At 41.1% G+C, this 71566-nt stretch overlaps 2 protein-coding genes across 4 annotated transcripts; both read left to right on the top strand.

The window, feature by feature from the left end:
- Positions 1-7432: 7432 nt before the first annotated feature.
- LOC101608653 (DPH3 homolog) lies at positions 7433-7772 on the top strand. Its single transcript, XM_004651655.2, has one exon. It carries the CDS (start codon positions 7460-7462, stop codon positions 7706-7708), a length of 249 nt encoding a protein of 82 aa, XP_004651712.1. The 5' UTR covers positions 7433-7459; the 3' UTR covers positions 7709-7772.
- A 23146-nt stretch (positions 7773-30918) lies between these two features.
- On the top strand, positions 30919-71307 carry Tent2 (terminal nucleotidyltransferase 2). Of its 3 annotated transcripts, none has more exons than XM_045134212.1 (15): positions 30919-30970; positions 38581-38751; positions 38940-39029; positions 45249-45486; positions 46772-46886; positions 46979-47070; positions 49080-49158; positions 52241-52310; positions 54378-54454; positions 55134-55262; positions 56325-56368; positions 58803-58939; positions 63129-63220; positions 68495-68574; positions 69915-71307. In XM_045134212.1, exons 2-15 carry the CDS (start codon positions 38618-38620, stop codon positions 69987-69989), a joined length of 1452 nt encoding a protein of 483 aa, XP_044990147.1. In that variant the 5' UTR covers positions 30919-30970; positions 38581-38617; the 3' UTR covers positions 69990-71307. The 3 variants fall into 3 exon arrangements, with proteins under 3 accessions (XP_044990147.1, XP_044990146.1, XP_044990148.1); XM_045134211.1 differs by lacking the exon at positions 30919-30970 and adding an exon at positions 31265-31318; XM_045134213.1 differs by lacking the exon at positions 30919-30970 and adding an exon at positions 31266-31318 and having other exon boundaries at positions 49092-49158.
- Positions 71308-71566: the final 259 nt, after the last annotated feature.

Below are 71566 nucleotides of genomic sequence, written 5' to 3'. Positions count from 1 at the left end.
CAGTGATGGGTCTATGATATAATAGGCAGGGAGAAAAATGAAGAGGGGCAAGAGGCAGAAAGTGATCAGATGGAGTGAAAGGGGAAAAGAACAAAGACCAGCAGAACAACAGAGGGAGGAAGAGAGAAACAGAGAGAGAAGAGGAGTTTATGTGGAAGACTGGCATCTTCAGTTCTCACACACAACAGGGATGACTCATAGGCTAAGTTTTTAAAAGACAGGGTCTTTAAAAAATATATATGTATATATTTATTTGAGAGAGAGAAAGAGGCATATATATGTGTGTATATATATATATATATATATATATATATATAGAGAGAGAGAGAGAGAGAGAGAGAGAGAGAGAATATGAGCACACCAGGGCCTCCAGCCACTGCAAACGAACCCCAAATGCATGCACCCCCTTGTGCATCTGGCTTACGTGGGTCCTGGAGAATCGAACTGGGATCCTTTGGTTTTGCAGGCAAACACCTTAACTACTAAGCCGTCTCTCCAGCCCTCATAGGCTAATTTTTAAAAAATGATTTTATTTATTTGTAAGCAGAGAGAGACAGACAGACAGAGAGAGAGAGAGAGAGAGAGAGAATGGGCAGCCCAGGGCCTCCAGATGCTGCAAATAAACTCCAGATGTTTCATCTTGTGCACCTGGTTTTACATGGATACTGGGGAATTAAACCTGGGTTGTTAGGCTTTGCAGGCAAGTGCCTTAATCACTGAGCTATCTACCCAAACCATATAGCCTATTTTTAAAATTTATTTTATTATTTATTTATTTGACAGAGAAAGAGGGAGGGAGAGAGACAGAGAATAGATGCACCAGGGCCTCCAGCCACTATAAATGAACTCCATATACATGCACCCCTTTGTGCATCTGGCTAACATGGGTCCTGAGGAATTGAACCTGGGTCCTTTGGCTTTGCAGGCAAACGCCTTAATCACTAAACCATCCCTCCAGCCCCCTATAGCCTAATTTTAATGAACAAAAACGTGCAGTTGCTTGAATGTAAAATGTTCCCATAGCCTCACGTGCCTGTGATTAAGCCTCACACTCAACCCTCAGCTGGTGGAGCCTTTGGGAGGTGGACTCTTGTTGAAGGAAGTGTGTCACTGGGGGTGGGCTTTGAGGTCTCTGAGTCTAACCCCATTGGGAGTTCAGAGCTCTCTCTTCTTCTTCCCTGCTGGTAGGTAGATGACGTGATGCCCAGCGGTCTCCTCCTGCCATGCTTTCCCACCATGACGAAACTCATCTTCCAAACTGTAAGCTGGAAATAAACCCTTACCTTTGGTAAGCTGTTTCTGTTTCTGTGCTTTGTCCCACCAACACGGTGGTAACTGCTTCAAAAAGCACATGTATCATGCGTGCCTTTGGGACTTTCTTATGTGGAAATCACCAGAGCATTCACTTTTCCTGGTGCATCTGATTATTTTGGCCTTTTGTTTTTGGAAGGTGTGTCTTTTCTCATTGATATAACAAAATACCTATCAAAAGCATATTAAGGAAGAAAGGAAGGGTTTATTTCGGCTCACAGTTTGAGAGTACAGCCCTCACAGTGAGGAAGTTAAGGCTACAAGAGGCCGAGGCAGCGGGTCACGGCGGTCCCTCGCGGGGAAGCAGAGAGACGGGTGCTCGTGCTGAGCTTGCTTGCTCCTTTTCGTTACGCCTGGGACCACAGCCCGAGCAGCAGTGGCACCCACATGCAGTGAGGGTCTTTCCTCCTCGGCTAAACCTTTCTGGAAAAGAGGTGTGTTTCCATGGTGATGCTAAATCCAATCAAGCTGATAACGAAGATCAACCATCAGAAAGGATATAATATTTTCTGTTGAGTTAAAAGAAAATTATATGAAATAAAGTAAATAAAACATGTAACCTAATACCTGGCATTTCACAAATGCTCAATAAAACACCAGAGTCCCTTTCCTTTGAAATAATAGGTACCAATTTTTCCACAGAAGAAAAAGAGCAGGCAAAAATAAACAATCATCACAACAAGTAAATGAAACTTTTAAATAATTAGGCTTCCTCTGTGCTCTACAGACTCTAAACTTTTTCTTCACTGTTTCTCCACTGGGGTGGTGGAGATGCTACTTGGAAGCAAGCATCCTTTACTGCTGAGACATCTCCATGGTCTGATGGTACTTGGGATGGAACCGAGGACCTCCTGTATGCTAACCACACCGTCTACCTCTGAGCTGCACCCACTCTCCTCTGCCTCTTCTTTTGCCAGCACTGTGAGTCAGGTAGCTGATATTTTTTCCTTTTATTTCTTCTTTTTTAGGGTTGTCAATGACATAAAATAATGACTCTTCCTTAAAGAATATAAGGACATAAATTATTCTGATTTTAAAAGGAGTGATCGAGCCGGGCGTGGTGGCACACGCCTTTAATCCCAGCACTTGGGAGGCAGAGGTAGGAGGACTGCCATGAGTTCAAGGCCACCCTGAGATGACAGAGTTAATTCCAGGTCAGCTTGGACCAGAGTGAGACCCTACCTCAGAAAAAAAAGAAAAAAAAATAAATAAATAAAAATAAAAGGAGTGATCATGGCCCAAGAACATGAATTCAAGATACCCTTAATAACATGTTCTACTGTGGAAGAAGTTGCACAAACTTTCATAGTCACAGAGTAAAAGAAATCCATTAAAAAAAAAAAAAGTTACCAGGTGTGGTGGCACATGCCTTTAATCCCAGCACTCGGGAGGCAGAGGTAGGAGGATCACCGTGAGTTCAAGGCCACCCTGAAACTCCATAGTGAATTCCAGGTCAGCCTGGGCTAGAGTGAGACCCTACCTCAAAAAAAAAAAAAAAAAAAAGACAAAAAGAAATCCATAAATCACTACATTTACTTGATCCTAGAAGGCAAACTTTCCCACGCAGGATGCCAGCATGAAGTTAGTTAAACATGAATGCCCTCCCGCCCCCCAGGAGGACGCATGATGAGCAGAACCATTCCATGTGAGTGAAACATTGCCACACACAAGCAAAACTCAGTTTGAAAGTTCTGAACTTACCTATCATGTACAAAAGAAACATGCCTGGCGGGATTCCCAAGAGACAGGTTGTCATCATGCCCAGGTGCCCAGTCACTGCTCTTAAAGTGCTGGTCACATAGGCAGGCCACAGTGAAGAAGGGAGGGAAAACCAGATGTTGAAACTTTACAGTGAGGCTAGCAGTCTGCTAATCTCAGCCGTGTGTTGAAGAGACTTATCTGTCAGGATAATGCTTGGCCAGATAGGAAAGTTAAGGTCGTTAAGGTAATTGGCTACTAAAGGGCCTATAACAGTCCAGATGATTTTGTCTCTTGACCTACACATTCTCTCTCTCCACAATCATGGTATTCTAGTCAAAGATCAAGCACTTTGCAGAACTTTTTTAAAAAATATTTTATTATTTATTTAGTCATTTGAGAGAGACAGAGAGAGAACGAGGTAGAGAGAGAGAGAGAGAGAGAGAGAGAGGGACAGAGACCCAGAATGGGCATACCAAGGCCTCCAGCTGCTGCAAACAAACTCCAGATGCATGTACCACCTTGTGCATCTGGCTTACGTGAGTACTGGGGAATCCAACCTGGGTCCTTAGGCTTTGAAGGCAAGTGACTTAACCACTAAGCCATCTCTCCAGCCCAGGATTTTTCATACGGATGTAGCTTCCTCAGAGAACTCTATTCCACAGTAGTACTTGTTTGACTTCTGTGAGGAGGGGGACAGAGGTGTTTTTCCAAGACCCTTTTGTCCAGCACATGAATTCCAAAGGACACACCCAAACCACAACGGAAGAAAAGAATGGAAGGAAGAAAGCAGAAGTAAGTTTATACATGGAGGATGGATGTAGCAGAATTTTTGTTGTTCTCTGTGGCAGGAAAATGAGTAGCTGTGAGCATCAGGGAGCATGAGGAGAGGAGAGGACTTGAGCAAAGTGATAAACGGGCTTAAGTGGCTCCTCTGGGACTCCAGAGGAGCCTGGCAGAGGCGCTTGGCTCTGTGAATCAGAGACTCCTATGAAACCTCTGAGGGAAGCTCCTGAGCTCTTACCTTTCCTTTAATTTTTGTCTTTTGCAAAGGACTCAGTAATGAACCTCTAGCCACGAGGATATATATATACATTGGAGGGAAATTTCCCATTACATTTGTGCCGCCAGCACAGAAGAAATCATACACTGATACTGGCCTGCTTTTATCCAGCTCTTAAATGGGTCTGGCAAAAATGAATTCTTTGGCAATATTGAGTGTGGGAGTCCTTGTGGGAACAAGGAACTCTCATTCCTTGTTGAGAGCAGAGCAAATTGCTGCAATTGCTATGAAGGACAATTCTGCAAAATTTGTAAAGTTAAAACTGCCACAAACTATATATACCATATGGTTAGATATAGACCCTAGAAAATTATTTTTTTATAATTTGTTGTTTGTTTTTATTTATTTATTTGAGAACAACAGACAGAGAAAGAGGCAGATAGAGAGAATGAGCACCCCAGGGCATCCAGCCACTGCAAATGAACTCCAGATGCATGCACCACCTTGTGCATCTGGCTTACATGGGTCCTGGGGAATGGAACTTCTCAAATAGGGGTTCTTAGGCTTCACAGGCAAGTGCTTAATGGCTAGCCATCTCTCCAGCCCCCCTAGAAGATTGTTTTGCACACTACATATGAAGACTTCAAGGATGGTGAGCTCAATAACTGATCTAAAAATCTAAGTAGTGAATTTCAATTAGCAAGGAAAATAACACAGATGAAAGGAAATAAGCCAGACGCAGAATGGCAAGTGCCTCGTGTTTTTCATAAAGCTGATCTCATGTTATTAGAAGAAAATCCAAGTGCCAAGGATAGGATGCCTCTCTATGACTTGGTAAGTGGGGTGCCTAGGGTCCCCTAAACAAGGTAGCTTATTGTCGCTGCTCTTTGTTGCCCAGCAGAATGTGATGGTAATGCTGAAGATGCCACATACTTTGGTTGTAGGACATTGAGAAACCAGGCTGGATCTCAGTTGGAAGCCCCCTCCTAGCTGTCCAACTTTCCCAGCCTAGAAGATGCCATTCAGGCTGTTGGGGGAGAAAAGTCAATTACAGTCTCACTCAGCTGTGAGCTCCATGTGCCCCACCACTGACCTGTTTGGAATGATGTGTCCACTCGTGCAATAGTCGCATGATTGGTGGGGTGGGGGAGCCAGCTGCTTTGGGATTGGATTTCAGAGCAGAGTCCGTGGCTGGCATCGTCAACCTCGTCAGAAGCTCATGGCTGGGGAGGCCAGAGGTCCCAAGGGAGAGGCTGCTGCTGTTGCTGTGTTAAAGGGACATGCTGTGCCCAGTTAGACTGCTTCTAAAAATATTTATTATGTTTATGCCCACAAACTAATGGACAGCTTTGCTCAGAGAAGGTTCTTTTTGCACTGGGCAGTGGTTAATGTGGAAACTCATAACTGACCAAGGGCTGAGTGTAAGTGACTGACGAGAACTCAGCCCTGCACGGGACATCTGTCTCACTCCCTGCGAGGTTTGGAGCACATTACCAAGGAGGAAATGAGAATACAGGGACTGGAAGGTGGGGTGAGTGCTATGGGATGCTACCTTCTGGCCATGGCATGGCCCTTACACTGCAGATGTGGCTTCCTGTGTGAGCCTCCATCACTGATGAGGGAGAGCCTCACAAGGCCTCATCCCTCCCTGAGGAGCTTTTAGTAGTCAATGGTTGTGGTGGAAGGAGACATCTTTTTTCCAGTGGCACAGCCACTGGTAAAGTTACTCATGTGTCTGTAAATAACCCCTCACTCATGCTCATGTAAGCAACTCTAGCTCAGGCTGACTTGGAATTCACTATGCAGTCTCAGAGTGGCCTCGAACTCAAGATGATCCTCCAACCTCTGCCTTCTGAGCACTGGGACTAAAGATGAGCACCACCACATCCCGCAGAAAATTCTTCAGTTTACTGAACCATGTGTGCTATATAATACTATGTTTACAAAGATCACAGCATAGTTAAGTCAAATAAAACCCTTCCAAATTTTAAATAAACCACATGTTCACCAGCAGGAGAATGTATCAATTATAGTGTCATCATGTCAAAATTCTATACGTAAATAAAATTAATTGCTTATAACTATACATTTACTCTTGAGTGACAAATATCACAACTGTAGCTATGGCAACCATTTGGACACAATGAGGAAAAGATATGACAGTCACTAAATCAGTGCACCAATGTCAGCAGTTGCCTGACAAGTAGAAAATAAACTCCAGCTTGGGTTTTCAGCAGCCAGGTTCTCTTGTAACTTGTGTATGTAAATATTAGCAATTAATATTCTCACAGTTGACCATAAGGGGATTCGGTGGTATCTGAGGAGGCCCAATCAGGGCACCTTGGAGTTTAACTGTCGGAAGTTTACATTGAGAATGTGTTTATAGCTGAGGGTGGTCGCTCATGCCTATAATCTCAGCAGTTGCAAGGTGGAGGTAGGAGGATTGTTGGAGGTTCAAAGCCAGCCTGGGCAACAGAGTGAGCTCCAGGTTAGCCTAGGCTAGGTGAAACCTTGTCTCAAAAGAATGTGTACATCCATGATTTGGTTATTAAAATACATTTGTTGGGAAAGCCCAGTGTGGTAGCATACGCCTTTAATCCCAGCACTAGGGAGCAGAGGTAGGAAGATCACTGAGTTCAAAGCCACCCTGAGGCTACATAGTGAATTCCAGGTCAGCCTGGGCTACAGCAAGACCCTACCTTGAAAAACCATAAAAATATACATTTGTTGGCTGAAGAGATGGCTCATGGCTCAGCAGTTAAAAGTGCTTGCTTGCAAAGCCTGATGGCCAGAGTTTGATTCTCCAGTACTCACATAAAGCCAGATGCATAAAATAGTGCATGAGTCAGGAGTTCGTCTGTAGTGGCAAGAGTCCCTGGTGCACTCATACTCACTCTCTGCTTCTTTCTCTTTGTCTCTCTCAAATAAATAAAACTGTGTACATATATATATATAAAGAGACACAAACCGGGCGTGGTGGTGCATGCCTTTAATCCCAGCACTCGGAGAGGCAGAGGTAGGAGGATCACAGTGAGTTCAAGGCCACCCTGAGACTACATTGTGAATTCCAGGTCAGCCTGGGCTACAGCGAGACCCTACCTTGAAAACAAACAAACAAACAAACAAACAAACAAAAAGAGACACACTGTAATTTACTTAACCTAGTCCTCAGTTTGGGCCATATAGAGTCTGTTTAAGTAGCCATGTATGATGGTGCATGCTTTTAATCCCAGCACTTGGGAGGCAGAAGTAAAAGGAGTGCTGTGAGTTTGAGGCCAGTCTGGAACTACAGAGTTAGTGACAAGTGAGCCTGGGCTAGAAGGAGACCCTACCTCAAAAAAAAAAAAATTTGGCTTCCAGGTGGGTCACGATGGCGGCTCCGAACGGACACGCACATAGTTAGATCTTGAGACGCAGGCCTGTACGATACCCCTCGTCCCCGTGACCATGGCTGTGTTCCACGACGAGGTGGAGATCGAGGACTTCCAGTATGACGAGGACTCGGAGACATATTTCTACCCCTGCCCATGTGGTGACAACTTCTCCATCACCAAGGAAGATTTGGAGAATGGGGAAGACGTGGCAACGTGTCCTAGCTGCTCTCTCATTATTAAAGTGATTTATGACAAAGATCAATTTATGTGTGGAGAAACAGTTGCAGCTCCTTCAGCCAGCAAAGAATTAGTTAAATGCTAGGAAGCTGTCAGGAAGTCACATCTTGAACAGAGGAATGAACCCCGATGGACATAGCAAGTAGACAGTGACAACTTTGTCACAGGACAGCTATTTCACGTTGCTCTCTCATTCATGTGGCTCTTTTCATCAGCTGCTGAGTTCAGCAGAAAATACAAAAGTGAGCCCCTGGAAATCATACTTAGACCTTGGAATTGGAAGGATTCCTAATTACTTATCTGAACTTTAAGGAAGATCATTTGAAATCAGTGCTTTCTCATTCTACCAGGAGCACCATTGCGATATCTTAAACCTAATTCATTATCTGGTAACATCGCCATCTACCTCAGCCATTAAAGTTTTTTAATTAAAAAAAATTTTTTTTTTTTTTCTGGGAGTGTCGGTCAGAGACAGGGGATGCATGAAGAGCTCTGGCTTGATCTCTAGCACCACAAAACCCAAATCAAAACGGAAGAAGCTTAAGTGTGGTATCGCTGAGAAATGCAGTGCTATACAACAGAGCATATGTAAGAACCAACTTCTCAATCTGTCCCCCAAAATAACTTTTTTCGGGCGTGGGGAAGGCTTGAGGTAGGGTCTTGCTCTAGCCCAGGCTGACCTAGAATTCACTATGTAGCCTCAGGGTGGCCTCAAACTCACAGAGATCTTCCTAGCCCTGCCTCCAGAGTGCGGGGATTAAAGGCCTGCACCACCACGTCTGGCCCAAACAAATTTGTGTAATTCATTTCTCTGGCCCCCTACTAGATAACCCTGGAAGATCAACTATTTCTTAACCTAGAGTAAAGGTCAAGTTCCTTAATGTGATTCAAAGTGCTTTGCTATAGCTGATTTCCAGGTTTATTACACAAACCACTTTTACTCTCACTGAGAACACCCCCAAACACACACACTAGCAACATAACCTTCTCAGGCAAGGCTCCACTTCCCAAACTGCCACCAGCTGGGCATATAGAAACACATGAGTTTATGGGGCAGAGTGATCCAAACTGCCTCGGAGTAGAAGTGTTGGACTACTTTGTTTGAAATGCTGCCCATTTTCAACATGGTTTTAACCAATTGGCGTGTTCACTAGCACATTTAGGGTTCTCATTATTACACATCCTTATCAACCATTCCAGGTTGGCCTATTAATTTTTTTTTTCTAGGACTAGAGATGGCTTAGCAGTAAAGGCGCTTGCCTGCAAAGCCAAAAGACTCAAGTTCTACTACCCACGTAATGCCAGATGTACAAGGTGACACATGTGTCTGGAGTTGGTTTGTGTGGCTAGAGGTCCTGGCACGCCTATCCTCCCTCTCTCTCTTTATCTGCCTCTCTCTCTCTCATGCGTGCACTCTCAATTAATAATAATAATAAGAATCTTATAAAAAAAACATTAAAATGTTCTACATACATCATTCTACGGATGGCTGGATATGTGTGTATCTTCCCATTCTTCCTGATTTAATTTTTGGGTTCAACTCCAACTTTAATTTGCAAGTATCTTTTCATCGCTTCCTTGCGTGGCCCATGCTTTTTTTTTTTAATCTGTGCTTTTTTTGTTTTGTTTTGTTTTTCAAGGTAGGATCTCACTCTAACTCAAGCTGACCTGGAATTCACTATGTTGTCTCAGGGTGGCCTTGAACTCATGGCAATCCTCCTACCTCCTGCCTCCCAAGTGCTGGGATTAAAGATGTGTGCCACCACGCTGGGCTTATCTGTGCTTTTAAAATGAATCTACTCCCCAGATGCTGAGTAAAGTGCTGGATGACATTTTAAATTGAGGAGAGATAGATGGCTTAGTGGTTAAGTCATTTTCCAGTGAAGCCAAAGAACCCAGGTTTGATTCCCCAGATGCACAAGAGGCACATGTTTCTGGAATTTGTTTGCAGTGGCTAGAGGCCCTGGTGTGCCCATTGTCTGTCTCTCTTCTCTCTGCTTGCAAATAAATTAATTAAATTAAATAAATTGATTAATACCGTCTTGGTTGTGCACTGACACAATCTAATCTGCTCAGCATTCTTCTATCCCTTTCCTCAGCTACAACCATCGAGCTTGCCATACTTCAAGCTGTTTCCTGGGTGATCAAGTGCCTGTGATTTCCTAGAACATACAGGTTCCTGAAGTCCATCCCAGCACTCAGGAGACAGAGTGTCATAGTCAGCTGCATGCTGCTGGGATGAACCTCCAAACCGGACACAGCTTATGGGATTTATTTCAAGTTTATAGATCCAGGGGAAGTTCTGTATGGTGGAAGAAGCTGGCCCCCTTTCACAGATCCACACAGGAAAAAAACCAAAAAACACCAATAGCACCATAAACAAGTACATGCCAACCACAAAACAGCAGGGACCCAGGCAGAGCGCCAACACTCTGCATACCTTAGGCTGGAATTCAGCTTTGTCCCTAAGTAACACCTTAGGGCTAGACCCCAGAATCCACCCACAGTAACACCTCTTCCAGCTGGGCAGCTGGAAATCCAAGTTACAAGCTTTAATAAAACTCCTCAGTCTACTGGGGGACATGAATTCAAATTATCACACCATGAATTTGAAGTCATCCTGGACTGCAGAGTGAGTTCCAGGTCAGCCTAGGCTAGCTAGAGTAAAAACCTACCTTGAAAAGAAAGTCCAAAAACAAAAAAAGGGGCTGGAGAGATGGCTTAGCAAAGCCTAGGACTCAGGTTCGATTCCCCAGTAACCACATAAGACAGTTGTACAAGGTGGTACATGTGTCTGGAGTTCGTTTGCAGTGGCTGGACAGACACCTGATGTGCCTATTCTCTCTATCTGCCTCTCTCTCCCAAATAAATAAATAAATAAATAAATAAATAAATAAAATCTAAATTAAAAAATTTTAATCTAAAGATTCAACTTAGCAAACATTTCTTCTAGATCTGCATCATTAATATTAATTAACATCATAACATTAATGCTGAAATGCTCCAAATTAGTTTTCTCTTTTTATGGTAGCAACCCAGTCATGCAAATACACACTTCATAACAGAATAACAGAACTCTTCTCATTCACTAACCCTATGTATGTGTGCATTTTACGTAGAGTTCAGTTTGATCTGGGACCAAGCTGTCTGGTAACCTCTCTTGGTGAGTAGTGGTAGTGGCAGGTAGGATATTAATAGTGGTTAAGACAAAGCTGAAAATACTCAGGAATATCGATAAGAGCACCTGAACTTAAATCCAACCATTCTTCATAAAAATTATTAAATCCTTAATAATGGCATCATGATACAAGTCTAAATGGCATTAATAACACTATTAATTCTAGCATTATGAATTTTTCAGGAATACTGAGAATTTATTCAGCGCAGTAAAGAGATAGATGCTCTTATCACCATGAAGGTAGAAAAGCCAAGCTACAAAGGTGTTAGAGGTAACTTGCCCAAAAGACCTGGGCAGTGGCTAAAATGATACAGCTAATATAAGTATGAAATACATAGGCAAATAGACTTTATGGTTTTGCATGATGCCAAGACTTTGAAGTTTTTTGATTTCAGTTTATATTTCTATTTTCTATAAACCAGAAGTCCTATTCTTAGATTTCTGGCAGCTTGGACATCTACCCAGATGACTGGTATTTCAGTCTTTCTACTTTTCAGAGAACTTACTTGTAGGTGGCAGTGTTAGTTTCAAACGCCACTTTGCATTTTTTTTTTTTTCCCCTGTGGAAGATTAGAAAAAGCCATCTGGTTAGCATCACCCTGAAAATTCCCTGAGTGGAGTTTTCTTAAGAAGAAATTCTAAGAGAAGAGACTGTGGTATAAAGCAAGGCAGAATACAAATTGAAACATTTAGAAACTAAAGCCTTAAATTCTGATACCTATGGGAATTATCTTCCTGTACAATAAATTCACTTTTCTTCTAGTCTTTTGCCCCAATTTTTGAGGAGAGATTCTTTTTAAAATTTAAATTAATTAATTTGTGTGTGAGAGAGAGAGAATGAGAGAGAACAAGGGCAGCATGGCCTCTTACCACTGCAAGTGAACTCCAGACTCAGGCACCTCTGTGCATCTGGCTTTACATGGGTGCCAGAGCTCTGGACCCCAGCAAGCAGCCTTTGCAAGCATCTTTAACCCCTGAGCTACCTCCCCACGCCCAAAGGGACATTCTTTTGAACAAAAACTTTGTCTTTCATCAAATTATTTCAGCTCTTGTTAAAGTTTACCTTTGTTCACATACAGCTTGTTTGATCTTGAACTTTGGCCTCCTTTCTGTGTAGCTGTCTCTGCTATTCAGGCTCTCGTTAGTGCCACCTCCATTTCTAAAACAGTGACATCTTTATTGTAACTCTTTGCCTAAAACAGAATCTAGCAAATAGTGGGTTCTTAATATTAAATATCTGTTGATAGATTTGTTGAATGAGTGAACTAATGAGTGAATGAATGCAAACCTTATCAGGGAACCAAGAAAGAAGAACAAGGGGACTAAATGTGGAATATATTCTTTTTTTTAAAGTGTTTGTTTTTTTAAATATTTTATTTTTATTTATTTATTTGACACAGTAAGAGGAGAGAGAAAGAGGCCTCCAGCCACTGCAAACGAACTCCAGAGGCATACACCCCCCAACCTTGTGCATCTGGCTAATGTGGGTGCTGGGGAATCAAACCTGTGTCCTTTGGCTTTGCAGGCAAATGCCTTAACATCTAAGCTGTCCCTCTAGCCTGAAATATATTCTTCTGGTTTGTTTTGTTTGTTTTGCAAGGTAAGGTCTCACTCTAGCCCAGGCTGACTTGGAATTCACTATGTAGTCTTAGGCTGGCCTCAAACTCAAGGCAATCCTCCTATTTCTGCTTCCAGAGTGCTGGGATTAAAGGCATGTACCACCACATCTGGCTTTTTTTTTTTCTTTTTGCTGCAGAAGATTAGAAAAAGCCATCTGGCTAGCAATCTACCACTAAGAATATATTTTAGATCTTCATTTCCTAGTAAATTGCTCTCTAATAGGTGAAATGTACTTTTTACTATTTTACATTGTAAATATTGCTTAGGATACTCTTTTTCAATAGTTCTTTATAGTTTTCAAAGTAATAAAAGTTAATAACTATGACATTAGTTTGTACATATTGAATTATACATGTTATACAAATAATTCCTAATGACAAAATGGAGAATTAAGGTACAAATTTGAACTTCATTCTTATTTTTGTCTCTATAAAATCAACTTCCAGGCTCATAGCTTTAGTTATCTTGTCCTGTGAATTTTGATACTTTATCCCCTTCTTTGGAAAACTCATGTTTTCAAAATTTTTTCTAATAAGACCCATTCCTCTTTTTTTTGTGTGTGGGGTTTTTTGAGGTAGGGTTTCACTCTTGCCCAGGCTGACCTGGAATTCACTATGTAGTCTCAAGGTGTTTTTGAATTCATGGTGATCCTCCTATTTATGCCTCCCAAGTGCTGGGATTAAAAGCCTGTGCCACCACACCTAGCTTCATTCCTTTTATAATCATAAAAAGCAATACATTCTATTTTTAACTGACCTGCTGTAGCTTGACTATTAAATCATTACGAAGACTCATGGCTGGTGGTAATATTTTGAGAAGTTCTTGAAATTTTAGCAGATGAGGTCTAGCCAGAGGAAACAGGTCACTGGGGGTATGTCCTTGGAAGTCATATCTTGTCCTGGAACCCTCTCTGTTGCTGTCTCTGCTTCCTGGTCACCATAATATGAGTTGCTCTGCTCTGCCATGCCCTCCTAACCATTACAGACTGGACCCTCTAATACTGTGAACTAGATAAATGTTTTCTTAAGTTACTTCTGTCATGTAATTGGTCACTGGGACACAAAAGTAACTAACACAAAAATAATTATTCGAGAGAAGTGAGGAAACCACCATTACTTAATCTGACCACAGTTGTCTTATGTATTTATGAGAGAGGGAGAGAATGGGCACACTAGGGCCTCTTGCCACTGCAAATGAACTCCAAACACATGAATCACCTTGTGTGCCTGGCTTTACATGGGAACTGGGGACTGGAACCTGGGCCACTTAGCTTTGTAAGCAAGCACCTGTAAACACTGATACATCTGACCCCCTCCCCACAGCCCTTGACCATGGTTCCTGAAACTTTGGAACTGGTTTGTGGGAATCATTTTGAAAATTTTGGTGATACTGACTACAAAAAGCCTTGGATGCTCTAAACAAAACTTGGTATGCCATTCTGGTGGGAGTACCAGAATGCTGATCATAATGAAAACAATAAACACTGTGCTTATAAGGCTTCAGTAAAAATGAGACTCTTCCAAATTGGACTAGAGAACTTTTTGTATTACATTCTGGCAAAGAACTTGTCTACATTTTGTCCATGTTCTGAGCCTTTGATTGAGCCCAAATTAAAAGTAATAAAGGGCTGGAGAGATGGCTTAGTGGTTATAGTGCTTGCCTGTAAAGCCTAAGGACCCAGGTTTGATTCCCCAGTAACCACTTAAGCCAGATGCACAAGGTGGTGCACACATCTAGAGTTCAACTGCAGTGACTAAGAGCCCTGGTATTCCCATTCTCTCTGTCTCTCTTCCTCTTTCTATCTCTCTCTCTCAAATAAATAAATAAATAATAAAATATTAAAAGTAATAAAGTATTTTTAAACCACATAGTATTTAGGCTGTATAACATATATTACCTGCTACTGTTTTTGGGGGGGTTGCAGTTGAGGTAGGGTCTCACTCTAGCCCAGGCTCACCTGGAATTCAATATATAGTCTCAAGGTGGCCTTGAATTTATAGCAATTCTCCTACCTCTGCCTCCCAAGTGCTGGGATTAAAGGCATGTGCCTACATGCTGGGTTTACCTGCTAAGCTTAGTCATGTTTATAGTGAAAGTCAGGCACAAAAATAAAAGCAAAATTATTTGAAAAACTGTGCTGTTTGGCCAGCCAGAAAAGAGAAGTGTTTAAGTTGTGAGCAAGGAGAATAGGTTTGCTAAAGAGATTGGCGGCATTAAAAAGAAATGAAGTAATTTGAATCAAGACAAGAAAAATGCCTTGAGAGATTACAGAATAAGCTTGTTGAAGAGACTTTGCTTTGAGAGAAGCAATCTGGGCCTCTCTGCTCGCACAAGTCTAATTAAGGATGTGTTTCCCTAAGTTCAGCTTCCCAGGCTCTCAGAGGCCAATGCATCTGTGATAAAAGGGGCCCTGGCTCCTGCTGGAACTGGGGACAGATCTTGGCATTATCCATGTCATGCACTTACCAGAACTGGAGAGATGGCTTAATGGTTAAGGCAATGCCTGTGAAACCTAAGGACCTAGGGTTGAGTCTCCAGAACCCACATAAGCCAGATGCACACAGTGGGGCGTTCGACTGGCGTTCACTTGCAGTGGCCTGGTGCACCCATTTCTCCCTCTCTGAAATCAATAAAAAACAATGCTTCATTAGTATTTTTTTAAAGAATGCAGAATCAAGACTTACAGGGTCATGGAAACTTCAGACGCAAAGGCAGGGCTGGGAAGCTAGGCAAGGTGTGGCTGGGCCAGCTCCGGAGCGGTGATGCGTGAGGCTGTGAGAGTGAAGGCGGAGTGGTGGAGGCCCCCGGAAGTGGGGGATACCCGAGACCTGGGATGTCTGCCTAGCAAAGGCATGACCAACACGAGAGAGGCTGCATGGACTGCAAATGTCAAGGCCGTCGAGAAGAGTCTGACCAGGCCCGCTGGAAGCTAAGGGTCCCTCACTTCCCTCAGAGGCTGCCAGGCATGGACCGGAACTGAAACACAGTTGTCCCTGTCTTGCTTTGGTCCAATCCTTCCTCACGCTCTTGTTCCTCCCTTTTGGAATCGGAATGCTTATACTATTTCATTGAAAGTATCCCATGCTCATTTTGATTTTAGAAAAGCTCATTTTGGGTTTCATAGGAGATTTACTTTATAGGGAGGATTTCCTTCAGTGTTGCGTCTTGTCCCGGCCCCTCTCTGTTGCTCTCTGCGCTTCCTGGCCGCCACCATCTGAGCTGCTCTGCTCCACCGTGCCCGGCCTGCTCTGCTGGATTGAATCCTTTGAAACTGAGAGATAAATAAATCTCCTTTAAGTTGTTTCTGCTGGGTATTTGTTACAGCTACACAAAAGTAACAGAAACCACATCATTAGACACTTATTCAGCAAATAGCTAGTCAAATTTAAACATTATCATAACATTTGAGGGCATAGAGTCTCTGGGGAAATAATTTTAATTAAACTCCCTAAAGACTATTCAGGTGAATGACTAGAGAATGACATTCACAATATACATACAAGTCTTTTCTTTTTTTTTTTTTTTTTTTTGGTTTTCCAATGCAAAATTTTTAGTGCAAGCTTTCCTGAAATTCACTATGCAATCTCAGGGTGGCCTTGAACTCATGGTGATCCTCCTACCCTTGCCTCCCAAGTGCTGGGATTAAAGGCGTGCACCACCACACCTGGCTTCATATAGGATTTTTGATTATGCTATTTTTAGGCACTATCTAACTACATGCTGATATATACTTACAGTTATCTCATACATATTAATTTACTACCTTTTCTAATTTTAAAATATCCATCCTTGTCTTACATGTAAAAAGAGGGGCAGGGGATTGGAGACATGGCTTAGCAGTTAAGGTGCTTGCCTGTGAAGCCTAATAACCCAGGTTTGATTTCCAAGTGCCCATGTAAGCCAGATGCACAAGGTGGAGCATGCCTCTGGAGTTTGTTTGCAGTGGATGAAAGTCTTGGCCCACCCATTCTCTCTCTCTCTTCTTCCTTCCCTCTTTCTCTCACTCTCAAATAAATAAATTTAAAAAGAGGGGCAGAGTTAATTGCTATGTTTTAGTTTTGTTACTTCATTATCATTAATTGTCCAAATATAAATTAGAGAGAACTTGTAGAGTAGGGTATGTATTTGGAATTCTTATAAACAATGTTTAACTCAGTAAGTAATAAATACTTTTGGACTGCACACAGATAATATTTTTTAATTTTTTAAAATTTATTTGAAAGCGACACAGAGAGAGAGAGAGAATGGGTGTGCCATGGCTTCCAGGCACTGCAAACAAACTCCAGACGGGTGCATGCCCTTGTGCATCTGGGTCCTGGAGAATTGGGCCTCGAACCAGGGTCCTTTAGGCTTCACAGGCAAGTGCTTAAACACTAAGCCATCTCTCCAACCCTTTTTTAAATTTTTTATTGACAACTTCTATACTTGCAGATAGTAAACCATGATATTTCCCTCCCCTTCCCCATTTTCTCCTTCACAACTCCGCTCTCCATCATATCTCGTCCCTCTCTCCATTAGTCTCTATTTTATTTTGATGTCATTGTCTTTTCCTCTTAGTATGAGGGTCTTCTGAAAGTATTACTAGGCACTGCGAGGTCCTGGATATTGAGGCCAATTTCTGTCTGGGCAGTTACATTGTAAGGAGTTGTGCCCTTCCTTTGGCTCTTACATTCTTTCTGCCACCTCTTCCACAATGAACCCTGATAGAGATGTGATAGAGATGTTTCAGTGCTGAGCACTCCTCTGTCACTTTTCAGCACTATGTTGCCTTTTGGGTCATCCCAGTGGTCACTGCCATCTGAAAAGAGAAACTTCTCTAACTAAAAATGAGAATAGCATTCATATATGAATATGAACATTAAGTGTAGTGCTTTCAGGGAAGTTTGGTGAGAATAATATATACATTTACCCAGAGAAGAGCAGGCTTTATACCCCTTTATACCCTCATGAACTCCCCTGCCATGGGCTTTTGATTAGGTTTTCAGTACCAGGCATGTATTCACTCACATAGAATGGGCATCCAGTCCAATTAGAGAGCTGTTGGTTTTCCCCAGAGCAGACCTGCCACTATTGCAACCATTTGGTCATTTGGCATGTCTGGCCAAACTTGAGGCTTCCAGTGTCCACTGTTTTCACCGCTGATGACTTCTGTCTCCCATAGGGCTGCATACAGTGCAGCTTTTCCAGCTTACAGTTGGCTGGTCTACAGGAGAAGGTTTCCAGCTCAGCACTAGCTTGACTTTTCAGTGATCTTGCTGCCTGTGCATTTGAAGTCTTTAGCAACAGGGTCTTACCATCTGTTACTAGTTAAACCAAGGGCCTTGGAAAAAGCCTGTATTGTTTTGGAGGCAGCAGGGACCTCCCTGGCCAAAAACTCACTAGTAGGTATTCCATCCCTGGCTCTGAAAATTTTCTAGTAGCAATCTATGGCTTCTGGATGTGCCATTATCCAAAGAAGTAGACTTTCATATGTCTTATTCAGAATATCTTGAATTTTGATTAACCCTCCCCCACCCTTCTCTTACTCAATCTCTTCCTCTGGCCTCACTTAGGCCTTTCCACTCCCTGTAATCTGTTCTTCCACTTACATATATAAATACCATACCCTGAAGTTCTTCTTTCTCCTCCCTTCCTTATGCCCTTTTCTCACCTTACTGGCCTCTACTACCAAGTTTTTGGTTCCAGCTCACACAAAAGTCTAAACATTTGTAGCTAGGACCCACATATGAGAGATAACATGTGACATTTGGCTTTCTGGGCCTGGGTTAACTCACATAGGATAATCCTTTCCAGATCCATCCATTTCCCAGCAAATTTCATTTTTATTTACCCCTGAATAGAACTCCATTGTGTAAATGTACCACATATTTATTATCCATTCATCTGTTGAGGGACATCTAGGCAGGCTCCATTTCCTAGCTATTGTAAATAGAGCAGCAATAAACATGGTTGTGCAAGTATCTCTAAGGTAGTGAGAAGAGTCATTAGGATATATGCCTAGGAGTGCTATAGCTGGGTCATGGTAAATCTATTTTTAGCTGTCTCAAGAACCTCCACACTGATTTCCACAATGGCTGAACCAGATTACACTCCCACCAACAGTGTAGAAGGGTTCCCCTTTCTCCACATCCTCACCAACCTTTATTGTCATTTGTTTTCTTGATGGTAGCCATTCTGACAGGAGTGAGATGGAATCTTAAAATAGTTTTAATTTGCATTTCCCTGATGACTAAGGATGTAGGACACTTTTTCAGATGTTTATATGCCATCTGTATTTCTTCTGATGAGAACTCTATATTTAGTCCCATAGCCCATTTTTTAATTGGGTTGTTTGATTTCTTATTGTTTTGTTTTTTGAGTTCTTTGTATATTCTGGATATTAATCCTCTGGCAAAGATTTTCTCACATTCTGTAAGTTGTGTCTTTGCTCTATTCATAGTGCCCTTTGCTGTGCAAAAGCTTTGTAATTTCATGAGATCCCAGTAGTTGATTAGTGGTATTATTTCCTGAGCAACTGGGGTTATATTCAGAAAGACATTACTTATGCCAATATGTTGAAGGGTTTCCCCTACCTTTTCTTTTTTTTTTTTTTTAAAATTTTATTTATTTATTTATTTGAGAGTGACAGAGAGAAAGAGGCAGATAGAGAGTGAGAGAGAGAATGGGCGCGCCAGGGCTTCCAGCCACTGCAAACGAACTCCAGACGCGTGCGCCCCCTTGTGCATCTGGCTAACGTGGGTCCTGGGGAATCGAGCCTCGAACCGGGGTCCTTAGGCTTCACAGGCAAGCGCTTAACCGCTACGCCATCTCTCCAGCCCTCCCCTACCTTTTCTTTTAGCAATTTCAGAGTTTCAGATCTGATATTAAAGTCCCTGATCCATTTTGACTTGATTCTTGTGCATGGAGAAAGACAAGGATTTATTTTCATCTTTCTACATATAGATATCCAGTTTTCTCAGCACCACTTGTTGAAGAGGCTATCTTTTCTCCAACGAATATTTTTGGCATTTTTTGTCAAAAATCAGATGCCTGTAATTGCTTGAATTAACATCTGGGTCCTCTAATTTGTTCAATTGATCTACATGTCTGTCTTTGTGCCAGTACCATGCTGTTTTTGTTACTATGCCTTTGTAATAAAGTTAAAATCAGGTATGGTAATACCACCAGCCTTATTTTTGTTGCGCAAAATTGTTTTAACTATTTGAGGTTTTTTGGCTTACAAATGAATTTTACTATTTTTTTTCTATTTCTGTGAAGAATGCCATTGGAATTTTAATGGGGATTGTATTAAATGTGTAGATTGCTTTTGGTAAGATTGACATTTTCATAATATTGATTCTTCCAATCCAAGAACATGGGGTGTCTCCACTTCCTAGTGTCTTCTGCAATTTCTCACTTGAGTATTTTAAAGTTCTCATTGTAGAGATCCATCACTTCCTTGGTTGGGTTTATTCCAAGGTACATTTATTTATTTATTTATTTTTGAGATAATTGTCAATAGGAGAGATTCTCTGATTTCATCTCTGCATATTTGTTGTTAGTGTATAGGAAAGCTGCTGATTTCTGTGTGTTTATTTTGCATCCTGCTAATTGCTAAAAGTGTTTATCAGTTGTGGTGGTTTAAATAGATGACTCCCAATATATTCCGTTCTTTATTGTTTGTAGTTTGCATCTGTAGCCACCTGGCTGGAGGCAATGTTACTGGGTGGATCTTAAGGTGTGGTGGTGGGTTTCAGATTTCAATCTAAAGATATGCAAAGTATGCCTAGCTAGTGTTCCTGAAGTGTGCTATGCTGTGTGACCTTTAGGCTTGTACTTCTCTCTCTCTCTCTCTCTCTCTGCTTGGGCCTGTGAAGGCAGGCCAGCTTCTTCTGCCATTTATGGAACTTCCCCTGGATCTGTAAGCTTCAATAAATCCCTTCCTCCATAACTGTGCCTGGTCTGAAAGTTCATCTCAGTGAACCTGAAGCTGTCTGCTACAGAACTTGGTACCGAGGAGTGGGCTGAGATGAACCTGACCATGTGGATGTTGATCTTTTGGAGCCCTTGTTTTGGAGAAATGTTGTATCTTGTTTGCCAATATTTTGTTGAGAATTTTTGCCTCTATGTTCATGAGGGAGATTGGTCTATAATTTGCTTTTTTTGTTCTGTTTTTGTCTGGTTTTGGTGTCAGGGTGATGCTGGCTTCATTGAAGGAATTTGGTAGAATTCCTTCCTTTTCTGTTTTATGAAAAGTTTGAGAAGCAGTGGTGTTAATTCTTTCATGAAGGTCTGGTAAAACTCACCAGTAAGTCCATCTGGGCCTGGACTTTTTTTAGTTGGGAGATTTTTTTTTTTTATAACTGCTTGGATCTCAGTACTTGTAATAGGTCTATTTAATTGGATTATCTCAACTTGATTTAATTTTGGTAGGTCATATGAATCAAAGAAATCATGCATTTCTTTCATATCTTTAAACTTAGAGGATATTATTTGAGAGAGAGAGAGAGAGAGGGAGAGAGAGAGAGAGAGAGAATGATTGTACCAGGCCTTCCAGCCACTGCAAACAAACTCCAGAAGCATGTGTCACCTTGTGGATCTGGCTTACATGGGTCCTGGGGAAATTGAACAGTCCTTTGGCTTTGCACGCAAATGCCTTAATCGCTAAGCCATCCCTCCAGCCCAGGATATGTCTTTTATTCCAGTCTGCAAGCCTGTGTCTTTTGGTTGGGGTATTGAGGACATTTGTATTAAGAGTTATTATTGAAAGGTATGTTTTTGTTCTCTCCATTCTTCTTGGTTTGCAGTGCTTCCTGTTTTCCCTTACTCACTTGTTTTAACTGTTATTTGAGTGTGGTTTATTTTTTCCTATTTCCTCATGGGTGTGTTTTCCTTTCTCTTCAGTGTAAAGGATTCCTTTGAGTATTTTCTGTAGAGCTAGCTTAGTTGTCATAAATTCCTTTAGCTTGTTTTTGTTGTAGAATGTCCTTATTTTTCCATTTATTTGGATAGATTGCTTTGCAGGATAAAGTAGTCTTGTTTGACAGTTGTTATCTTTCAGAACCTGGAATATATCATTCCAACTCCTTTTTGGCTTTTAAAGTTTGTTTTCAGTAATCTGCTGCTATCCTGATGGGCTTGTCTTTGCAGGTGACTTGCTTTTTCTCTCTAACTGCTTTCATTAGATTTTCTTTGTTTTGCATGTTGTAGTTTAATTATAACATGGTGAGGAGAGGTTCTTTCCAGGTTTTGTCTGCTTGGTGTTCTAAAAGCTTTCTGAATCTGCATTGACATTTCTTTTCCAATTTTGGAAAATTTTTCTTCTTGATTTTGTTGAAAAAGCCTACTAAGTCTCTGAATTAAAATTTGTCTCCTTGGGCTGGAGAGATGGCTTAGCGGTTAAGCGCTTGCCTGTGAAGCCTAAGGACCCCGGTTCGAGGCTCGGTTCCCCAGGTCCCACGTTAGCCAGATGCACAAGGGGGCACACGCGTCTGGAGTTCATTTGCAGAGGCTGGAAGCCCTGGCGCGCCCATTCTCTCTCTCTCTCCCTTTATCTGCCTTTCTCTCTGTGTCTGTCTTTCTCAAATAAAAAAAAAAATTATTAAAAAAAAATTTGTCTCCTTTTACTATACTTATACTCCTTATACTATACTATGAATGTTTATGTTTGATCTTTTCATAGCATCCTGGGTATCCTGAAATTCCCATTCAGACCTTTATATTAACTTGTCTTTCTCTTGGTTGGACTGTATTAGATCTGCTACCTGGTCTTCTAGTTTAGATGTTCTGTTCTCTCCTTCATCCATTCTATTGGCGAGACGTTCCACAGAGTTTTTCATTCGACTGTACTTTTAATGGCTAGAATTTCTGTCTGGTTTTTCTTCAGTACTTCTATTTCCTTACTCATGTCTTGTAATGTCCTTATTTCATTAAGCTGGTATCCTGTGTTCTCTTGGAATTCCTTCAGGATTTTGTTTTCTTCTTTAATTCCTTTGTTTTCTTCTTTGATTCCTTTGATTTCTTTGAGATTAGATACTCATTTTTTTTTTTTTAATCTTTGTCAGGCATTTCATCTAAAACAGTTCCATTGGGGGGGTATTTATTTATTTAGTTAGTTAGTTTTGTTTTTTTCTGGTTTTTTTTTTTTTTTTTGTTTTTTCGAGGTAGGGTCTCATTCTAGCCCAGGCTGACCTGGAAATCACTATGGAGTCTCAGGGTGGCCTTGAACTCACAGCGATCCTCCTACCTCTGCCTCCCAAGTGCTGGGATTAAAGGCGTGTGCCACCACACCCGGCTTTTTTTGCTTTTCAAGGTAGGGTCTCACTCTGGCTCAGGCTGACCAGAAATTCACTCTGTAATCTCAGGGTGGGCTCGAACTCTCAGCAATCCTCCTACCTCTGCCTCCCGAGTGCTGGGATTAAAGGCGTGCGCCACCACACCAGGCTTTAGTTTTGTTTTTTGAGGTAGGGTTTCACTGTAATCCAGGCTGACCTGGAATTCACTCTGTATTCATGGTGATCCTCCTACTTCTGCCTCCCAAGTGCTGGGATTAAAGGCATGTGCCACCATGCTCAGCTTATTGGGAGCCATTTATGATGGATTTATAATTTTTGGTAGGATTGTATTGTCTTGGTTCTTTGTGTTTTTTGTATTATAATGTTGCAATTTTTGCATTGCTGAGTTGATTTAATGCTTGTGTTTTCTAATAATCTGCAGTGCTTTTAGATTTGGAAGTCCAACTTCATGTGCCTTCAGATTAGGACTTTAAAGTTCCAAGTGTAATTCTTGTACTCCACTCCAGTGGCAGAAGTAATCCTAGGTGCTGAGTTTGCCTGCTATTAAAGTATTCTAGTGTGCTAAGTAAAGCATTTTACTGGCAATTTCTAAAATTCAACTGAGCAATATACACAAGCAATAAAAACTAGCACGGAGTATTCAAGTGTGGGGATTGAAACAAACAAATATATAAAGCCACAAACCCTAAGGGTGTGTGTTATTTAAACCCTTAATCCTGTCAGCTGGGAGGTTGAGATTTCTGTTCTGAAATGAGGTTCAGTTCAGCCAGGGTCTGAATCAGACCCTGTCCCCTAAAATGACAGAAGAAAAAGACAAAGGCCATAAGAGTCTGAAAGCCGCAAAGACAATAATAGTCAACCCCCAAATACAGTTTAATTGAGAATGGTAAATCCAACCAAGAATATGTAACCCATAACCTGCTCTGACATGGAAAGAGAGATAAGCACTTCCATACCAGGCCTATATACCTGCTTTTTTGTCAGTTGGCCTCGTTACCTTTTGGGGTGGCTTCAAACCTCACCAGTGCTGAGTGCCCACCTCAATCCCTTGGGGTTGTGCTATGAATCTGGTGCTCTGCTCAGCTGTGCTGGATGCCCTGCTGCTGGAAGCTGAATGCATTCTGTGGAAGGTGTGGTTCTGTCGGCTGGGGGATGGAGAGTGCAGAAAGCCTGGAGTGGTCCTGGAATTTGTCAGCTCCAGCTGTCTCCCCTTCAGATTTCTTGGCTTTGTAAGGAGGCTGATGAGGTTGGGAAAACCCCTTGTTTGGTCTCTGCTTCTGCAGCTGAGCACAGAGTGGGTATGTAGGTCCACAAGGGTCTCGTCACTCAGTCCACAAGCTCCTTGGTGGGATTCTGGCTGATTTCCTCTCATAGATCTTAGTGTCTCCTGCTTCTCTGCTGTGGCAGAAAAAAACTTATACCCTTTCATTTTTCAGACAAAGAGTGTATTTTGCTGTGGTTTTTCTCAAATCCCTCTCTAGGCTGGATTAGTGTGACTACTATCAAGACTATGTTTTAAAAGTAGGTCAGGGAGCTAGGCGAGGTGGCCCAGGCCTGCAATCCCAGCTTCTTGGGAGGTTGAGGCAGAGGATCCCAAACTTGAACTCAGCCTGAGCAACATAGTGAGGCTGCCATCTCACAAATCAAAGTGTTCCAGGGATGCACAGAGGGTTATATCTGATAAAATTTGACAAATTTGAAAGTTTTTATATTATAGTCAGGTAGCCCATCCACACAAAACTTGAATCTTGAAAATATGCCTCTGGTCCAGACACTCCTTCCCAGTAAGAAAGGTATCCATGTGTCTCCATGTGGCATTATTTCAAAACAGACACTTATAGGTAGGAGGATTGTTGTGATTTCAAGGCCACCCTGAGACTACATAGTGAATTCCTGGTCAGCCTGGGCTACAGCGATACCCTGCCTCAAAAAAACAAAACAAACAAACAAACAACAACAACAACAACAAAAGTTTTATAAGAATTGATTATGTGTCACATGTAAACACTTGATACCCCACAAAGTTAAGTTTACTGAGCACAAGCTATGTACCAGGCACTGTGAAAAACACCTATCTCCCGATTGTTTCAAATGTCAGCTTTCTCAGAGAAAGCTACCTTGAAGGCCCCACATTCTCAGAGTTAGTTCAGGTCCTCTATGAAGTAAATGCCATTCTAGGGCCAGACATGTAAGGGGATGATTGACTGGGGAAATGTGTGTGGAGAATTCAGGGGAGGAATGAAGTCCTGCATCATGCAGTGATGGGCTAGTTAGCACTTGTATCTCTGCCATGCACAGTCCTCGGATGATTTCAGTTCAGTTCAGCCTCAAATTTGCTGGTAGATCCAGAGAGTCAACAGCTGGGCCTGGAAATCAGCTGTGCTCTCCCCTAAGGAGAGCTGAGCAGCATGTTGTCATGGCTCTCCTGCCTTCTGTAACAGGTTAAGTTCTTCTTATTATTTGCTGCTTATAGTAAGAAGTTGTGGTGGTTAATCTTGTCAAGTTGGTGAGATTTAGAATCGCCTTGGAAACAAATCTATGAAGGTCTAGATTAGATTAAAGGAGGTGGGAAGACCTATCCTAAGTGAGCAGTGCTATTTCATGGTTTGTAGAAAGGAGGAATGATATTTACTGAAGCTTACAGATCCAGGGGAAGTTCCATAATGGCGGAAGAAGCTGGCCCCCTTTTGTAGGTCCACGCAGAGAGAAAAGCAACCACCACCAGCCCATGCATGCACACTCCAGGAGACCAGGCACAGCTCAAGCACTCTGCATAGCTTAGGCTGGAATCAGGTTCACCCTACACCTTAGGACTGGACCCTAGTGACACCTCCTCCAGCCAAGTAGCTGGAAATCCAAGCTTTATTAACTCTTGAATTTACTGGGGGACATCCATTCAAACTACCATGCACTGTAAGCCAAAATAAACTTTCTTCCTTAAGCTGATTTTTGTCAGTTTTTTCCCAGCAATGAGAAATATAACTAACACACACATGCATTTTTCTTTTCTTTGTTATCATCATATTAAATTTTATTTACTTATTTATTTGAGAGAGGCAGACACAGAGAGAGAGAGAGTGATAGGGAGAAAATGGGCATCCCAGGGCCCCTAACCACTGCAAACAAACTCCAGATGCATGTGCCACCTTGTGCATTTGGCTTTATGTAGGTACTGGGAAATTGAATCTGGGTCCTTTGGCTTTTATAGGAAGCACTTTAACTACTAAGCCATCTCTCCAGCCTATCTTTTTTATCTTCTTAATAATATCTGAATTGAAGTGCTTAATTTTGATGAAGTCCAATTTATCCCAGTTTTGTTAAAAGGATAGTGCTTTTAGTATTATATCTAAGAAATCTTTGCTTAACCCAAGTTAATAAATTTATTTTTTAAAACTTTATTGATTTGTTTACAAGCAGAGAAAGATAGAGAGAAGAGGGACAAAGACAACAGACAAACCAGGGCCTCCAGCCATTGCTAGGTAATTCTAGATGCATGCAACACTTTGTGCATCTAGCATTTTACATGGATACTAGGGAATTGAGCCCAGGTGATTAGCCTTTGCAGATAAGTGCCTTAACGGCTAAGCCATCTCTCTAGCCCCATAAATATTTTCTATACTATTGCAAATATTTCTTTTAGTTTCAATCTGCCTTTTAATCATTTACATAATATACATGCAATTGGCTTTTTGTATTGATTTTACAGTGCTGACTTGCTTTTCTGTTAGTTCTGATGGCTCTTTATAGAATCTCAAAATGGATTTAGTATTATTGTCAACATGACATTTATAAATAAAGCTAATTGACTTCTTTTGATTTAAAATGTTGCTCAATTATTTTTCTTTCCTTGTTGCACAGGCACTGCATTATTCAGAGTTCTCTTGAGGAACAGAACTGGCCGAATGAATATGTCATTATAAAAGGGATTTATTAGGTTTGCCTACGGGCTCAGGCTGGGAGTCCAACAATGGCTGTCTGCAGGCAAGAGTCAGAAAATCCAGCAGCTGCTCAGTGCACAAGGCTGAATGCAAGCTGCAGAATCAGTCCACACTGCAAGACCAGGGAAGCTGGATTCCACTGTCCACAAAAGACAATAGTATCAGGGTAGATGCAGTGCATTGGCAAGTAGCAAATGCAGCCAAGCAAAAGACCCTGAGAGCTCTTGGAACTTCTTGAGCCACCCACCCTGGAGAAAGATCCTCCTCCCTCCATCAATTCTTCCTGGAAGCACCCTCACAGAACCACCCAAGAGGCATGTCCCTTACTTGATTCCTAATTTGATCAAGCTGACACAGAATTGTACCATTGTGGGAACCCACAAAGAACAATATTTTAAAAGGTGGTGAGAGCAGAAATCCTTGCCTTGTTCCAGGTTTTTGACTGGCAGCATTCGATCTTTCACCATGCTGCTTTTTGACGCTCTTTATCAAGCTGAGGACATGTCCTTGTAATCAGGAGTGGGTGCTGTATTTTATCCAATGGCTTTGCTGTGTCTATTGAGGTGACCATTTAGTTTTTCTTGTCTTGGTTAATATTGTAAATTATATTGTTTTTCTGCTATAAACTCAATTTTGAATTCCTGGCATATGCATCCACATATATTTTAAAAAGTATACTGCAAAACAAAAATAGCTAAGAATACTAGTATAGAAGAGATCCATTAATAATGTGGATTATTCCATAATAAGTATCCCATAAATGATAAATTCATCTAAATCACAGGAGTTTCAAAATACAATTATTAAAACTATTAGAACGACAAGAAATGATCCACAATTAGTCAGATTAGAATACATTTTTTCTTCCGCGCTGAGTATTGCATCCAGGGCCTCACTTGTTGACCTACTTTACTAGCCCCTCAATACTCATTTCTTTTTTTCTTTTAACTTATTTATTTAAGAGAGAGAGAAATAGGTAGAGAGAGAATGGGCACACCAGATCCCCCAGCCACTGCAAACAAACTCCAGCAACATGTACCACATTCTGCATCTGGCTTACGTGTGTCCTGGTAATCAAACATGGGTCCATAGGCTTCACAGGCAAGCGCCTTAACCCCTAAGCCATTTCTCCAGCTCAACACTCATTTCTTAATAGTATTTATTTATTTGCAAGCAGAGAGATAGAGTGAGTGCACACATGGGCACACCAGGGCCTCTACCACTGCAAATGAACTCCAGAAACATGCACTCCTTTGTGTATCTGGCTTTACACAGGTACTGGAGAATTGAACCCAGGTTCTTATGCTTTGCAGGCAAGCACTTTAACTGCTGAGCCATCTCTCAAGCCCAACACTCATTTCTTAATTAATAATCAAGACAGGAAATAAGAAAGGATATAGACTCATGAATTGGTTAATAATACCAACTGATCTTGAAAGGGCCAAGCCAGCAGCTCTGCTCTCTTGTGAGCTGTGCTGGAGCTGGTCCTTGACCAGAGGGCGGGAAAGCATTACCATTCTGGGTGTGAGACTATCCGTAAGGCCAATATGAGGAATGTATGTAATAGTCTTTCAGACAGTAAAAGCAGGAACATCACACAAGCAAGAAAGCCCCATTTACATGGGTTGTGTAAGAAAAGTGTAAGAGAAAAGTAAAAGAGAACACCGGACTTGATCTCTACAGACTGTTTATTAGAGAAACAGCAAGGGGTCTCAGCTTTCCCAGCTTTCCCATAGGATGAAGGCTGAAGCACTAGGCCAGGCTAGGGTGTAAGTTTATAAGGAGGATCCTAAGAAAAACAGACTTGACTGGGTGCAGTTGATAAGAAAATTGTAGCTGTTTGTGTCCTTGTTCAGAACAGGCTTCTTCAGCCAGGAATGTCTAATGGAGGATCCTCAGATGGTCTCTGGTCCTTCAAGGCCAGCGAGGCTAAAGGGAGTACATCAATCAGGGAAGGATGCCAAGCTTCTTTATTACCCTGAGCCTTAGGGATAGTTATTAACTCTTTAGTTCCCTTTAGTTTTCAGGGAAGGCTATTCACCCTCAGTCCAGACTCTGGAAGGATAAAAGAAATTGGGGAGAACTGGGAGTGAGTGGGACATTTTGGGGAGGACTGCATGGGCCGGAACTGGGGATGAAGACTTGTGTTCAAGTGCTTTAAGCTGAGGGAAGCAGCAGATCTCTCGGTGTGTCTCACACAGTCCTGTGGCAGTTGGATGTTCAGGGGCTCTTCTTATTCAGTGGCCATAAAAAATTCAGCGACTCACTTTGTAGTGAAGGCATGTATTCTGTCCACAAGGAATTCAGTGAGGCATCTGAGTATGTAAGGACCAAAAGAGAGGGTGACCATTGCCATAATCAGTGGAATAAAGTACATGTCAGAGACAGGATAGATTTAACTTGAAGGGAGTTGAGCTCTGAGATTTTTTAATTTATAACAATAGGTATCTTAGTTGGTCACAGAGAGGTGTCAGGTCACATGTAGAGAAATAATATTATTGGCCATTAAAAAGGCTAATACAGCCCAAAATAGTATTGGCTCTGGATTGGTAACATTTACATTTCCACAATCATTGTAGTCATCATTGAAGGCTTAGTCACACAGGTCTAGTTTTGGGGAGATTTAGTTTCTAGGTTTAGTTTTAGGTCAAAGATGAAATCAAGAGGAAGTTACAAAATATTTGAAATGGAGAAAAATGAAAATGTAACATATCAAAATCCGTGGGTTTCAGCTAAAGTAGTTTACCGTGACTTATTCTACAAAAAGGCTGTGAGATGTCACAACAACTCCAGTTTTAGAGTTAAGAACAAACATAGTATAAAAACAAAATCAATGAATTAGAAAACCGAAAAACAATAGAGTATAAAATGATACAAATGACGAATTTAAGGACTGAGAGCAGATTTTTTAGAAAATATTTTCATTTTATTTGTGCATGTGTGTATGTGAACGGAATTATCAAGGTCTCTTGTCCCTGCAAAATAACTCCAGATGTATGTGCCATACACACACACATACACACACACACACACATACACACACACACACATATATTTTGCTTTGGCTACCAAGGAATCAAACCCAGGCCTGCAGGCTTTGCAAGCAAACTCGTTTAACTGCTGAGCCATCTTCCCAGCTGACTTTTAAAGTAGATATTACAAGGATAATATGAGAATATTGCTAATACAGTTACATCAATAATTTAACTGGTTTGGACATTTTTCACAAAGTATTAAACCTCACTCAAAAACATGCAGAGCACTTTTTGAATTAGTGAATGGTAGCTATCATGGGAAGGGCATTAAATGGACTTAGAGATATACAGGCTTGCTTTATTTATTTATTTATTTATTGTTAGGTAGGGTTTCACTCTAGGTCAGGCTGACCTGGAATTCACTGTAGTCTCAAGGTGTCCTTGAACTCATTGCATCCTCCTACCTCTGCCTCCCAAGTGCTGGGACTAAAGGCGTGGACTTCCACGCTCGCCACAGAGAGAATGGGCACGCCAGGGCCTCTGGCAAATGGGACTCCAGACACACGGGTTACTTTGTATATCTGGCGTTAGGTTGCATTGGGGAATCGAACTAGGGTGGTTAGGCTTTGCAGGCAAGCGATTTAACAGCTGAGCCATGGCTCCAGTTCATATCTGCGGCTCTCAGGTGTATTTTTTGGGGGGGGGGAGGGGAAAAGCAACTAGAAGTCAACACTTATCCATGCATCGGAGAATGGGGTAAACGGGGGTCAGAAGACACTTCCCCAGGCAATCACCCCACACGTGCAAGAGGCCAGGGACGCGCTGCGCACGCGCACTCTAGCGGACCCGACTCTGGAGGGGCAACGAGGCGGCTGCCGGAAGCGTGATCTTCCGCTTCCGCTGGCGATTCCCATCCGGGGTCACGCCGGTCTTCCGGGTTCCTCTGACAAGGAGTTCTCCCTCGCTTTTTTTTTTTCTTTTTTCCTCCCCCTGCCCCAGCCACTTCCTGGTCTTCCGCTGTGTGCCCCCGCCCCTGGCCCTCCACGTCCTCGCCGGTTCCCGTGGCAGCCTCGCCGAGCCGCTGTCGGGCCTAACGCCACCCCGGGCGGGGGTGGGGATCACTGCTGTCCCGGGGCCGCCGGCGAGCGCCCACCTGCGCGGCCCGGACCCCGACGACGCGGGCCGGGTACGGGGCGCCGCGAGGGACTCGCCCGTGCGGGCCGGGCGGGCGCGGACACGAGTGCGCTGCGCGGGAGACCTGGCCGGTCGGCGAGCGGCGGCGGTCCTGCGCGCCGGCCCGCCCCCAGCCCCGCGCGGGAAGAGCCGGGCCCTCCCGCGGGCTGGTCGCGGCGCGGCGCTGAGGTAGGGTGCGGGCTGGGCGGTCCTGGGGGCCGGGGGCCGGCGCGCCCGCGTCTGCCTCCCCGGGCGGTGTGCGTGCGCTCGCCTGCCCGCCGCCTCCAGATGGCTACCGCTTCGCGGGGGGGAACAAAGAGAAGGCCGTTGCCACCAGCAGACCGGGCTGGCGACCTGCTAACAGGCACCCGGCGAGCTCGGGCGCCTGTGGGGACCCTGCCCGTAGGAAACGCGTGCGACTGTCCGCGGCACCACCGTACCTGGTGGTCTTGAGCCACAGGGCTTGAGCGGGGCGAACCGCCGCAGACGCCGCGCGTCCCGTGCAGTCACCGCCTGTAGTGACAGGGCTTTGTCGGCGTGAGTAGCCCCAGTTGAACGTGATCTAGAATGGCCCTGAGCACAGACCTCTTGGGAAACAAGTTGTCCGTCCTTTAAGCAGTGTTTACTTGGAACTGTGTTGTACATTCTTTTACAACACTTGCATGGAGTTTTGTAAAAAGGAATGTTCTGTTCAGTGGGTTCGGTAGGATTTAGGAGTTGACTCTTTTCTGTTGTGGAGAAAAGACTTGGGCTTAGAGAACTAAACTTTTTGAACTTGCTGGGTGTGGGGGCACACCTTTAATCCCGGCATGCTGACTAAATTGAGAGGATCTCAGTGAATTCAAGGCCAGTGTGGGCTACAAAATGAGTTCCTGGTCAGCCTGCACGAAAGTGAGACTGTCTCAAAAACAAACAACAACAAAGTGTGGGGGGGGAACAAAGGTATTTGGTCTAAGTACACAGGAAAGTTGGTTTTGCCAGGTCTTGTTTGTTTGTTTAGAGTCTCCCTCTAGCCTAGCAAGCTATCCTAGAATTCACTGTGTAGCTTAGGCTGGCTTTGAACTAACTGCAGTCCTCCTACCTCTGCATCCTGAGTGCTGGTTACAAGGCGTGCAACCATCACGCCTGGCCAGTACTTTTATTTTATTTTATTTGAGAGAGAGAGGGAGGGAGGGAATGAATGGGCGTGCCAGGGCTCTCAGCCATTGCAAAGAACTCCAGAAGCATGCATCACCTTGTGATTCCTGCTTACATGAGTCCTGGGGAATTGAACCTGGGTCCTTTGGCTTTATGGACGAGTACCTTAACTGCTAAGCCATCCCCAGTTCTTTTATATATTAAATACAGCCTGCTTTTTTTTTCCTTCTTTTTCCAGGTAGGGTCTTGCTGTAGCCTAGGCTGGCCTGGAACTCATTATGTAGTCTCAGGGCGGCCTCCAGCTCATATGGATCTTCCTACCTTTGTCTCCTGAGTGCTGGGGTTAAAGGTGTGTGTCACTATGCCCAGCTGTCATGGCCCTTCTTTTATTCAACCTCTTCCTCTGACCTCAAGTAGGCCTTTTCATCCCCACTAATCTGTTCTACTTATGTATATACAATACCATCCCCTTAAATCCTTCCTTCTCCTCCCTCCCTTATAGCCCCTTTCTGGCTTATTGGCCTCTGTTACCGAGTTTTATTCCAACTCACATACAAGTCCAAACGTTTGTAGCTAGGATCCACATATGAGAGAGAACATGTGGCACTTGGCTTTCTGGGCCTGGGTTAACTCACTTAGTATAATCCTTTCCACATCCTTCCATTTCCCTGCAAGTTTCCTAATTTCATTATTATTTACTTCTTAATAGAACTGCATTATATAAATGTGCCACATCTTCATTATCACTCATCAGTTGAGGGACATCTAGGCTGGTTCCATTTCTTAGCTATTGTGAATAGAGCAGCAGTAAACATGGATGTGTAAGGATCTCTAAGGTAGTGTGATGAGTGCTTAGGATATATGCCTAGGAGCAGTATATATAACTGGGTCATATGGTAAATATTTTTAGCTGTCTTAGGAACTTCCACACCGATTTCCACAATGGTTATATCAGATTACATTCCCACCAACAGTGGTTAGAAGGGTTCCTGGTTTTGGTTCCTGCATTTATTGTTGATTTGATTTCTTGATAATAGCCATTCTGTCAGGCCTGGTATGGAATCTCAAAGTAGTTTTAGTTAGCATTTCCCTGTTGGCTAAGTTTGTAGAACATATTTTCAGATACTTATATGCCATCTGTATTTCTTCTTTTGAGAAAACTATTTAGTTCCATAGACCCCTCCCTTTTTTTTTTCTTTTTGTTTTCCGAGGTAGGGTCTCACTCTAGCTCAGGCTGACCTGGAATTCACTATGTAGTCTCAGGGTGGCCTCAAACTCATGATGATCCGCCTACCTCTGCCTCCCAAGTGCTGGGATTAAAGGTGTGTGCCACCACACATGGCCAGTAGCCTATTTTTAATATTTTTTGTTTTTATTTATTTATTTGACAGAAAAGGGGGGGAAGAGAGAAAGAGTGAGAGAGAGATTGGGAATGCCAGGGCCTTCATGAACTCCAGACACATGTGCCATCTTGTACATCTGTATAATTCTTTTTTAATATATGTATATTTATTTATTTATTTATTTGACAGAGAGAAAAAGGGAGAGAAAGAAAACCATAGCCTATTTTTAGTTGGGTTGTTTAATTTCTTATTTTTTAGGTTTTTGAGTTCTTTGTATATCCTGGATATTAATCCTCTGTCAGATAGATGTATAGCTGGCACAAATTTTCTCCTCTTCTGTAGGTTTTCTCTGCTCTATTCACAGTGTCTTTTGCTATACAAAAGCTGTGTAATTCATGAGGTCCCAGTGGTTGATTAGTGATTTTATTTTCTGAGCAACTGGGGTTATATTCAGAAAGTTGTTGCCTAAGCCAATATGTTGAAGGATTTCCCCTAGTTTTTCTTCTAGCAGTTTCAGAGTTTCTGTTCTGATATTAAGGTCTTTGATCCATTTGGACTTGATTCTTGTGCATGTGGAGAGATAAGGATCTCTTTTCATCCTCCTATATTATAGATATCTAATTTTCCCAGCACCATTTGTTGAAGAGGCTGTCTTTTTGCCAGTTAGTATTTTTGGCTTTTTTCTTTGGTTTTTCAAAGTAGGGTCTCACTGTAGCTCAGGCTGACCTGGAATTCACTCTGTAGTCTCAGGGTAGCCTTGAACTCATGGCAATTCTACCTCTTATTTTTGGCATTTTTGTTGGTGGCTGTAGTTGCCTGGGCTTATTTTTGGGTCCTCTGTTCTGTTCCATTGATCTGTCTGTTTTTATGCCAGTATCATGCTGTTACTATTACTGTTGCTCTGTAATGTAGCATAAAATCAGGTCTGCCACCACCCTTACTTTTGCTCAAAAGTGTTAGGATTGTTTTTTCTATTTTTGTGAAGAATTATATTGGAATTTTGAAAAGACACAGGTTTGTAGACTGGGTTAAAAAGCAGGGTCCTTCTATTTGTTGCACAAAGCTTTCAAATGAATTTTAAGATTGTTCTTTGTATTTCTGTGAAGAATGCCATTGGAATTTTTTTTTTTAATTTTTATTTATTTATTTGAGAGCGACAGACACAGAGAGAAAGACAGGTAGAGGGAGAGAGAGAGAATGGGTGTGCCAGGGCTTCCAGCCTCTGCAAACAAACTCCAGACGCGTGCGCCCCCTTGTGCATCTGGCTAACATGGGACCTGGGGAACCGAGCCTCGAACCGGGGTCCTTAGGCTTCACAGGCAAGAGCTTAACCACTAAGCCATCTCTCTAGCCCGCCATTGGAATTTTGATGGGGATTGCATTAAGTGTGTACATTGCTTTTGGTAAGGTTGATATTTTCACAATACCGATTCTTCCAATCCAAGAACATGGGATGCCTTTCCATTTCCTACCCTTGTGGCTTTTAAATTTTGTTTTGAGTAATCTGCTGTTACCTGATGAGTTTGCCTTTATATGTGACTTGATGTTTCTCTCAACTGCTTTCAATATATTTTCATTGTTTTGTAGTTTAATTATAACACGACAAGTAGAGGTTTGTGGTAGTTTGAATAGATGGTCCCCAATATATTCAGTGTTTTATTAGTTTGTAGTTTGGATCTGCAGCCACCTGGCTGAAGGAGGTGGATGTTAGGGTCCAGCCCTAAGGTGTGGTGGTGGGTTTGAAATTCCAATCTATAACATTTTGCAAAATGCCTACAGTTCCTGAAATGTGTGGCTTTTGGCTTGGGTTCTCCCTCCCTCCCTCCCTCCCCCCCCCTCCTCCCTCCCCCCCCTTCCTGTTTCTCTCTCTCTGTCTCTCTCTCTCGCCCCCCCCCCTCCCCCCCGGGTCTTGTAAGAGCAGGCCAGTTTCTTCTGCCATTGTGGAACTTTCCTTGGATCTGTAACCCTCAATAAATATCCCTTCCTCTATAACTGTGCCTGGTCTGGAAGCTCATCTCAGAGGACTTGAAGCTATTACAAGGCTCTTTCCTGGTTTTGTATGTTTAAAGGTTTCCTGCATCTGTATTGTCATCTCTCTCCCCATTTTGGGGAAATTTTCTTCTATGATTTTGTTGAAAATACCAGCTATGACTTTTAAGTGAATTTCTTCTCCTTTTCCCATACCTCAAAGTCTTTGATCTCTTCATAGTGTCCCAAATGTCTTGAAATTCCCATTCATACCATCTTAGTGGTTTGTCTTTCTCTTTATTGGTCTGTGCTAGATCTGCCACTCTGTCTTCTAGTTGAGGTATTTTATCTTCCCTTTGATTCATTCTGGTGAGACTTTCTACAATTTTCTATTTAACTTACTGTGTTTTGTGTTCTAGTTTTACTGACTTGTATTTCTTCATTATTTCTATTTCCTTGCTCTTATATTGACCTTCTTATTTCATTAAGTTTGTTCCTTATGATTTCTTGAGATTCCTTTACAGACCAGAAGTCAATTCCTTTTCTTGGGATTCTGCCTTCAGAGTGCTGTTATTAAAGGCATGCACTACCATGCCTGACTATTTTTTTTTTTTAATTTTAAAAAGATTTGTTGCTATAGGGCAAACTTGTTAGGTTTTCTTCTTGCAACATAGATGTAATCTTTTGTTCAAACTTTTTTGTCAGGCATTTCATCTAAATCTATCTCTCTGTAGGTCATTTCTGATGGATTTATAATTTTTGGTGGAATTATATTATCTTGATTTTTTTTTTTTTTTGTTTCTTGTATTACAATGTAGAGATTTTTGCATCCTGAGTTAACTTGGTGCTTGTGTTTTCTAGTCATGTGCATTTTTCTTAGATGTGTAAATTAGACATTATGTATCTTCAGGATAGGAGCCCAGAGTGCCAGGTGTTGCTCTTCTATTACTCCCAGAGTTATAGCAGAAGTGACCTAGGTTGAGTTTGCAGGTATTCTACCTGGCTGGGTGGAGCAAAATACAGGCAGATTCTAAATGTCAACCGAGCAATATATACACATTTCAGTCAAAACCAGACTCTAGAGTATTAATGCAACAGTGGGGATTAAAACAAACATATTCTAATAAAGCCAGTTCCCGAAGGCTGAAGTTGATCCACACCCTTAAACCTGTCAACTGTGAGGCCTCGACTTCTGGTCTGTAATGGGTTCCAGGTCCACCCGGGACCAAGTGGGACTCTGCCCCCAAGAAAGACTGAAGAAGAAGACACTATAAATCAAGATGTATCCAGAGCAACCCGCATCAACCCCAAAACAGAGCTTATTTAAGAATGGTAAAGCCAACCACCAGTACACTAATCAGACTGAACGTGGAACCTGCCCTGACATGGGAGGAAGGTGCGATTAGCACTCCCAGGGCAGGCTTGGGCCTTCAGCTAGAGTAAGCAGGCCCTTTTACCTTTTGGGATGGTTTTCATTTTCTCTTAGGCTGAGTTCTTGGCTAGGCTGGGGTGGGTCTGCCTTGTGCCCTGAGATAGATCCCTTGGAGTTCTCCAGTGGTTGTCAGTGCTGGTGGTTGGGGGAGGGGACGCTGTGGAGAGTGCCTGATGTTGTGGAGCTGCTCGCCTCATTCCTTTCGTCCTCCTCTTCAGGACCTGCTCCACCGATCTCTGGTATCTCAGTTTTCTTGACTTTGCCTGGCTGGTGTGAGTGGAGAAACCCTTCCTTGTGATTCTGCTCAAAGTGGCTCAGGAGGGTTGGGCAGTGCGTAGCTCTTCCTAGCAGATGAGCTGACAAAGCTGTGGCTGGAGCCAATTTTGGCTGCTTCTGTGGTTGCCAGAAGCTCCGGGACTCTCCTGCTTCTCTGCTGTGGTTGACAATTCCTTATACACCTTCACTTTTCAGTAGAAGAGTGTATTGTGGTGGTTTTGTGCTTATTCCCCACCCAGCCCCAGGCTGCTTTGGTGTGGCTACTATGCTACCATCTTAGCTGGAGGTCTAAAACCCTGTTCTATTGGAAATTCTTTACATTAATGTTAAAGATTTTCAGAGGAGCCCCAGAAATTTACAAATTGTTAGGTAATATAAATTTCCACTGTTATCAGACTGTAAGAACCAAATCCTAGAAACCAGGTTCTCATATAACTTGTAGCATTGATAATAAATATTCCTTAAATCTGTTTTGGTTTCTTCTTCAAAACATTTTTATTTGTATGTGCTATATATGGGCTCACTAAGGTCTCTTGCCACTGCAAACAAATGCCAGACATGTGTGTCTGTCTTTTACATGGGTGCTGGGAATTGAAACCAGGCCATCATCAGGCTTTGTAAATAAGTGTCTTTAACCACTGAGCCATCTCCCTAGCCCTGGTTTCTTTTGTTGTTAGACTAATGATGATAAAAGATTTGTTGCAGGCTGGAGAGATGAGTCAGTGGTTAAGGTGCTTTGCTTGTAAAATCTGACAGCCTGAATTTGAGTCCCCAGTACCCACTTAAAGCTAGATACATGAGTGTTGCATGCATCTGGAGTTTGCTTACAGTGGCAGGTCCTGTGCTGGCACGCCTATCCTCTGTCTTTTTGTCTGTCTCTATTTCTCTCTTTTCTCTTCCTCTCTCTCCCTTTCCTCACTCAAATAAATAAATATTTGCTTTTATTGAGGCAGTCTCTCTAGCCCCGGCTGAACTGGAACTCATTCTGTAGTCCCAGGCTGGCCTCAAACTCATAGTGATCCTCCAACTTCTACCTTCAGAGTGCTGTTATTAAAGGCATGCACTACCATGCCTGACTATTTTCTTTTTAATTTTAAAAAGATTTGTTGCTAAAAAAAAAAAAAAAAAAATAGGGCTTGGAGAGATGGCTTAGTGGTTAAGTGCTTGCCTGTGAAGCCTAAGGACCCCGGTTCGGGGCTTGGTTCCCCAGGTCCCACGTTAGCCAGATGCACAAGGGGGCGCAGGCGTCTGGAGTTCGTTTGCAGAGGCTGGAAGCCCTGGCGCGCCCATTCTCTCTCTCTCCCTCTATCTGTCTTTCTCTCTGTGTCTGTCGCTCTCAAATAAATAAAGTAAAAATTAAAAAAAAAAAAAAGATTTGTTGCCATAGGGCAAACTTGTTAGGCAAATTTACCAACAGATTAGAAGCATATATTGATGGTACTTGAATAACATGGTTAAAACTTGAAATTAACTGTTAGCTTTTTGTTACTTATAAAACTTAAAGAGACCTATTTCAGCCTTAAAAATAACGACAAATGAAGCTAATAATTTGATAGCTAAATATCTTAAATAGTAGATAATAGTTATTAAAGAAAGAGTTCTATATTTTAAAGTTATAATTTAATATTGTCACATTATTACAGGTAGAAGAATACATGTTTGCATTCAGTGAACAAGAGAATGTTCCCAAACTCAATTTTGGGTCGTCCACCCTTCACCCCAAACCATCATCAGCATAGTTTCTTTGCCCTGTCACCTACTCTTTACTCACACCAGCAACTTATAGATGCACAGTTCAACTTTCAAAATGCAGAGTAAGTATGGTACTTTATTGAATCATGACATTGTATTTTCCTGTGTGACATAATCTTTTCTATGTAAAACATTGGAAAATAGAGAAAATACCATTTCTTTTTGTTTTGATCAATTACAAATTAATTTAGTTTTTCTGACATTTTAAGGAATTCTAATTTATATGCTTATTGTTCTTTGTTTTTGGTAGCTTATCTAGAGCTGTGTCCTTACAGCAGCTGACATACGGAAATGTCAGTCCAATACAGACCTCAGCATCTCCATTATTTCGAGGAAGAAAGTAAGTAATTCTCACTTATTTTAAAAGGAAATGTTTTAGTCCTTTGAACTATGTAGCATGTATGAAATCATATTGCTGTTTTGGGTTAGATTTTGCTTTCTGGGACAGTGCAATCAGATTTGTATGGAATTTCACAATCTTTGTGTATTCAAAATTTTTAGGGATTCTTTCATTGATTTATTTCTGCCATTCAGAGTTTTAGGTCGAATGAAGCTTTATTTCTTCAGAAACTACTTTCCCCTCCCTTTTCTAGTCTCACTCTGGTCCAGGCTGACCTGGAACTCAACTCTGTAGCCCCAGGCTGGCTTTGAACTCATGACTAGCCTCTTACCTTAGCCTACTCTGTGCTGGGATCCAAGGCATGTGTCACCACACCCTACTGAAAACTACATATTTAAAAAAATATTTTATTCATTTATTTATTTGAGACAGAGAGAAAGAGAGAGTGGGGAGGCAGAGTGCACACCCGCCAGGACCCCTAGCCACTGCAAATGAGCTCCAGACACATGCATCACCTTAACTGTTAAGCCATCTTTCTAGCCCCATGAAAACTATTCAATTAATTTATTTTGGCTTTTCATGGTGGAGTCTCACTCTAGCCCAGGCTGACCTGGAATTCACTATGTAGTCCCAGGGTGGCCTTGACCTCATGGCAGTCCTCCTACCTCTGCCTCCCGAGTGCTAGGATTAAAGGCGTGCACCACCATGCCCTGTGAAAACTATTTTTAAGTTGAGGTTGTTAGCTAGATGGCCTTCTGGAAGTATTTGCTTGGGTTGCTCTCAGTACTGGGGATTAACATTGCCTCCTAGATGCTGGGCAAGTTCTGTATTGCTGACTTACATCCTCAGCTCTAATTATCTTCTTGACTATTTAAAAATAATTCAAACTTGAATATTATAGTGATCATCTATGTGCTTTTATCTAGATCCATCAGTAAGGTTTTACTATATTTGTTTCTCTTATTTTTCTTACCACTTTTTTCTTAAATTATATATTAAAGAAAATGATTTCTTTTTATTTTTATTTTATTTTATCTTTTGGTTTTCCAAGGTATGATCTTGCTGTAGTCCAGGCTAACCTGGAATTCTTTTTTTTTTAACTTTATCCCAGCTTTATGTCAGCATTTTCTTCATAAAAATAAGGGCACTGGGCATAGTGGCCCGCCCTTTTTTTTAGTCAGTGAATATGGTCAAGTTGGTACCATTGTTAGCCTCTTCCCTGTCTTCCCCCCTCCACAGGGACCCTCCTTGTTGGGGTATATGGGTCGTGCATTGTGGGGTTAGCCTTTACTTTCGGTTAGGAGGAAATGTCTCTGTGTGTCATGACCCAACATGTGGCTCTGACATTCTTTCCGGCCCCTCTTCCACATATTTCCCTGAGCCATGTTGGGTTCATAATAGGTTTGCTTCCATGTTGAGGTCTTGGGAGCCTCTGTGTCTCTGGATATCTGGTTTGGTAGGGGTTGATTGTTCTCTGTGTCTATCTCCTTTACTGTTGTGCTGGTTCCCGGTTTGCCAAGAAAACAGCTTTCTTGCAGGTTTCATCAGTTACTTCTTAGTTTCAGCTAGGGCCCCTTTTGAGGTATGATGGGGTTGGTTCTTTCCTTAGGATCTGCATGTGAAAAAGAGAAGCAGACTCTCCAATGGAGAGTAAAATTAGTACCAAGTAAATGTGGTAACCATTGTTTTTTAGAGAGAGTTTAATGGAGAGTAGGCTTATTTTTGGTTATGGTTCTGGCTTGTTTCCCAGCTCCAGCTATGGGTTCCATTCCACCAAGCAGATCAGTTAGCCAAATTGAGAGCAGTTAGTTTCCCACCATGGCTATGTGCCACTGTTGCACATGTATTAGTATCACGTCAGGTTGTTTGCTGCTAAGTAGGTTAGACCATGCGTTGCTTGGACAGATATTGGTCATTATCCCCCAATTGCTCATGTAGCACCTTGTCGCACTAGACATGCTTAACTGTGTGGGCACTGACTCTCTCCCAGCTTCCAGCCATGTTCCTCCATGATACGTGCCAAGAGTGTATGGTGTCTTTAGCAGTAGGGTCTTACCACTAACCTGTGGTGGGTCTTAAGCGCTCTGACATAAATCTGTCTTCTTTTGGCAGACCTTGTAGGTAGGGTTCTGGTCAAAAGCTCATTGTGGATGATATCCACCTGCTGTTACCTAGGAGTACAGGTCATTGCCCAAGAAGAGAAGGAAGAAAAGGATAAATAATATAAAAGAGATAGAGAGATGAGAGAGAAGGGGGGGGGTCAAGTGAGAGTGAGAGAGAAGCAGAAACAGGAGGAGAGAATGGTCAGTTTTCGTCATACCCTCTCCAGGGTCTTGTGTTCTTTCTGAGGGCCTGGTGAAGGTTCAACCATTTGGTCTGTCTTTTAGAATGTAGAGTTTTATGGTACCATTGTCTTTTGGGTCCAGTTTTGTGTCCCCCACCCCCTTGTTTACCTTCTCCTCCCTCCCAACCTTCCCTATTGTGTGGTCCTAGAGATGCTTGGTAGGTATGTCAGCAACTTGGGTAGATTCAGGTTAGGAGCTGTAGATGAGTAAGACTATGCAGTGATTATCTTTCTGTGATTGGGTGAGTTCACTGAGAATGATCTGTTCCAGGTTCGTCCATTTTTCTTCAAATTTCATTGTGTTGTTTTTCCTTACTGCTGTGTAGAATTCCATCATGTAGATATACCACATCTTAGTTATCCATTTGTCTAGTGATGGACATCTGGGTTGATTCCAGGTCTTGGCTGTTACGAATTGAGAGCCATAAAGATGGTTGAAGCCCGGTGTGGTGGCGCACCCCTTTAATCCCAACACTTGGGAGGCAGAGGTAGGAGGATCGCCATGAATTTGAGGCCACATTGAGACTCCATAGTGGATTCCAGGTCAGCCTGGGCCAGAGTGAGACCCTACCTCAAAAAAAAAAAAAAAAACCAAAAAAAAAAAGATGGTTGAGCAAATCTCTCTGAGCTGAGGTGTGGAGCTTTTAGGGTATATGCCCAGTAAGGGAATAACTGGGTCTTTTGGTAACTCTATAGTCAGCTTTTTTGGGAGTCTCCATATTGCTTTCTGAAGTAGTTGTACCATCTTACATTTCTACCAGCAGTGGATGGGGGTTCTTATTTTCCACATCCTCACCAACATTTGTTTGCATTTGATTTTCTGATGTTTGCTATCCTTCCTAGGGTAAGGTTGAATGTCATAGTTTTAATTTGCATTTCCCTGATGATTAGGGATGATGAACATTTTCTAAGTGTGTGTTTGCCATTTTTACTTCTATGAACTGCTTGTCCAATTCCTTGCCCCATTTTGTCAGTGGGTTGTTTGACTTTGTATTTAGGTTTTTGAGTTCTTTGTAGATTCTTGAAATAGGCCTCTGTCAGTTGGATATTCAGCAAATACTTTGTCCCATTCTGTGGGTAATCTATTGGCTCTGCTTATTGTATGTTTGTGCAAAAACATTTCAGCTTCATAAGATCCCATTGGTTAAGTGATTATTTAAGATCCTGTGCTACTGGGGTTTTGTTCAGGAACTCTTTCCATTCCTAAATCATGGCATGTTTCTCTTAACTTTTCTTCTAGTAGTAGCTGAGTATCTGGTGTTATATTGAGGTCTTTGATTTAGTTGGATTTGATTGTTGTGCATGGCAAGATGTATGGATCAAGTTTCAATTTCTTGCATATGGTTATCTAGTTTGTCCAGCACCGTTTGTTGAAGACGCTGTCTTTTTTTTCCAGCCTGTATTGTTAGAGGCCCACATTTTCTATTTTTCAATTTTTTTTCAAATTTTTTTTATTAACAACTTCAATGATTATAAAAAAGATCCCATAGTAATTCCCTCCCTTCCCCCACTTTCCCCTTTGAAACTCCATTCTCCATCATATCCCCTCCCACTCTCATTCAGTCTCTCTTTCATTTTGATGTCATGATCTTTTCCTCCTATTATAATGGTGTTATGTAGGTAGTGTCAGGCACTGTGAGGTCATGGATATCCAGGCCATTTTGTGTCGGGGGAGCACGTTGTAAGGAGTTCTACCCTTCCTTTGGCTCTTATATTCTTTCTGCCACCTCTTCTGCAATAGACCCTGAGCCTTGGAAGGTGTGATAGAGATATTACAGTACTGAGCACTCCTGTCACTTCTTTCCAGCACCATGATGCCTTATGAGTCATCCCAAGGTCACTGCCTTCTGGAAAGAGAAGATGCTCTACCAAAAGTGAGAGTAGCATTAATATAAGGGTATGAACATTAAAAGAAGTGCTTACCAGTTGGTAAGCATAGTATGTATATACATTTAGCCAGAGAACAACAGACATTATACCCCCAGGGCTAATGACTACCCTGGTTTTAAGTTTTCAGTATCAGGGATGTATTCCCTCCCATGGAGCAGGTCTCCAGTTCAGTTAGAGGGCAGTTCATTTCCACCATGACAGATGTGCCATTGTTGCACCTGTTGGCTCATTTTAATCCCAGCACTCTGGAGGTAGAGAAAGGAAAGTCACTGAATTCAAGGTCAGCCTGAGACTACTGAATAAGTTCCAGGTCAGCCAGGGTAGAATGAGACCTCTAAAACAAACAAAAACATTATTTTCTGTAACCAAAATAATTTGGTTCATGCCTAAGAAATCTACACATGCCGTTCATTTCCAGATTTCTTCCATTGTCTGATATCATTTCTTTTTGTTATTAAGTAAAGTGAGCCAAACTCAGAAAGCCTAGAACTTCATGTTCTTTCTAATAGGTGGGTCTTAGTTTACGATATTTTATAGGTGTATAAAAAGATAGGGTGGTAAATGTGGGTAAAACCTATAAAGGTAGAATGGTAACTACAAATGAGAATGAAGAAATGAGTTGAAACAGGAATGAGGAAGGGTGAAAGGACACAGTGACATGTAAACAGAATTAGAGGAGCAGGGAATTGAGAGGGCAGAGAAGGGGAATTGGGGACAAGAATAAGCAACAACAAATTGTGTTTGAAAATGCAAGATGACTGATAACTGAGTCTCTGTATGCCAACTTAAAAAAGCCTTAGTTTCGTTTTCGTGTGTGTGTGTTTGTGTGTGTGTGTGTGTGTATGCATGTGGGCATATATGCATGTGTGTGCATGTGGAGGCCAAAGCTTTGCATTAGATGTTTTCCTCAATTGCTCTCTAGTTTGTTTGTTTGTTTGTATATTTATTTATTTATTTATTTCTGAGGTAGTGTCTCACGCCAGCCCAGGGTGGCCTTGAACTCACAGGGATCCTCTTACCTTTGTCTTTCAAGTCCTGGGATTAAAGGAGTGCCATACCACTCTTGGCTCCCCCTTGCTTTTTGAGACAGGGGTCTCACTGAACCTGGGCTTGACTTGTTTGGCTGGACTAGCTAGTTAGCAAGCCATAGGGCTCGTCCTGTTGTCTTCTCCGTGCTAGGATCTAGGCGTGGCTGCTGTGCTCAGCTTTCACATGGTGCTGGGGATCGCAGCGCAGGCTGTCATGCTTGCACAGAAGGATTCCCAGCGCAGCCATCTCCCCAGCCCACTGATGAGCCAGAGCCTAGGCATATCCAGCGAGCCCTAGTATAAGGCATTCAGCTTACTTATTCTTATTTGTTAGTTTGCATATTTGGTTCTTAGTGATTGTGTAATTTTTTTTAAGTTAAGGAAGATTTATTTTAGGAAAACAAAGCAGAAAACCTTCCAAAGTGGAAGGTTCCTAAGCAGCTGGTCCCTGAGTAATCCTATGAATAGATTTTTTCTGTCGTTTTCTTTGCTGAGATGCAGCGCTGGAGGAGTTGAGGTGCAGTGCACTGACAGCAGTCTGTGGTTTTTCATGTGTGCTCGTGGTGTGCGTGCATGGGTGTGCTCGCACCTGTGTGTGCAGGTGGTCAGAGATTGACGTTGGGTGTTTTCCTCAATTGCTGGCCACTTTATTTTCTGAAACAGTGAACCTGGAGTTAACCGATTTGGCTAGATTAACAAGCCAGTGAGCCCCAGGGATCGTCCTGTCTCCCTCCCAACACTGAGCCTGTGGCTCTCACCAGCATGCCTGGCTTGACGTGGGTGCTGGGGCTCTGGACTCAGCCTCTCATGCTTGCACAGCAGCTGTTCACCAGTTGAGCTGTCTCCACTAGTAATGCGACCTAAAAGTCATTATTTGTCATCTGTTAGGATATTCGTGTATGTATATTGTCAGAAAGTTGTATCTTTAATTATTAAGGAATTTTTTTTTGTCTTCAGGAGACTAAGCGATGAACAAAACCTTCCTCTTGATGGCAAACGGCAGCGTTTCCATTCACCCCATCAAGAGCCAACTTTAATTAACCAGATAGTGCCTTTACCAGGGGAACGAAGATACTCAATGCCACCATTGTTTCATACGCACTATGTACCTGATATAGTCAGATGTGTTCCACCTTTTCGAGAACTATCACTCTTAGAACCTAGAGAAATCACACTGCCTGAGGCCAAAGATAAGGTAAGAATCATGCAGATTTTCACTCTGCCTTTGGTAAAGAAATTATGTATTAGAATAGCTCTAATATCCTATGCTAAGTACAATACACCTTTTGTGCATTGTTTTAAGTACTATACAGCCAAGTTTTCTGTCTAAATACCATTTGACTTTACTTCAGGTTAAAAGTACAGCTACCAGGGAATCAGATTTGGTTCGTGAAAACTTGGGATTAGAGTCTTAAAAACATTAGATTTATTACTTTTTTTTTTCCTTCAAGGTAGGGGGTCTAACTCTAGCCCAGGCTGACCTGGAATTCACTCTGTATTCTCATGGTGGCCTTGAACTCATGGAGATCTCCCACCTCTGCCTCCTGAGTGCTGGTATTAAAGGCGTGCGCCATCATTCCTGGCTGATTTGTTACTTTTTAAAAATCTTTTATTTTTATTTATTTGAGAGAGAGAGAATGGGTGTGCCAGGGCCTCCAGCTGCTGCACACAAACTCCAGATGCATGTGCTACTTTGTGCATCTGGCTTATGTGAGTTCTGGGGAATTAAACCTGGGTCCTTTGGCTTTGCATGCAAATGCCTTAACCACTAAGCCATCTCTCCAGCCTGATTTGTTACTTTTTATAGAAGTCTCTTGCTACATATTATTTTTACAGAAAGATTTCATGTGGTTATTGTAATAAACTACTAAGAAACATTTTGTTTTAGAATATTTATGTTTGCCATATTTTAAAATGTTAAAAATAGAGAATCCAGGCTTGGAGAGATGGCTTAGTGGATAAGGCCCTTGATTGTGAAGCCTTAGGACCCAGCTTTGACTCCCCAGAACCTACATAAACCAGATACACAAGGTGATGCATGTGTACACGCATCTGAAGGTCAGTTGCTGTGAGTTCGAGGTTTGAGGCCACCCAGAGACGATAGGGTGAATTTCAGGTCAGCCTGGGCTAGAGTGAGACCCTACCTTGAAAAACAAAACAACAACAAAAAAATAAAAGAAAATTAAAAAAAAAGAGATTGAAAAACTTCGTTGCCCATGGGCTACTTAGAGCAGACAGTGTGCAGGGTTTTATTTGTTGATTATTATTCTCTGTTATTTCCTGTGACTTGTCAGTGATACTTTTCTGTAACTTATGTGTAGTTTTTCAAGCCATAGTCTATACTTGAGTACCAGTGGCTTTCAGTTGGAAAGTGTTAAGAATACATAGTTATTTTTGAAGTACTGTCACTTAAATTGACTCACATTTCTCAGTATAGCAATAATTCTGAACAAAACTTGCTTTTTTATGGTGGCTTCAAGCTGAGTCAGCAGATCCTGGAGCTGTTTGAGGCGTGTCGGCAGCAAGTGAGTGACCTGAAGAAGAAGGAGCTCTGTAGAGCGCAGCTGCAGACGGAAACCCAGCTGCTCTTCCCGCGTGCGTCTCTTTTCCTGATTTGTGTGCTTTTATGTCTGTGTACTTCCTATGTAAACGTTTCAAAACTATCTCACAGTTTTTTGTTTCTCTAGAAAGCAGACTTTTTTTGGTTGGGTCTTCTTTAAATGGATTTGGTACCCGGAGCAGTGATGGTGACCTATGCCTCGTTCTTAAAGAAGAGCCGGTAAGTGGGAACACCTGTTCCCAGTGTCTCTCGTGATTTGTTAGGCACTGCTTGTTTTTCTCATTGCTGCTGCAGTATACTTGACACAGGCAGCTCAAGGATGGAAGGTTTGTTTTTGGCTCACAGTTTGTTACAGTCCATGATGGCAGGAAAGGCAGATGGCAGGGATGAGGAGCAGCTGGTCACTTTGCCTCCACAGTCAGAGAGAGGATCAATACCAATAGCTAGCTTTCCCCTTTCTAGTCAAGGACCATGGCCATGGAATGCTGTGGCCGCATTAGGGTAGGAAGGACTTCCACCTCACTTAAATGGATGCGGAAACTACATCAGACATATGCCCGGGGGTTGTTTCCATTGTGACTAGGTTCCCTGAAGTTGACAAGATTAACTGCCACACATCAGCTAGAAATTTCACATAAAAGTCTTTGAGGAAAAGAACTTGCATTCTATTAATTAATTCTTTGAATTTTTTTATTTATTCTAGAGTTTAAAAATTTTTTATTTAAGGTACAAGCATGGTGTGCATAGCAGTAACTATAGCATTAATTTAATACCAAGTTGTTAAAATGAATGGTTTAACATCCTGCCTCTGTTTTGAAATGTTGTTGGACTGGCTGTTTATTAGAATGCAGAGCATGTGATAGTATCTTGACATACTTCATTTCCATTTGAATCCCCACTGATTGTGTTTTTTCTGATGAAAATGCTATGGAATTTGGAATTATTTTGGTAAAACAAAAAGAGAGGTATCATTGAAATTTTTAAAATACTGTCATTCATAAAATTTAACATAATTTTCTATGTCATTAACTTTGTTTCTGTTTTTATTTTTATTTAACAATCAAATTGTTATTTAGAATTATTAGAATTATATTTGAATTTCCCATAGTGTTTGTATATTATTATTATTGTTATTATTTTGGTTTTTTGCAATAGGGTCTCACTGTAGCCCAGGCTGACCTGGAATTCACTGTGTAGTCTCAGGGTGATCCTCCTGCCACCGCCTCCCGAGTGCAAGTGCGGGATTAAAGGCGAGCGCCACCACGCTCGGTTCCTTTTGTATGTTTTGATACTACAATAATTGGTGTGTAGTAAACTGACCCAAATAAGCCTCTTTTATTTGGGGGGTTCTCTTGAAGCTCCAAAGTGTACATTGAGTATGACTTTAACATTCTCCATTGTGTTCCACATCTTTAAAAATATAAAAAAAGATCTATTATAAATGTGTACTTTTACGCCTTTACTTCTACTTACTGCAAAAGAGAGATTTATTGCAGGGGAAAAAAATTCTGGAATGGTTCTATACTTGCAAATCATATAAAGGAAAAGTAATAAAGGCGGATTGGGAACCATGGGGCATCAGGAACCAACACTGTAATTATAAACATAATTATAAGTATAACATAATTATAAACATTATAAAGGGGGGTCAGGAACCAGCACTCTAATTGTAAACATAATTATAAACATAACATAATTATAAACATAATGAAGGGGGATTGAGAACCAAGGGGGAGGTCAGGAACTAACACTGCAATTATAAACATAATGGAGGTTGCAAGTTATGCAATTAGGCCACACTTAGGTGCATTCCACTACTTCTCCTGTTTCAGTCAGATATTTGAGCCATGTTGTCATAGCTGAGACTGAAACACCAAAGAGAGGAGCTTACCTGTAAATATTTCACACCCTTGATAAAGAAATAAAACAAGTTGAGAAAGTTAAATTCCTGTTAATTTTTGTTGGAGATATTTATGAAATTTATAGTAAAGAGGAAAAAAAATTGTGTCTCTTTCTGATTTTCCTTAAAAAGTTATGTTTTAAGTTTAAAATCAGAAGTTGATTTAGAAATACGGATCTGAAATCTAATACTTAGGGACAACTTTTTCTATAATATATATTTTGAAAAATAATTCCAAAGAAAAATATACTTTATTATGTTACTTTAAAAAGAAATAAGCACTAAGGTAAGAAAAATAATGAAGAAACATTTATTTTTAACTTTTCAGTGTTTTTTTCAGGTCAATCAGAAGACTGAAGCACGTCATATACTCACCTTAGTCCATAAACACTTCTGTACTAGACTTTGTAAGTCTGACATGCTCAAATTCATGCCTTCTGACCTGTTTGTTTAAAATGTTGCTCACTTTATTTTCTGGTAAGAATTATTTAATTTCTGATAGAATAGATACGTGAATTTTATTCTTACAACTAAATTCTTTTTAACTTTTTTTTCTTTTTGAGACAGGGTCTTGCTATATAGCTCAGGCTGTCCTTGAACTTGCGATCCTCCTGCCTCAGCCTCCTGAGTTCTGGGATTACAGGTGTGTGCCACCATGCTGTCTTCTTTAAACTGTTGATTAAGAAGAATGACTACTCAACAAATCATTGAATTCACTTGCAAGATATCCTATTGAATGGATTGTGAGATTTAAAGAACACACACATGTACACATACATGCACACACCATTCTCTTCTGAAAAGGTTATAAACCATTAGGAAAATAGCTGTGTAAAAGCAGCTCAATGAAGGTAAATGAGTAGCCAAATGTTTGAGTCTAGGAGATACTCTTGTGAGAAAGAAAATGTCTTCTGTTTAACAATAATGTGTACTTCTTCACTTACTTTAAAATACGACCCCTGAATATGAGAATCAAATGTGTTACTCCAATAGAATTTGAAACTTAATTTAGGCCATCTCATTTTAATTAACTTATTTTTTAATATTTTTATTTGAGAGAGAGAAAAACAGGCATATAGACAGAGAGAGAATGGGCATGCCAGGAGCTCTTGCCACTGCAAACCAACTGTAGATACGTGCTACTTTGATCATCTGGATTTACATGGGTACTGGGGAATCAAACCTAGGCCATCAGGCTTTGCAAGCAAGGGCCTTTAACTGCTGAGCCAGCTCTCCAGCCCTTTAAGATTTTATTTAGTAAGATGAAACTAAACAAGTTTTAATCCATATGTTAATTATATATTAGTGTATTTTACTTATTTATTTGAGAGAGATTATAAGTTGGTGTGTCTGGGCCTCTAGCCAGTGCAAAAAAAATTACAGACACATGTACCACCTTGTGCATCTGACTTACATGGATTCTGGGGACTCAAACTGGGTCCTTAGGCTTCACAGGCAAGTGCCTTAACAGCCCAGTTTGTTTGCTTATTTGTTATTTATTTGAGAAGAGTGAGATGAGAGAGAGGGAGAATGGGTGCGCCAGAGTCTTCAGCCACTGAAAATGAATGCTACCTTGGGCACCTGGCTTATGTCGGTCCTGGGGAATTGAACCTGGGTCCTTTGGCTCTGCAGGCAAGTGCCCTTACTGCTAAGCCAACTCTCTTAACAGCCCAGTTAATTTTAAACTTTCATGGAATGTTACAGAAAGTTGAAGTTATACTGACTATGTGATGTTGGAAAATTTTTGTCCATTTGTTTAGCAGAAACCCCTGTGCAGGCTTTGAACTAGAAAATAAGTCAAAAGTTGTTGCCCTTGAGTAACTTATTTCTACTTTTAAGAGAGAAATAAATGATTTATTGGAGTAGAGATTAAGTTACTTTATCTACAAAATATAGGAGCAATACATACCTGAAGGTTTTTTTTTTTTTTTTTTTTTTTTTGTGGGGGTGGCTTTCAAAGTAGGGTCTCATTGTCTAGCCCAGGCTGACCTGGAATTCACTAGGTAGGGTCTCATGATAGCCCTGGTTGAACCAGAACTTACTCTCTAGCCCCAGGCTGGCCTCACATAGGTCCACCTACGTCAGTCTCTGAGTGCTGAGGTTAAAGGTGCTTAGTTCTGAAGGGGGTTTTTAGTAACTGTTAGTAGATTATAAAGTGTTAAAGATAAGAATGATCTTGTAAGCCATCTTTTTCGTCTTCACTGTAAGCAGTTAGGGAGACTGGTAATGAGGGGGTTTGGTGATTCGCCTGGAGAATGTGGTTTACTGGAGTGAGGACTCGTCTTAATAGTCAAGTGTTTAATTGACTCCTAGCTTTAGTTTTCATCAGGTCTTACAGGATTCTTATATATAGACTATTTTGAAGCGTAATGTACCTTGTAATTTTGTTAATTAAAATCTAACAGAAAAATGATAGCATTTTTTTAAAAAGTACCCAGAGTGAGACCCTACCTCGAAACCTGCCCCCCCCCCAAAATTAGAAAATTGCTCCTTTGGAAAAGTTTGCAGAATTTCTTTTTATGTATTTTTGTCAGTTCTCAATTTTCTGTAGTTTCCATGTATTACTTCAACCCAAAATAGGGTTTTTGAACTTGGATCAAATGAAAAGCTTAAAGTTGAATATGCCTGTTATCCTCTTAGAGATCATGCTTAGTCAAATGTATTCTGGCCTTGCATGTGTTGCAAGCATTTTTACATTGTAACTGTGATGTCTGTGGCTACCATTTATTGCTATGTGCAGTACTGGTATTTAGCTTGTTCCCTATTTTTAGCTATTTTTTCAATCTTAACAATGTTTTGATAGGTTTGTTTTTACAGGTGTCATTCAATATTAGATTACATTTCTGAAAATAACTCAAAATAAAGTCTTTAAAATAGAATGGACTTAAGTTTTCAAAGAATTTGACAGTATTCCATACCCCTCTCTTTTGAGACAGGGCATGTAGACTAGGTTGGTCTCAAACTTGCCATGTAGCTGAGGATGACCTTGAACTTTTTTTTTTTTTTTCCCAGCTAAGATTTTGCTCTAGTCCATGCTGGCCTAGAATTCAATGTGTAGTCTCAGGCTGGCCTCGAACTCACAGAGATCCTCCTACCTTAGCCTCCTGAGTGCTGAGATTAAAGGCATGTGCCTCCACACCTGGTTTTTTGCTGTGCTGTGGAAAGAAACTTGGGGCTTTCTGCCTGCTACACAAGCACTCTACCAATTGAAATCCATCCCCAGCCCTTGATAGTGTCCTTATTTCTTTGTTTTCTTTTTCAAAGACAACACATTCATAAGTTTTAACTGCATATGTGTATATATATGTGTATACAGTTTCATTAATACCATTATAAACTAAGCTGGAAATGTATCCCTTTTTTTGAAAACAATCTTTTAAACAAATGCAGTAATCCAAATATTTAACAATCATGTTTTACAACATGAGATACTAGGACACTGAATTTCAGAAACTTTTGCAGACACTCACATTCTTTCTTATCCTTTAGCTGGCTACATTGAGAGACCTCAACTGATTCGTGCAAAAGTGCCAATTGTGAAGTTCAGGGATAAAGTCAGGTAAAGAACTATCCAACTTACTTTCTTTTTTTTTCCATTGCTTTAGATTGTTTTTGTTTATTCTTTTAATGTGCATAGCTAAGAAATTTGGAAGAACAGCTTATCTTTATCAGGTTTTAGAAACCACTTGATGTTTTGAAGTGCTGTTTTTGGTGGTTTTTTGAGGTATGGTTTTCGCTCTAGCCCAGGCTGACCTGGAATTCAGTATGTAGTCCCAGGGTGGCCTCAAACTCAAGGCAATCCTTCTACCTCTGCCTCCTGAGTGCTGGGATCAAAGGCGTGTGCCACCATGCCGGCTGAAATGCTTCTTTAAAAAAACTAGCTTGAGCAGTCTTTTTTTTTTTTATGCTTACCTGAACATAGTCTGCTTTGCTTTGAATATGTGGAACTATCCAATTTAGAGTATATACACATTTATTTTGGGGTTTTTAATGATCTTTTGCCTTTTGGGAGTGAAATACATTTCCCAAAACATGTTGTAGTTGATGAAACTTGATGTTGATTACTGGTAGTATCAAGGGATTTGTTGTCAATATATATGTATTAAACAAATTATGTTTTGCTTTAATGAAAGATATAGTACCGGGAATAATAGACATAAAAGAAAAGCTGCAAAATATTTCTTTTCAAAATTTTAATTTTTTCCTCCATATTCTCCTAGCCTGGTCTTTGAGTTTCTTAGGAATATATTGGGTTAGAGGCTGAGCATGGTGGCATAAACCTTGGGAGGCAGAGGTAGGATCCCCATGAGTTCAAGACCATCCTGAGACTGTTGAGTGAATTCCAGGCTAGAGTGAGACCCTACCATGAAAAAAAAAAAAATTTAGTTAGAATGTCATATAATATCTGAATGTAAAAATGTACATAGTACAATTTGGTACTGTGTTCTTAGCCTTTGGTAGGCGAAGCAGGAAGATGACAAGATCAAGTCTAACCTTCCTGCCTCAGCCTCCCAGGTGCTGAGTTATATAGGCATGTATCACCACTCCCAACCTGGAATTTTATTTTTTTGTAGTCTTTTTTTAGAACAATTTAGTATTTGGGAGAAATCAAATCTTATAGTAAATGAATACAAGTGGAATAGATTTATATAAAGCAATTTTTCCTTATTTGTAGATTCCATGATTATTGACCTATTTTCTACATTGTGAGTCTTATATCTTTGCTTTCAAAGAAGTATTCCATCTGTAATGTGCTTGTATATTATAGGCTTCCCCAGGATTAGTAGCTGCACTTGACAATTTTATTGTCCTTTTTTGAGGGAATGTAATACAAAGACATAGTCTTTGTTACATTTATTTCATCTGTAATTTTAAAAATTATTTATTTGCAAGCAAAAGTGGGGGAGAGGAAGAGGGAGAGAGAGAATGGCTGTGCCAGTGCATGCACCACTTTGTGCATTTGGTTTTACATGGGTACTGGTGAATGGAACTCGGGCCATCAGGCTTGCCTTTTAATGGCTGAACCATCTCCCCAGCCCTCACCTATATATTATTTTCCTTTTTATTCTTGTTTCAAAATACATAATACTATAGTTGCAGATTTCTTAAGACTATGTAACAGTGGAATGGCTTGCTCAGAAATATTTTTGATCATATCATTTTATCTGGAAAAGATCACAAGATGTAAAATTTTCCTTTTGGGTAATTGGAGACTTGCCAATACATTATGAATTGTTTAAACAGGAATATATATATTCATTTGAGAAAGAGAGAATGGGCACACCAGGCCCACTGCAAACGAACTCCAGATGCAGGTGCCCCCTTGTGCATCTGGCTTACATGAGTCCTGGGGAATTGAGCCTGGGTCCTTAGGCTTTGCAGGCAAATGCCTTAACCGCTAAGCTATTTCCCCAGCCCTCTAGTTTATATTTTTAATACACACCAAATCACATTAAAGTGATATATTAAGAATGTATGTTCTTATTTCTTTATTTTCAAAGCACAGACATAATATTTTGGCCCGTGCAAGTTTGTATCACTGGATAGATTGGAACCGCTCTAGTTACTCTTGAGGGTGGTTCTTCGTACTTGAGCTGATACTGTTTTACTTTGATCTTTTATATAGTTGTGTGGAATTCGACTTGAATGTAAACAATACTGTTGGAATAAGAAACACATTCCTTCTCAGAACTTACGCATACCGTAAGTTTTTGGTTTGCTTCTAAACATCAGCTTCTATTTTCCCTATCTTATTTATTGCTTTTTAAAGATACTTATATAGTAAATAGCTATACCTCTTTACCTGTGTTAAGGCATAACATCTTATTCTTGTTGTTGTTGTTTTTTTTTTTAAATTATTTATTTATTTGAGAGTGACAGACATAGAGAGAAAGACAGATAGAGGGAGAGAGAGAGAATGGGCGCGCCAGGGCTTCCAGCCTCTGCAAACAAACTCCAGACGCGTGCGCCCCCTTGTGCATCTGGCTAATGTGGGACCTGGGGAACCGAGCCTCGAACCGGTATCCTTAGGCTTCACAGGCAAGCGCTTAACCGCTAAGCCATCTCTCCAGCCCAACATCTTATTCTTAATATAACATACTGACTCAGTAAAAGGATGTTTCCAGGGTTTTAGGTAAATCAAATGCATTGCAATCAGTGATTGTTTTTAAAAGGCAACTAAGATAGTCACATATTCATAGTGAATGCTGTCTTTCGTATGTATGTGAGTAGTCGTTACTGAGATAGTCACCCATTCGTAGTGAATGCTGTCTTTATAGTATGTACGTGAGTAGTCCTTACTTACTGGCATAGAGTTGGGGGAAATTTTATAAATTTTCCAAGGAACTATATAATTGGCATTAAGTTTTAATTTTACTTACAGTTGAAAATCGAGTTCGTCCATTAGTGCTGGTGATAAAGAAGTGGGCAAGTCACCATGATATCAATGATGCCAGTCGTGGCACATTAAGCAGCTATAGTCTTGTATTGATGGTTTTGCACTATTTACAAAGTAAGTATTATTGAGAATTTTGTTCAATTTTTAAAACTTAAATTCAGTTAAATTTCATTATATTATTTTTTTCTGCTTATCTCTAGCAAGCATTATTTTAATAAGGTTTTTTCTTAGGTCTACAAAACTGTGTATCTTCAGTCATGGGAATATGAGGAGCTGTGCTTCTCTCTAGAACCTCCAAATCCTCCCTAGAATCTCTTAAAGTACAGATTTTAATGTAATTCAGATTAAAATTGTTTATGTGTTTATTCTGGCAAAAGCCACACTTTTATCCCAGGCATAGTAGCAAATAGTAATATAATCAACACCTTTAATTTGTGCAATTTCATGATAAAGCTGTGAGAATTGTCAGTATTGAAAGTTCCCTAGAAATCTATCACAGACTGACCAGATCTGGTTGGACTTGTTAATTTCATATGTAATAACCTTGTATATACAGTCCAAGATTTAATGCATTTTACACATCTGCTCAGCTGGACAGTAAGAGATGCTAAGAAAACTACTAAAGATTTGTAGTTATTAGAGCCACATGGGTTAGATGTTTAATGACTGACTAACCAATTTAATATGTGATACCTGGAGGCTAGAGGCTGAGTGGTCTTGATGTCTAGGGCCTAGTCTGTTTGGGAGTGATAGTTCCAAAGTTTAGAGTCCTGGATTCCAGAGGTGATACTAGTGAGGGTGTTTTAGCATATGTGATACCCAGTTCATTTTATGACCGTTTGCCACTAAGTAAATGCAGGCATTGCTTTCAGATCTAGCACTACTGCAGCAGACAGGATAGACAGTGACATTCCTTAGGGAGTTTATTTTTCTGTATGTGGAAGTTAACAGTTATTCTCTACCAAAACAAACATTGTATGGTTATAGTGGTGCGTTCCTTTTAATTGGCAAGCTATATGACAGGAGGATTCTGGCTTGGGGTTAGCTTGGCCTCCAAAGCTAGACTGTTAGAAAAAACAAGCCCTTGGTCTCATATCTTGAATATTGGTAACAAATTACTGAATTGTAATATGAATCATGTGAATTGCAGAAGTTTTAAACTTTTTCTTTCTATAGCCCTACCAGAACCCATCCTTCCATCCCTCCAAAAAATTTACCCAGTAAGTGTTTCTTATAAATTATTATAGTATGTATTATGTCAAGTATATATACATATAATTACTATATGCAGTTAATGTGAATATAAAAGTTAATGCTAAGTACATAACATTCTCTATATGAAGCATCAGCCACTCACTGGAACATGTAAATGTATATTTTTCATAAAAGTGATATTTTATTTGGTTATTTATAGACAATTTGGTCAGTCATGCTAATGGTAGATATTTTTGTTATATGAAATGCATGATTATCACTAATTGTGGTGGTTATGAGGAAGAAACAGAGAGAGAAAGAGGTAATAAGAGAGAGAGAGAGAAAAAATAGGTGCTTCAGGGCCTCTAGAAACTGAAGACAACTCCAGACTTACGTGCATCCTTGTGCAGCTGGCTTACGTGGGTCATGGGGAATTGAACTTAGGTCCTTATTTATTTATTTACTACGATTCCTGTGCTTTTTAACTATGAGTTTAGATTCTTCACCCTGTTGTATCCAATGTCATATGTATTTTTCCTAAACACATAACTGACGTAGGGTAAGTTCCCTTTTACAAGAAATTGTTTGACTTCTTTCTTACATCCAGAATCTTAGTAATGTGAATGATTAACAAAAGCTGGGGCTTTCATAAGGGTAAATGGAATTCATATTTGCTGGTAGCTTCTTTTTTCATTTTTGTGTTGGGGGAGGGTGTTGAATTTCCCTTTGAGCTTTCTCTTAGTAAGCATGATGTCAAGATGAAAGAACAAAAAAACATAAGCCAGGCCCAGTTAAGAGCTGGGAAGATGGCTTAGTCTGGAAAGAACAAAAAACGTAAGCAGGGCCCAGTTAAGAGCTAGACCCAGGCTAGAGCAATTCCACCTTGAGATGATGAGGTAGAAACACCGCAGCCATGAGCACTGTAAAGCCACAGACCAGTCAGGTGTGCAGCTTTATCAGTTGTGTCTGGAATCAAATTTTTCTCAAAGACAAGTCACTTCTTTAAAAAAAAATGTTTTTATTTATTTGCTTGACAGAGAGAGGGAAAGAGAGAGAATGGGCGTGCCAGGGCTCCAGCCACTGCAAACGAATTCCAGACACGTGCGCCCCCTTTGCATCTGGCTAACGTGGGTCCTGGGGAATTGAGTCTGGGTTCTTTGGCTTTGCAGACAAATACCTTAACTGCTATGCTAAGCCATCTCTCCAGCCTGACAAATCATTTCTTTATAGTTAAATATTGGTGATAGAATTACAGATCAATAAGGAGTGAGTACTTTTAAAAAATTAGGACTAGCATTCAGATATGCTGTCCTATTTCTCTTTGCTACTATAGCATTTGGGCAGAAACTTTTGTTTGTTTGTTTTAACTTGGAATTATATAGATGCAAATTCAAAATAAAATAGAACCTACAATTAAGGTTGATTGTTTCATGGTTAAGATGGGTACACCAGGACTCTAGCCTGATGCATGCACCACTCTGTGCCTCCGGTTTTATGTGGGTTCTGGGAAATCTAACTAGGATCCTTAGGCATTACAGGCAAGCACCTTAACTGCTGAGACATCTCTCTAGTCCCGAGCTTTTTTAAAAAATCTACTGCCTTTGAATGTCAGTGGGGATATGTAAAAATCATTCTTGGTGACATTCTGATGATTAACCTTCAAAAGATTTTTTTTTTGCAGTTTATGGATATGTATTACTTAAAAATGTCTCTATTTACTTTGTATATTGAGTTCTAGAACTTGCTGCTTATAGAGAAAATATCAGATATAAAAATGAATGGCATACCATAGATCAGAACAAAAAATAACCATTAGTGTTAAATGCTTTTTTTTTTTTTTTTTTAAAGCATGGTTCACACACAGCTAAAAACCTCATTTGTAAATACTACAACAAAGTTAGCTGGATATTGTTTGTTTGGATGTACTTTATCTTTTTTCCCAGCCTTTATCTTTTCAAACTTAATCTATGTTGAATCTTTTCTTTCTGTTCCCTTCAAAACACAAAAACAAAGTCAAACAGTTTAAAAGTCTTAACTTGTAAGTACTAGTCATGTATTGATGCTACTCTTGTGGCCTTTGAGAGAAATATTAAGTGGTACTTAGAAAAAGCTGTTGTCTTATATCTTATAAAGCCTTCTTTCTATATGTAGAGTATATCTATTCCTTGTAGACGTAATTAAGGGGATACATATTTTCTGCATATTATTGGATAGTGTCGTGATGTGGATAATAATATGTGTTTGAAATCTTTTGCTACCATTGTAATATACTCAAGGCAAGAATTAGGCTATCTTAATTTTCTTTAGGTACCTTCTGGCTTCTTTTCTCCTACTAAAGAGCTTGCTAATCCTTAGTGGGAGAAACCTCTATTTTCTGCCAAGACAAAGAAAACCCTGTCTTCAACAAGGTTTTAAATGTATACTTTAGATGACTATATTTTTCTCTCTTTCTTTTAATAGGAATCTTTTAGCACTGCAATACAGCTTCATCTTGTACATCAAGCTCCATGTAATGTTCCTCCTTACCTCTCAAAGAATGAATCAAGTCTTGGGGATCTCTTACTGGGCTTTCTGAAATACTATGCTACAGAATTTGAGTAAGTGAGGTCTTAAGTTGTGTTTTTCTTTGTGTGTAAGGGAATGCCTCACATTGGTCGAAAGCTGCATTAGTTGATGGTGCTATCAGTAGGTCCAAAACTGGGTAGTTTATGAAGTGTGTTATCCAACAGTTAATTATTAAAAACTAAATGGAGCTTGTATTCTCAGCTAATTAGACAGTAGTTTAATAAGCGCAGCAGTAGTTGATTTCACACGTGGCTCCATTTTCTGCTTTGGCCCATTCTCAGCAGGGCCTTGTGGGCTGTGGTCAGTCCTTTGCTGGAGCTGTGCTGAATGGCCTGCTTCCTATGAATGGAAAATTCACAGGGGAAATACAGCCAAGTCTGACTTGGGTTTTTCTAAATGCCTGGGTATGATATGTAAATCAAGAAATACATTTGTTATTTTCCTCCTTTCTGTGTAAGCATGAAATACACCTTGTGATCCTACTGGAGCCACCTCTTGAGGGTTCTCAGCCCAGACAGAGAGGGAGCAGCGGCTGTGTGAAGCTCTTCTAGTCAGTCTGAAAGAATGTGGAGGAAGAGAGTGGGGTTTAGGAGTTGAATAAATTTGGAACAGAGTTTAGTGACTTTCTGATAACATTCTGAGGGGATGTGGAAAAGGGAACAATAGTGATAAATTTCTATCAGTATGTGGGGAAATGCTTCTAAGCAGATTATAAATTATCTCCTTCCTGTGTATATCCAGTATGATGTGGTATTATTCGCTCATCTATAAGGAAAAGTTGAGGTAGGTAACTTGGGTAAAGGTAGTGTCACAGATTATTGAACTACAAAATTCACACTTAACTATGTTGGTTACTGCACCATTAGCATTGTTTTTTTGACTTTTATGAGATTATTTAGAACATGATAGGAAAGAAAAAGATTACCACATACGTTAAGGTAAAGTTTATTGTACCCTTTCTTCTTTTTCTTTCTTTTCCTTTTTTTTTTTTTTTTGAGGTAGGGTGTCACTGTAGCCCAGGCTGACCTAGAATTCACTATGTAGTCTCAGAGTGGCCTTGAACTCACAGTTATCCTCCTTCCTCTGCCTCTTGAGTGCTGGGATTTGGCATGCGACACCATGCTTGGCAGGTGGGGGAGGAAGAAAAAGAGAGAATGGGTACACCAAGTCCTCTAGCCACTGCAAACAAACTCCAGATGCATGTGCCACTTACAACTTTATGTGGGTACCAAGGGATTGAACTCCATTCTTTAGGCTTTACAGGCAAGCACTTCAAATGCTGACTTATCTCTCCAGCCCTATTGTGCCTCTTTTATGTGCAGCCATGTCTTCACTACCTACTCCAGTGTCAGGTAGTAGTACTTGAAAAATGCTTGTTATAATGTTGAAGATGGTATATTGTGAATATCACTGAGAGAGTGTCAAAATACCTTAAAGGTTACTGGTAGAGGTTAAGAAAATGTTCTACACTTACTTTTAAGATGTTGCAATAGCAGTAGGTAATAGTTATTTTTTCCCCTATGTGTGTGTATGTAATATTTAGTATTTAGTATTTTTCCAGTTTGTGTGTGTGTGATTGTATATGTAGTATTCAGTGTTTTTCCAGTGTGTGTGTGTGTGTGTGTGTGTGTGTGTGTGTTTATGTATGTATGTGTATGTATGAATATATGTGTATGTGTGTGTATATATATATATATGTATAGTCCTTGTAGTAATCTCAAGTTTAGGGAATTTAAATACATGAAATGTGTCAACAACAATATAGCTAAATAGTGGGAGAACTAAGACTCAAACTTAAGTCTGATTCCAAGCCCATATTCTTTGTTTTTTTTTTCATATTCTTTAAAAAGTTTTTTAAAGTAATTTATTTATTATTATTGTTTTATTTATTTATTTTGGTTTTTCGAGGTAGGGCCTCACTGTAGCTCAGGCTGACCTGGAATTAATTCACTATGTAGTCTCAGGGTGGCCTTGAACTCATGGCGATCCTCTGGCCTGCCTCCCAAGTGCTGGGATTAAAGGTGTGCACACTATGCCTAGCCTATTTATTTATTTGAAAGAGGCAGAGAGAGAGTGAGAAAGAGAGGGAGAGAGAAAGAATGGACATGCCAGGGCCTCCAGCCACTGCAAATGAACTCCAGATGCATGCACCCTCTTGTGTATCTGGTTTATGTGGGTCCTGGCAAATTGAACCCGAATCCTTTGGCTTTGCAGGCAAACGCCTTAACCACTAATCCATCTGTACAGCCCCAAACCCATATTCTTAATGCTTACACTGTATTTACATTATTATATAAGGCAATCAACTACTGTGTTTGACTGCTTCAGTGTTACAAGACTATGGGGTTTCGTGTTGATTTCACTTGTATAGAAACTAGTTTGCCTGGACCAAATGATACTTATTACTTTCTCACTGCTGGGACGGAATACCTGGCTAGAAGCAGCTGGAGGTTGAAAAGGCTATGTTTGCATTCTTACAGTTTCAAGGGAAGTTTGTGTTGGTGGAGAAGGCATGGCAAGGGCAGGAATCTGGTGTCACATCAGCAGGGAGGAGGTTCAGCGTCACGAGTGTTGAACAGCTTTCTTCTTATAGTCCAGGAACCCAGCCCGTAGGTGCTCCCATCCACAGTTAGCGTAGGCCTCCCCATCTTGAAGTAGAAAATCTCTTGCAGATATGATCAGAGATTTTTTTGAAACTATTTGTTTTAATATTTTATTTATTTTGGAGGGGGCAGAGAGAGAAAGAGAATGGGCATGTCAAGGCTTCTAGTTACTACAAACATACTACAGATGCATGGGCCACCTTGTACTTCTGGCTTCATGTGGGTACTGGGGAATCGAACCAGGGTCCTTAGGCTTCTTAAAAGTGCCTTAACTGCTGAGCTGTCTCTCTGGCCCTTTTATTTACTTTCTTACAATTACAGAGATAGCATGAGAGAAAGAGGAAATGGACGTGCCATTGGGCCTCTTTCCACTGCAAATGAACTTCAGATACATGTGCCACTTTGTGCATCTGGCTTTATGTGGGTCCTGGGGAATCAAACCTGGACCATCAGGCTTTGCAAGGAAGTGCCTTTAACTGCTGAGACATCTCCCCAGCCCTGACCATAGATGTGTTTCCACTGTGACTGATAGCTGGAAAGAGATTTTAAAACTTCCAAGAACAAACACACACACACACACCGAAAAAAAAAAAAAAAGAAAGAGAAAAAGTCCTCATATAGTACTTTTGTTTTATCCAAGATATTTTCAAATATTTGAAAGTAGGGAACTCAGTCAAGAGTGTAATCACAGTAATGAACAGAGTTTCTGGGAAGAATTTTTGCAGATGCTAGAAATGTTTGTAAGCCAGGCGTGGTGGTAACACTCCTTTAGTCCCAGCACATAACAGGCTGAGAGGTAAGGGGATCACTGAGTTTGAGGCCAAGCTGAGACTATGTAGTGAATTCCAGGTCAGCCTGAGCTAGAGCAAAACCTTACCTCGAAAAACTAAACAAACAAGCAAAAAAGCTGGTGCTGGAGAAATGTCTCAGTGGTTAAGGTGCTTGTCTGTAAAGCCTAACAACCCGAGTTCAAGTACCTAGCACCCATGTAAATCAGAGGCACAAAGTGGTGCATGCATGTGGAGTTTGTTTGCAGTGGCAGGAGGCCCTGGCAAAACCGTTTTCAGTCCCTCTCCTTTCTTTGCAAATAAATGAGTTTTTTGTTGTTGTTGTTGTTTGCTTTTTTTGTTTTTGTTTTTTGAGGTAGGATTTCACTCTGGTCTAAGCTGACCTGGAATTAACTATTTTAGTCTTAGGGTGGCCTCAAACTCAAACTCACGGTGATCCAGTGATCCTTCTACTTCTGTCTCCCGAGTACTGGGATTAAAGGCATGCGCCACCATGCCCAGCTAAGTTTTTTCAGTACTATGTCATTTATACAGTAACATGTATTCAATATCTGGTATGTACTAAGTAAGTAGCTGAACAGTGACAAAAAGGAAATATCCCTTGGAGATATGCTTATTTATTGGGCAAGACACACAATAAGTAGCATGTGTAAGTAAATAAACCAGCTAGAAGCTAGAGAAAAAGGTCAAGGAAGGAGAGGGAGACCGGCACGTTGAGAGTTGAGACAGCCATGAAACATCCTGTGAGTAAATCAGGGCCAGCATTCTTGCTGACATAATGAAGGGAAGTTATGGAAGCAGCTGATGCAGTGATTTTTTTTTTCTTTCAGCTGGAACAGTCAGATGATTTCAGTTCGTGAAGCCAAAGTCATCCCAAGGCCTGATGGTATTGAATGGAGAAACAAATATATCTGTGTAGAAGGTAATGCTACCAAGACTACTTCTAACATCTTGTTATTCAGTTATTATTAGTAGACAAATTCTGGTTTTTATTTCAATTAAAATAATATTTATATTGAAGTGACTTGTACATCTTTTTGCTGCATGGTTTTTTTTGGGGGGGGGATTTCTAGGTAGGGTTTCACTGTAGCCCAGGCTGACCTAGGATTCACTATGGAGTCTTAGGGTGGCCTCGAACTCACAGTGATCCTCCTACTTCTGCCTCCTGAGTGCTAGGATTAAAGGCGTGCGCCACCACGCCTGGCTAGCTGTATGTTTTTTAAAACATATTTTGATAATCATCCCCTCCCCTTACCTTCTCTTGTCTCCCTTTCCACTGAGCCCTGCTTTCCAACTACTTCCTCTTTGTACTTTGATGTCTTGCTTTTTCTATTTTTCTATTTTTGTCTTCCGCCATCCATGTGGAATGTTAATGGGTCAGTATTGTGCTGGTCTTGTGCAGACAATGAGTTGTGGTGGAGTCATGCGTGCAGAGCTCATGTTGTATCTGCCGTGGCATTCCTCCCCGGCCTCTGGCTCTTCTCTCCCATTCTGTCATGATGTCTCCTGAGTCCTGGAGGGGCTGATGTAGATGTCTAATTTTGAGAAAGCATTTACAATTCTTTAGTTGTGAGAATAAATGGGAATTTGAACATTTACACTTTGTAGTTGATAAGATTTGAACAGTGTATTCATTACTTACACTTTTGGTTAATTCAAACCTATTTGCATAATTTATAAATGTAAGAAAATATATACTGCTTATTTGGGCTAGATATTTTGTTTGTTTTCTTTTATGAGGTAGGGTCTCACTGTAGCCTGGGCTGACCTGAAATTCACTATGTAGTCTGAGGATGGCCTCAAACTCATGGCAGTCCTCCTACCTCTGCTTCCTGAGTGCTGGAATTGAAGGTGTGAGCCACCACGCCTGGCTCAAACTAGATTTTTTATGAACTTGATTTAACTTTAAAAATTAAATGATCTGCTGGGCATGGTATCACATGCCTTTAATCCCAGCAATTGGAAGGCCAAGGTTGCTGGGGCCAATTGAGACTCAGTTGCTTTGGCCGATTGGGACTACATAATGAATTCCGGGTCAGCTTGGGCTAGAGTGAAACCCTACCTCAAAAAACAAAAACACACACAAAAAATTAAATGATCTAAACATAATTCTGTTTGGATATTAATTCACATGCACTAAATATATCTTTGAGATATTTTCTTTGAATCAGTGGGAAATTAATTTCAAGAGGTAAAATGGAGAGCTCTTGTGTAACTAGCTGGGCTGTAGCTAGAGAATCAATCTTGGTGCTGAACAACCAGTTTTCGAATGTTAATCCTTTATTATAATACAACATCTTGAAACAGTTTGTAAATCTGACTTAAATCTACTTTAACATTTTATTTGCAAAGTGAATCTATTGTTTTAGTTTCTTGTATTCTTTTGAACATTAAACAAGTTATTGAGCAGTCATGATGTTCCATATTCTTTCCAATATTGAACTTATACTTCAGAAGTTACTGACTTTTCCCTGCTGGGCAAGATCAGTTCTTCAAGTTAAAATTAAGTTTAAAATTACCCTCTTGTGACATTTGATATTGGACATTTCTCTTGGATACTATGTTTTATTCTTTCTGGTAATTTTAAGTTAAAATTCCTTGAGGATAGGTAGGTCCTTGACATGTGGTCTTACTCTAAAGAGAAAATAAAATAGCACTATATGACTATGACAGTAAATTCCTTTAAAAATACCAAAAATAAGTAAACATTTTAGAGATAATGTGCTTGCTTAGATTGTATGACTGATCTAAAGTTAGCCTTCTCTATCATATTTCCTATGCTTTTGTTTTTCTAGCTCTTTACCCTCAGCTACCTTCTTTTTAGCAACTTTGTTTCTCTCTCATTCCTCCCTTTAGTTGTAAGGCCTTGCTGGGCCTATCGTATTTGAAAAGATTGATTGATCCTCCTGGTTCTATGTCGGCGCCAGACTTCTCAGTCTCTGGCAGTTTTTACACTGTGCCGACGCTAGTCATCCTGTTGCGCGCCTCCTAACCGCAGGCCCTGCTTTTAGCGGCACCTGCTCTTGTTTCTCCGCATGGACTCTGCTCCCTTAAGTTGTGCGGGAGGGTGACTGAGGAGGTGGTGTAGACATGGCGGGCAGGCTGTGTTAGAGGAGGTCGGGAGGGTGACTGAGGAGGTGGAGTAGACATGGCGGGCAGGCTGTGTTAGAGGAGGACTGGAGGGTGACTGAGGAGGTGGAGTAGACATGGCGGGCAGGCTGTGTTAGAGGAGGACTGGAGGGTGACTGAGGAGGTGGTGTAGACATGGCGGGCAGGCTGTGTTAGAGGAGGACTGGAGGGTGACTGAGGAGGTGGTGTGGACATGGCGGGCAGGCTGTGTTAGAGGAGGACTGGAGGGTGACTGAGGAGGTGGTGTAGACATGGCGGGCAGGCTGTGTTAGAGGAGGACTGGAGGGTGACTGAGGAGGTGGTGTGGACATGGCGGGCAGGCTGTGTTAGAGGAGGACTGGAGGGTGACTGAGGAGGTGGTGTAGACATGGCGGGCAGAGTGTGTTAGAGGAGGACGGGAGGGTGACTGAGGAGGTGGTGTAGACATGGCGGGCAGGCTGTGTTAGAGGAGGACTGGAGGGTGACTGAGGAGGTGGTGTGGACATGGCGGGCAGGCTGTGTTAGAGGAGGACTGGAGGGTGACTGAGGAGGTGGTGTGGACATGACGGGCAGGCTGTGTTAGAGGAGGACTGGAGGGTGACTGAGGAGGTGGAGTAGACATGGCGAGCAGGCTGTGTTAGAGGAGGACTGGAGGGTGACTGAGGAGGTGGTGTAGACATGGCGGGCAGGCTGTGTTAGAGGAGGACTGGAGGGTGACTGAGGAGGTGGAGTGGACATGGCGGGCAGGCTGTGTTAGAGGAGGACTGGAGGGTGACTGAGGAGGTGGTGTGGACATGGCGGGCAGGCTGTGTTAGAGGAGGACTGGAGGGTGACTGAGGAGGTGGTGTAGACATGGCGGGCAGGCTGTGTTAGAGGAGGACTGGAGGGTGACTGAGGAGGTGGTGTAGACATGGCGGGCAGGCTGTGTTAGAGGAGGACTGGAGGGTGACTGAGGAGGTGGTGTGGACATGGCGGGCAGGCTGTGTTAGAGGAGGACTGGAGGGTGACTGAGGAGGTGGTGTAGACATGGCGGGCAGGCTGTGTTAGAGGAGGACTGGAGGGTGACTGAGGAGGTGGTGTAGACATGGCGGGCAGGCTGTGTTAGAGGAGGACTGGAGGGTGACTGAGGAGGTGGTGTAGACATGGCGGGCAGGCTGTGTTAGAGGAGGACTGGAGGGTGACTGAGGAGGTGGAGTAGACATGGCGGGCAGGCTGTGTTAGAGGAGGACTGGAGGGTGACTGAGGAGGTGGAGTAGACATGGCGAGCAGGCTGTGTTAGAGGAGGACTGGAGGGTGACTGAGGAGGTGGAGTAGACATGGCGGGCAGGCTGTGTTAGAGGAGGACTGGAGGGTGACTGAGGAGGTGGAGTAGACATGGCGGGCAGGCTGTGTTAGAGGAGGACTGGAGGGTGACTGAGGAGGTGGAGTAGACATGGCGGGCAGGCTGTATTAGAGGAGGACTGGAGGGTGACTGAGGAGGTGGAGTAGACATGGCGGGCAGGCTGTGTTAGAGGAGGACTGGAGGGTGACTGAGGAGGTGGTGTGGACATGGCGGGCAGGCTGTGTTAGAGGAGGACTGGAGGGTGACTGAGGAGGTGGAGTAGACATGGCGGGCAGGCTGTGTTAGAGGAGGACTGGAGGGTGACTGAGGAGGTGGTGTGGATATGACGGGCAGGCTGTGTTAGAGGAGGACTGGAGGGTGACTGAGGAGGTGGTGTAGACATGGTGGGCAGGCTGTGTTAGAGGAGGACTGGAGGGTGACTGAGGAGGTGGTGTACACATGGCGGGCAGGCTGTGTTAGAGGAGGACTGGACGGTGACTGAGGAGGTGGTGTAGACATGGCGGGCAGGTTGTGTTAGAGGAGGACTGGAGGGTGACTGAGGAGGTGGAGTAGACATGGCGGGCAGGTTGTGTTAGAGGAGGACTGGAGGGTGACTGAGGAGGTGGTGTAGACATGGCGGGCAGGCTGTGTTAGAGGAGGACTGGAGGGTGACTGAGGAGGTGGTGTAGACATGGCAGGCAGGCTGTGTTAGAGGAAGACGGGAGGGTGACTGAGGAGGTGGTGTAGACATGGCGGGCAGAGTGTGTTAGAGGAGGACTGGAGGGTGACTGAGGAGGTAGAGTAGACATGGCGGGCAGGCTGTGTTAGAGGAAGAGACACCTCCACCTCACATAGATCCTTTGTTTTATCTTTTCTCCCTAGTATTCTATTTTCCCCTTTCTCATGGATGGTACTGTTCTCTATATGTCTTTGTAATCCATCCACTCACCCCATAGTTATCTGTCCTGTCTCCCATTTTTTCCAGTATGAACTTCTGATTTCAATAGTTATTGACCTTTTCCCTCCTGGGCAACAAAAGTTATTGACCTTTTCCCTCCTGGGCAAGATGAGTTTTTCTAATTAAAATTAAGTTTAAAATTACCCTTATTTGACATTTGACATTGGGCTCTTGGCTTGGATACTGTTTTTTATTCTTGGTGATAACTAACTTTTTTTTTTAGCTCTTTAAGGATAGTCAGGTCCTTGATCTTCTATAATTCTTTAGAAATCTTATCCACTTCTATGATTTGGATTTATCATACCTCTGCTCATGACCTTCAGTTTTAGACATCCCTCACTTAACTTTTACTCATCTTCTTAGCTCATAGGTATTTAAGCTTTTCACTGTGCATCACTCTAGTGAGGATATTAGCCATATGAAATAGCTGTTTTTGTAGGTTAGAGGTTATGACACATTAGCAAGTACATAGAGTTGGACCTAATCTAAACATGTTCTTGGGGTCTGGAGAGATGGTTTAGTGGTTAAGGTGCTTCTCTGCAAAGCCAGAGGTCCCAGGTTTGATTTTCCAGTACCCACATAAGCCAGATGCTCAAGGTGTGGCATGTAGCTAGAGTCCTGATGTGCTCATTCTCTCCATCTGCCTCCCCCGCCCCCTGTAAATAAAATATATATATTTTTAAGTATTCTGGTCTGGGGTTATGGTGGAATGCTTGCCTAGCGTATGATACGCAAAGCTCCGAGTTGCAGCCCTGATGCTGCACCGTCCTTTCAGCATGTCCTCTTCACGTGTGCGTTTCACATTGCAGAGCCTTTTGATGGAACAAACACAGCCAGAGCTGTGCATGAAAAGCACAAGTTTGATATGATCAAGGATCAATTTTTGAAGGTAAACAGTGCATCTGATTAATTTTAGAAGTATTAGTGAATTTACATACTAAAAATGAATATACATATAAAACAGGACAGAATAATATTAAGTTGTAATCTCTGAAGCAACTAATGTAACAGAATTTTATTACTTGAATTTAGATATATTTTTCCTGCAAAGCAGCTAGTCCTGTTTTTTCTTTATATTGGTTTCATTTCTGTGGAAATAAACACCTTTAAAGGGGGCTTATTAATATCCCAGTATGACTGAATAAAACTTTTCTTTTTAGTCTTTTCTTTCCTTAAAATATCAGAGAATTTATAACAACCTTTGAAAGAAGTTGGTGTTTGAAACTTTTTTTGCTTTCTGCTGCTAATCCTAACGTAACACTATTTTTGCTTGTGCTTTGAAAGTCAAAAAGCTGTGTGAACGTGTGTGCATCTGTCTACGATGTGAATTTACCAGCAGTGAGTTTGATAGTTAATATTCCTGTGTTCAGTGAATCCCATAATCCAATGTGGAAAGTTATTGTGAATTATCGGAACTGCAAGTGAAAGTTTCAGTGGAGATTAGAGAGCTGTCAAGATCCTTGAGGGAGATAGTCTTTCATTATTGCTAAATACAAATGGACTCTATTGTAATGAACATTTAAAATGCAAGCATTATGCTGCCAAGATGTCCTTCCAGTTTGGCCCACAATTTATCAACAAAGATACTGCTTTCTTATTGTTCAGTTAAACTAACATTTGTAGTCACTTGAACAACTAATGTAAGAGTAAATCACGGCATAGTGAGCCAGATTTTTAGCATGTGAGTAAGAATTTTAGTTCATTTTCTTTTTATAAATTCAATCCACTGTATCATAGGGGCGTGTTTTGTTTTGCATTTGCTTTTGCCTTCAAAAGCCCCCTCCCCCTTTTTTAATGAGAACCTCTTCTGCTTAAGAGATAAGCACTCACTGGGTCATAAGTACTATTTTTTAATTGAAAAAGCTACAGAAAACATACAAAGTCAGTCAAATAATTGAACTAATTCTCCTTTACATGCTCAATTCCAAATTACCTTGCTATTTTAGATGAAATTATATAATCTATAAATACATTGTCCATTATAACTTTCTAATACCACGTGTGTGCCCAATTTTTAAAAATTAGTGAATTAGAATATTGGGTAACATTTTCTTGTGACAACTCAGCACTTGGATGGTGCAGAAAAACTAGAGAAATAAAAATAATAATAGGAAAAAAATCATCCACAGTATTTCTACTTAGAACCACTATTAAAATTCTCTTAAGTTCTCCTGATTCTTTTGTTGTACATATATTTTATGTTAAGAATTTTCTTTTTTTCTTTTCCAGTCATGGCAAAGATTGAAAAACAAAAGAGATCTGAACAATATACTGCCTTTAAGAGCTGCTATCCTGAAAAGATAACTGGCTTCTTCTCTTAACTTCTTCTGAGAAATAAAGAACAATAGTTACATCACAGTGCATTTTGTTTACCTCTATCATGGCTTATTTTTAATTGTTCTTGTTTTCATGCTTTATTTTTAAAGGACATTCTTATATAAAGATTGCATATTTTATTATGACATTTCCTAATAAAAATCTTTGATTTAAAAATGTATTTTTGAAAATGTTTACATTGATGATCAGTAGTATTATGGCATGACCTTTCAAGCAGTCAAATAAAATATATTTTGGGAAATTACCTGAACAAAGAAAGGTTTTTGATACAACTTTAGTTAATTGCACCACGTGCTAATACCGAAGAATATGTGGAATTTTGAAGAGTCTTAAGTCATGCGTGCTTACAGTATAGCTTGTACAGTCTAGTCTGTCCTAGTCAAGTGAAGACTCAAGGCAGCTCTTCAGCTACATGAAGCAAGTGAAATTTTCATTTCCGTGAAACCACTGGCGTCATGCAGTACTGCACAGTTGCCTTCGTCTTCACATGACTCCCTGGGGCAGACGGAAGCTTGCTTTGGGACGTGTCTGCGTTATTTATGTTCCATTAGTTCTCACGCCTCACCTCGCTGTACTCATGAGGTTGCTGTAGGCTTCATGTTTGCACTGTGCTCATGTGAGCATTTACTGGGACAGCAGTTGCTGACTTGCTGATGGACTTGGGGAAATGAAGTCTCCTGTGCTTTCCGCTCGCTTAGTGCAGTGTGCATTTTTGCTTTACTTCCATCCTTCTGCCTTCCCTTTCCGAAACCTTGATAGGGAACAACAGAAACTGAACTATCGAAGTTCAAGATTCTAACCTATTTGTAAAATTGGATTTCTTTCTGTGTAAAATTAAAGGATTATAATCTAAACTGGAATTTTAGGCAGTAAGCCACTACAAAGTGTTTTAGATAAGACATAATAAAATTATTATAATAAAAATTTAATGTTTATAAAAATCCTTTTTAGTATTTTCTTTCCATGTGAAAGAAGACTACTGGTAGCTGTGAAAAAAAAAGCTATTGTGTTTATTAAGGTGTTTTTGACATAAATAGTTGTAAATTGGTCAGTGCCTGTAAATTTAAATACAAGAAGTAATCTTGAGGGACGTTTTTTCATATGCTGCCAACAGTTTCTCGTAGGCCCACTGTAGCACAGTTTGTACAGTTTCGATGTGTTTTTGCAGACCAATTCTCAAACTAAGACTCTCAGAGTGTTTTTTGCTTACAAGGTGCATATTTTCATTTTCTTTAAGTTTAAATTTTTGTATGCTGTCAAGTGTAATAAAGTTTACATATGGAAATTGTTTAGGTGTTATTTTTCTGTGAGAGTCATTACTTTTGTAATGAGATTGAGCTAATTATCATCTAGAGCTGATATCCACTCGTGCTTGATTGTTCAATATGATGAATTTGGAATTAAATTCATCTGTGGTTAAGTAATTAACCACATCAGTACCTTATTTTTCTGGCATTATTGGGATTGAAGCTTTGTACTTGAATGAATTTCTACATTACTGATCTGTAATACTTTTGATGAAGTTTTTTTTTTAATACTGATTT

This window comes from Jaculus jaculus, chromosome 14, assembly GCF_020740685.1.
Source record: "Jaculus jaculus isolate mJacJac1 chromosome 14, mJacJac1.mat.Y.cur, whole genome shotgun sequence".
Taxonomy (NCBI): Eukaryota; Metazoa; Chordata; class Mammalia; order Rodentia; family Dipodidae; genus Jaculus; species Jaculus jaculus.
Note: the sequence above shows the minus strand (reverse complement) of the source record. Positions and strands in the feature narration are given on the sequence as shown.

What these genes read in the sequence shown, in the direction of transcription:
- LOC101608653 (XM_004651655.2), top strand. Translation starts at nt 7,460, where the DNA reads ATGGCTGTGTTCCACGACGAGGTGGAGATCGAGGACTTCCAGTATGAC.
- Tent2 (XM_045134212.1), top strand. Translation starts at nt 38,618, where the DNA reads ATGTTCCCAAACTCAATTTTGGGTCGTCCACCCTTCACCCCAAACCAT. An exon ending in CCATTATTTCGAGGAAGAAA is followed by an intron (nt 39,030 to 45,248) that starts GTAAGTAATTCT and finishes TTTTGTCTTCAG; the next exon opens with GAGACTAAGCGATGAACAAA. An exon ending in TGCCTGAGGCCAAAGATAAG is followed by an intron (nt 45,487 to 46,771) that starts GTAAGAATCATG and finishes GGTGGCTTCAAG; the next exon opens with CTGAGTCAGCAGATCCTGGA.